Source organism: Zootoca vivipara, chromosome 8, assembly GCF_965207765.1.
Source record: "Zootoca vivipara chromosome 8, rZooViv2.hap1.1, whole genome shotgun sequence".
NCBI classification, from domain to species: Eukaryota; Metazoa; Chordata; class Lepidosauria; order Squamata; family Lacertidae; genus Zootoca; species Zootoca vivipara.
In genome coordinates this window covers 26,285,768-26,346,715 of record NC_142591.1, presented here as the reverse complement: position 1 = coordinate 26,346,715, position 60,948 = coordinate 26,285,768, and the positions used below count along the sequence as shown (strand labels likewise).

General features: G+C 45.6%; 1 protein-coding gene across 5 annotated transcripts; it reads left to right on the top strand.

Moving 5' to 3' along the window:
* Positions 1-294: 294 nt before the first annotated feature.
* TFAP2A (transcription factor AP-2 alpha) lies at positions 295-29,600 on the top strand. Of its 5 annotated transcripts, XM_035125228.3 has the most exons (8): positions 5,303-5,880; positions 10,108-10,134; positions 11,391-11,825; positions 15,514-15,565; positions 18,628-18,859; positions 21,166-21,284; positions 25,711-25,852; positions 27,806-29,600. In XM_035125228.3, exons 1-8 carry the CDS (start codon positions 5,830-5,832, stop codon positions 28,092-28,094), a joined length of 1,347 nt encoding a protein of 448 aa, XP_034981119.1. In that variant the 5' UTR covers positions 5,303-5,829; the 3' UTR covers positions 28,095-29,600. The 5 variants fall into 5 exon arrangements, with proteins under 5 accessions (XP_034981121.1, XP_034981119.1, XP_034981120.1 ...); XM_035125230.3 differs by lacking the exons at positions 5,303-5,880; positions 10,108-10,134 and adding an exon at positions 295-407; XM_035125229.3 differs by lacking the exon at positions 10,108-10,134 and having other exon boundaries at positions 5,304-5,880.
* The last annotated feature ends 31,348 nt before the right edge of the window (positions 29,601-60,948 follow it).

Here is a 60,948-nt window from a genome sequence, read left to right as displayed (position 1 = left end):
CGACGAGAGGGGAAAGAGGAATCCCAGCAGCTCATCTGACTCCCTGCTGTTTTGATCCCCTCCAGGAGGAGATCAGGACGGCTCCCCGGAGGTGGGAAGTCAAGAAACTCCGCTCCAGAGAGCTGCTGTTTGCTGTAAATCCATCATCCGCGGAGACAGGTTGCGAGCTCTGGAAGGGAGCTGGTCGAAATGCATTCCTGCGCCAGTGCGCAGGCGCCGGCAGGCAGCACCCTGCCTTTTTTTTTTTTTTACCAGGTGAGCTCCTCAGGCAGGTAAAAGAAGGCTTTGCCTAAATAGATCGCTGGAGAGGCAGGCGGGCAGATCACTCCTTCCATGACCGGCAGGGACCTTGTGATAGGCAGCCCGGAGCCAGAATGTCACTCCTTGCGAAAATGGGAGACTGGCAGGTAACGCGATTTCTCTTCTCTTCTCTCCACCCCCGCCCGCCTTTGCTTTTCTTCCTCGTTTTGTTTGGGGAGTAAAGGTAGGGGAAACTAGGAGGCTCGGATCCAGACCCAACAGACGAAGAGCGACTTGGGGTTCCTCGCCGGGCATTTTGGGGAGGGCAAACCACCTAATAAGGACAATTCACAGCGCGTAAAATTGTTTGCGTAAAGGAGAACTTTGATGGCTGCTCAACAGGTGGGGGAAGAGAGCCCACGGAGCAACAAACGGTGCCACGGGCTTCCTCGTCCACGACAATCGCCCCCACGGACATTTCGAAAGATACTTGCCGCGTGATCGCTGTTGATGTTAAACCCCCACTGATCTGGCAAACCCGGTGGTGGAGTTCTCCTGTAAACTGGTTCTCTTTATGTTGGTCACCGAAAACTGGTTTGTGTGAAAGGTTTTTAAAAAGGTTTTAATAGACCCAGCCTAAGTTTTTGCAGGAGTTCTTCTAACTCTTTAAAGTGCTCCAATTCTGAGCACTTTCAAAGGCGAACGCTGCTCCGCGCTAGACTAGGCCTCGCAGGCTTTTACTGGGTGAAAAGTAGGGGCCTTCTTTTCTAAAGGGGATCAGGTTGGGAAACTCTCCCTCTCCGCGACAAACTTCCATGCTCAACCTGTGGCCGAACTTGCGCCGCTTCTTTGTGGCTCGCGCCTTTCAGGCCCCGCAAAGAGGAAAAAGTGAACTCGGTGCGCCATTGAAACTGGTGGCTTTTCCTCTTCGGGTAAACGATCCCGAGGAAGTTAAAATCCAGCTCTTGCTTTCAGTTCCTTTTATTCCGAATGGTTTTTCAGTACCCCAATTATCCCTTGGGTACGACCGTAAACAGGGGACCCCATTGCCTTCACTGGAAAGGTTTACCAGAAGCTAAACTCTTTCCAACTGAAAACCTCCAGGAACTTAAGAGTGCTTAACTTTGGCTGAGTCACGGAGAGCAATCCAAAATTCTCTAAGGCATTTGCTGGGGGGGGGGGCACACCTGACATTTGTTTGAATGGAGCATAACTTACCTATAAGAAACCTGATCCTAAGCACACTTCCGTGGAAAATATGTCCAAATGAGGCCGGATAAAAGTTTTTTGTTTTGTTTTCCTATTTTGTCCCTATCTAACAGAATGGCATTTGCTTAAGTACAGCTATGCAGATATTGATCGGGTCGCAAATACTGTATGTATAGTATTCTGAGCCTAACCCCCTCGGACTGACACCCCCCCCCCCGCGAGGCGGGTAGCCATCCATGTAAATCCTATTCAAGACTAGTCCCAGTTTCATCTTAATCATGCCTCTGCCGTAGCTCTGTACAAACAGTATGGGGATTGTCACAAAAGGTGTGGGCTTTGCAGCACCCCTCCCCCACTAATTCGAAGGAAGGAAGCGCCACTGATTTCAGCTCAAGCGGACAGAAGACCCCAAGCGATTGATTAGGACCCCGCGTTTCCCATACATTCCCAGGGCCAGCCATTCTTTCCACTTACTCCCAAGTAGTCGCCTCGCTTTCGACCTGTGGCTCTGAAGTCAACTGGGACTCATCCAGCCTCTATCAGGCGGGCAACAGAAGGAAGGCGCTGCGAGGGAGAGGGAGGGGTAGGCGACGCGGCGCCTTGAGGCCCTTCGCGCCCTGCTCTTTTTAGATAAGCGCGTATGAGAGTGTGTGTGCGCGCGCGTGCGTGTGTTTAGGTCGGTTTTCCGCACCCACATGGGGAACTACTACCACTAGCTTCGGTTCCTGCGAGGGCTTGAAGCCCTGTCCGGGAATGCAATTCCCCGAGTCTTGCAAAAGCTGCACGCCTTTAGCTCTCTGTTGGGTTTCGCAACCGCCGAAGTCTTCGGCGGGAGGGAGCACCCAAAGCTTTGCGAAGTTCCCACACGGCTGTGCCGCCAGGGAGGCCGGTTGGACGGATTCCCTCTCTCTCCACCAGCGGAGGAGAGGAGAGGAGTGGAGAAAGAGAGAGAGAGAAATCCACCGTGCAACCCGCAGTAATATTGATCTCTCTCTCTCTCTCTCTCTCTCTCTCTCTCTCTCTCTCTCTCTCTCTCTCTCTCTCTCTCTCTCTCTGTGTGTGTGTGTGTGTGTGTGTGTTGGGGGGGGGATCTTCCACTCCCGTTAGAGCCTGGGAGTCCAATGGCGCAATCGCCGCTGGAAGGCGCAGGGCCGTGCGCTCTCACACACATTGATCAGCCACCGAGCACCCTGGCGTCAAGGCAATGGGCGTTTTAGACGGACCCTGGACTCCTGTGTATCGGAGGGGTGAGAGGAAAGGAGACCGCGCCTTCTTCGGAGTGGCCTCTCTCTCGCCACCTCCCCACAGCTCCCTTGGAAGTGGACCATCAACGGACAGCACACCACCGACTCTTTTATTCCTAGGAAGAGCCCAGAGGTGGCGAGGAAGCCAGCCAGGCGCGGTGGTCCTGCAGAATCCGAAAAAGGGGGCTCACCGTTTTCTGGAGGTCCAGAATCTCTGGGGAAACTCGCCGTTTCATGGATCGTCCAGAATCTCTGGCGCCGTGGCGTTGACTTGTAGTATTATTATTTTTTATCTCTCTCAAAAAAAGAAAAGAAAATCCCTTACCATCCCGATCTACAAGCTGCTTAAGCCGGAACAAACCTGAGTCGATGCCAAATTCTAAATTCTCCAGTGGACCTTAATCCAATTCCATCCGGTTTAACTGGCTTGGGTTCTCCTTTTGGGGGAACTTCAGAGTCTCCCAGACAGGCGAATCGCAGTGCGTTTCCCGTGCAAAGGATGCCTCTGCCTCCTTGGACCTGTAGATCTCGCTGTGGTTCAACAATAGGAGCGCATCGCGGAAGGTTGGTTCTATTCAGGAGGCTGGTCTCGAATTGCAGCTCTAGGTGGCCGCTTTATCCAGACCCCAATGAGAATGTACGCATGCCGGTATCTGAATCCGCCAAATGCGACGATTCGCAGATAAAAGGGCCGGCAGCACACCTGTCTTGACACCTGGTGTCTTTTGATCCTGACCTGCAAAGCTGAGAGAGTAGGAAAGGTGTTGCTTCTTTGTCTCAGGAAGCACAGTTTCTAGTAAAAGACAGAGGAGGACTCCAACCTGAAAGATCCGAAATGAATCCGGATTAAAAATAAAAAAACAGTGTCAACCACGGCAAAACAAAAAACAAAAACACCCAGTCCGAAGGGATCTGTTATGAAACAGTGTGTTTGAGCTATACAAAGCAAATATAAGAAAGGAATCGGGCGTGTACTCGAGAAGCTGGAGAGGAAGGGGGCGCAGCCGTTCCCATTAGAGCTCAAAGTTGCAGTCCTCACTATATTTAGGGGCCAGCTCACATATGCACCTACCGGTACCTGTCTGTCCCTGGTGTCAGTGCTGATCAAAACAGCAATTCCGGGACCCTGGTGGAACCAGTAAGAATGCTGTGCTCTGCAACCTGCTGTTTAAACCTGAATGCTGCGGGGACCAGAGTGCTGTTGAGAGAAAAACACTTTGCACATGCTTATGAGGCACTTTCCTTTCTAGTATGACTTCACATGTTCCAGCATTCGCCCTCGGGTTCCGAAAAGAGAGAACAGGCAGAAGCCTTGGCATAAAAGAGGGTGAGAGTAACGGGAACTGAAGCTGGATCTGGCAGCCCCCAGTTTGAGCTCAGATGGCATCGACTCCGGTGTTACCGCTGGTTCTCCCTCACATCCTCCGTCCGACCCTAAACACTGCAGTCTTCCAGAAGTAAATCCTATTGCCTGTCTGTACTCGTCTGAATGCGGTCTGCTTAGGATCACAGCGCAAAATAGCCTGCAGGCTAAGCGTTTATGCCTTTCTTCATGTGGCTGAGAGAAGGGTTTTCATGGGGTTCAAACAGGTAGAGTAGGAGACCATTCCCCACTCCCCACTTCCTACACTGTCCACTGTCTCTGCCCTCTGATCGGTTCCTAATACTGTACTTCAGTGGTGCCCTCACAGGGCAGGATTGGGCGGGGGGGGCAGAAGAATTCAGGACTCCACTCAGCAGAACGAGTTGAAGGGGCCCCCAAATGCCTCAGGGCACATCTTGAAGTAACGATATCTCCCCACCCACCAAGTCCATTAACTCCGGAGTCTACAATTCCCCGAACTGCACCGCCACCTTTCAGCTCTCCTTGATTTCTGCCGAACTTATTCCGAAATAATTGCGCTCAGGATCCCACGTTTGGACAATACTGGCGCAGTCTTATTTCTCTAAGATTATATGCACGGATGTATCTTTCAGCCCAAGTGTCGCTGGTCCTTAGACGCAAAGAAAACCACGCAAATACATAATCTCGGTTGTCCCCACGGTGGGGAGGGGAGGGGAAGAGATGTTAAAAACCCAAAGAAGTATGGGCGTTGTTGTTTTCGTCCTCTAAAAGGAGCTGCTGGTTCAAATCTGGTCCTTACGATGTAGGGGGGGAGAATAGGCCTCAGTTCGGCGAAACAAAACCCAAATCAGAAAAGGAAGGATGGACTGCTTTGCTGGCAACTCCTAAAAGCCGTGGCGTCCTTAAGTCAAAGAACTGCAACCCTGTAGAAAGGAATCCTATCGAACTCGGTGGGATAGGACTCACTTCTGGGTAAACACGAGCAGGACAGGGCTGCGCGGGTAAAACCTTATCACAATCGGGAGTAAACTAGCGCCACTCCCAGCACACTTGTAAACGTGCGTAGGATCGGGCTGCGCGTTGCGATCCGTTAGCGCCCATGGGAATGTTCCTTTTGACAGCTTTGCAAGTAAAACTGCATCTAGTTTAAAGTTTAAAAGTTATTTAAAGAGGGGGGAGAAAGGGAGAGGCAGAGAGCAATTAGATAGCAAAAGTAAGAACAGAAGGATGTGAGAACGAACAAGTAAATGGACTCAACGTAGAAGATCGCAAGAATAGTGACTTTAAAAACACACATACGCCCCTCTATCACAATAGACCCCTCCCCTCCTCTGTCTCACCTCCCTCCCGCCTGCCAAGAGTCCTGCTGTTTAAAAGTAGCATAGCCCAACCCAGCCCAAACGCGACGGTGGCGGGCGTTTTCTTGGCTACCTGAGTCCATTCGCGCGCAGGTTGTTGCGCAGCGGAGCAATTGGCCTATTGTTGCTATGCTAATGAGGCGATTAGGCTGTTGGTGAAAAGACTCTCTTGGAAAGAAAAAAGGGAAAAGTTTCGACCATTAGAGGGAGATCTCCGAGCGGGCACGGGAGATCTCCTCCTCCTGCTCTTCCTCCTCCTCCTCCTCCTGCTCAAGCACTCCAGCGGGCGCGCTCTGCATGCCAGAGGAGAGCGCAAGGCAGGCAGGCAGGGCAAAAGAGCCTCTTCTCTCTCTCTCCTTCTCTCTCTCTCTCTCTCCCTCCCTCTTTCTCTTTCTGATTCTGTCTCTCTCTCTCTCTCTCGCCACGGCAACCCATGAAAATGCTTTGGAAACTGACGGATAATATCAAATATGAGGAATGTGAGGTAAGCGCTTTCCCGCGGCTGGGGCACACATCAGAGAGGATCTCCCCGTCCCGTCCCGTCCCGTCCACCAATCCGTCCAGCCTCCCCCCCCCCCGCTCCACCTAACAAACAAACAGAAAACCCAACTGTTTTGGGGAAGCACCTTGCTACAGCTAGCGATGCCGTTGGAAGACCAAGTTCTGCGCTAGGCGACTGAGCAGACTTCGCAGCTGGAGAGAGGGCGTCTGTGGTGGGTTTATACCTGGGTGCCAGGTGGAGGAGGCTACGCGTTGAGCAAGGAAGGGGGTGCTTAGGCAGGGTGGGGGAATCGACCTCCTCGGCCCAAGGACCAGAAGGAGAAAAAAAGCGGGTGGGGTGGGAGGAGGAAGCCCAGGCAGATCTTTCTGCACCAGTGCTGAAACAGTTATTGAGGAGAGGAGGGGGAGAAGATGGAATGGATGAGTAAAACGAATGAATGAGGACGAGCGAGACGACCCTTCTGAGTCAGCGGAAGGAGCCCCAGGATGTCCTAAAGAGGACTGCCCCCGACAGAGGTCTTTTTGAGCCACAAGTTCTGCTGAGGCGCACTGAGCGACTTTTTTCTCTGGTTTGGACCGTTGTCACTTCCGCGTCAGATCTTGCTGGCTGCTCTTCTCCTCGCTCTCCTCAGCCAGTTGGTGAGGGTTTAAGCGGCTTGCTGGGCTTTTAAGAGCGCACCTTTCAAACTCCAAAAGCCTCCTCGAAGGCTATTGGGAGGTGGAGTAGAGATAGAAGCAGATCAAAGGTGCCTTCTGCGCGCGGTGGCAGAGAAAATGCTTACTCGTTCCTTCGCTTTACAAGACTCTTGATATTTATTAGAGGTATATAATATGCAGTTAGAAATGATGTTGCAGGTTGATGAAAGAGACGGAGAGGTGCATATATGTGATGTCTGATGTTGATCGTTATTATTATTTTAAGCCAGAGAGATAGGTGCACAGACAGGCATAGATGGATAGGTTGAACCGCTAGGGTGACCTCGAGGATGCTTTTCAAAAAAACGCATCTCAGAGTGGTTGTGTATAAGAGCTGTACTGTTGAATACTTTAAAATATTTGTTTCCCTGTGGGATTTGGTGCTTCAAAACTCTGTTTTGCAAGTCTTCTTTTTTATCTCAATCCAACGGTTTGGTGAGCAACACAGTCTTTCTCTCTGCGGGCGCACACACAAATACACGCACACTTCCTTAATTCTGTGCACAGAATAGAATCTGACGAGCGCCAGCCTGGAAGATTAATTAAGAAAACAAATGTGGGTTGGTGCTGAGATTTATGGCTCCTTTGGAGAGGCGAGCCTGTCTACAAATGTCAGAAACTGAGAGTAGGCGGCATGCAGATCTCATTCTCACTTTCTCTAAAGAACGGGAAAGGATGTGTGGTTCTTTCCCTCTTTTTCACCCAACCCTCCGAAAAAAGCCGATTTAGGGCGAAAGCCGTTCGCTTCTCAGTGTCGAAGCGAAGTGCACGTGCGGTTGTGGATTTGCTTGGAAATGGCTTGTGCTGCTTCCTGGCTCTTGTGGCTTCACATGGAGCTGATAAACAAACCAATACAGCGGCAAGGCTTCCAGAGCAGGCGAGGGCGGTGTGTTTGGAGAGCTGTGAGTGCTTAGGAACGATTTTCTTTTGTTAAGAGAAGGTATCGCTACGGTTAGGGCGGTGGCAAAATACTTGAAGCTGACTAGCAGCTCTTGAAATGGACTAGCAACGCAATCCTAGACGTGCGCGCAATCCTAGACATGAATGGGAGTTAAATGGGGTTTGCTCCCAAGTCAGTCGGTGCAGAAATTGCAGCTTATGGCTGCAGTGACACCCGCCCACTTACGCAGAAGTAAGTCCCATCCTAGTGGGATTCACTTCAGGTAAACATAATAAGGTATTGAGTGCTCCAGAGTTCGAAGGAGATGGGCTTGATTTCAATTTTATTTCTAAAGTGTGCGGCAGCTTCTGGAACGCGGTAGTGCTCTTGAGCTGGACTGAACTTGCTTCGGCGTTTGCTTAATGCGCTTGGCTTCGGATGGCGCCCCAAATCGCCCATGCAGCAATTTGGAGACATAAGCAATCATAAGAGAGGGTGTTCCGGCGGTGAAGCTACAGTTCTCCTGCTTTTCTCTATATGGAAATAGAAAGTCGGAAGGTAACAGGCTTACAAAAGCTGAAGGTGCATGCTTCTTTCCCCGCCCCCCTCCTCCTTTTCCTTCTCCACTCGGCGAGGTGCGCTCTCTGGGAGTTTTGCAGGGACATGCTCGGTCGGCGGCAGAGCGCCTGTTGTTATGATAAGTCGGCAGCAGCAGGAGGAAAAGTGAAGCATGCCTGTCACCTCCCAGGATTCACTGGCTGCGAGTTGCCCATCCAGTTGAACGGGTTGGGCTGAGCCTGGGAGCCCCAGCTTGTCCGGGCCAGCCAAGCGCCAGTCGCCTCCCTTTTTCTTTCCCTCCCCTCCCCCCGACAGTCTTCACCACCCCTTTTCTACGATCCTCAGCCCCAAAGGGGGGAAAAAAGGCTCCGCGGGGTTCCCGAGAGTAGCTCCGCCGCCCCGATTCCCGTCCCCTACGCCGCCACAACCTTTGGGAGAACGGAGCTCCGAAAGGGCGGCGGAGATTCCACGCGCGGAGCAAGGAGGGCCTTTCCCCTCCAGCCCGGGGCTCCGGCGAGGCCCTGTTGCTGCTGCCGCCGCCGCAGTCCCCACCGCCGCCTCGGGCCCTCGAGCCATGGACGTGACGCAGCAGGATGCCGCCGGAGCCGAGCCGCCAGGGCCAGGAGAGCCGGGGCAGGTGAAAGGAGGAGGCGGCGGCGCCGACGCGGGCTCCTCCGAGACCGGCTCCTCGCGGAGCAAGAGGGCAGCTGGAGACGCGCAGCTCTTGGCGCTGCCCTTCAACGGCGCGGCCTTCGCCCAGCCTCCGCCGCCCGAGGTGCGCCCTTCTTCGCTTCCCTGCTGCCCCATGACCTTGCCTCGGCCTTAGCCGGCCTCCCTCGCTCCTTACACGATTGCCCCACCGGGCCCAGGTCTCATCTCCCTGCCTCCTCGCTGCGTTCCTCGCCGGGCCGTCTCTCCCTCTGGCTTCTTCCGCGTTCACTGCTTTCCTGCCTTCCCCTCTCAGTCTCTTTCTCCTCCCCCCCCGAGATTCCCCTGCTGCCCCCTCCCCAAGTTCACCCCAAGCCCCGGAACCCACCCGGGACCTTTCCCCGGGCCTGCCGCTTCTTTCTTTCCCTTTCCCACGCGCGCTGCCCGCTCCCCTACCCCTCTCCCCTTCTTTCTCCTATCCACTCGCCTCCCCCCCCCGCCTGCCTGCCTGCTCCCACCCTCTTGCTTCTGCCTGGTTCTCTCTCTCTTTCACTTCTGCATGCCCTACAACCTTTTAAAATGTTGCCCCTTTCCTGTGATTCGTCAGACGCGGCGGCGGCTGCATGGCTCTCTCTCTCTTCCTCTCTCTCTCCCCTCCCCCCTCCCCTCGCTCTCTTTTTGTCTCTCCCTCTCTCTCCGTCCTCAACCCCCCTTTCTCTCGCTCCCCCTCCCCCCTCTGATTAGATACACTGATTCTTCATTCAATGGACGTCATTTAGAACAGCCTCTGCCTTGAGTTGCTTCCTCGCTTCACGCTCGATTTCCAGCCATTCTTCCCTTATTAAGTATTCGTGTAATATTAACAGTCATGAATATCTGCTATTAGGACTCTCGAGGAAAGCGAGCCGCAGATCTCTCCCTCCCTCCGTCCTTCTCTCTCTCTCTCTCTCTCTTATTAGGAGCTCACGTGAAGCAGTCGGAGAGGGAGGGGGGAGAGAGAGGTGTGTGGGGGCAACACACCACACACGGATTAAGGAACACACACACACACGCACACAACTTTGCACCACAATAGCACCGCCGGATCCGGCTCTCCCTCGTCTCGTTTCGCCGCTGCACATCGCCGGGCGTTTTGGTCAAGTTCTGATGGATTTGAGTCGCGCCGCGTCCCCAGTGCTGCTCGCGGACCAGCCTGGGCGTTGGGCACTTGGTGTAGTCACAGTCTAGACCTGGGCTTCTCCTCCTTTTGTGCGTGTGTGTGAGTGTGTGAGAGGAGAGGGATAGAGAGAGAGCGCTGCTCGCGTGCGGGAGAGGCAGAGAGGAAGAGACGCAGGCAGCGCGAGAGAGCCAGAGCTAAAAAGAGCCGACTTTTCTCTGCCTTTTTGTTTTTCTCCTGTGCCCTGACTTGGTCCCCCCGAATCCGCGCAGATGTTAGTTCACAGTTTCTCAGCGATGGTGAGTGGCTTTCTTAGCATTCTCTATCGGGGGCTGGTGGGGGCTGGTGGGTTGGGTTGGTCTTGCTTGTGCCTTTTCTCAGTCTTGCTTATATGTGTGCGTGTTTTACATCCTGCGAGGGTCTGTCTGTCCTCTGTGTCCTTCCTCTTTTTTATTTTTTATTTCGAGAATATAAAAAACCCCAACTTCTTTACTATTACGTTGGCTGCTTCAAGTTTACTACAGAAATCCTCGTTTCCGCTTCCATGCCCGTCTATTGTGTTGGCGTTTTTGTCCTGTTCTGTACCTTCCCGCTTTCCCTGCTGGATTTCACATTTTTTCCGCTCCTCTCTTTTTTCCCGGGGATCATCACGCTCCTTGAGAGATTGAAGTCGAAGACATTTAACGACATCTTTCTTATAATTCCCAACTGCCGCCCTCGCCCGTCCCCCCCTCCTTTCCATTTCTGTGGCTGTTAATTTCCTTTAGTCGTACCTGTGGGCTATAATTTCATAACCTTCCAAGTCCCAATTGCACGCCGGCAAAACCATTTACATTTTTGTTCCTCTTTCCCCACGCGCTTTATTTTTATTTTTGTTTTGGGACATTTCATTATTTTATGAAAAATGTGTGTGTACATACTATATATATATATATATTGTTTGTTTGTGTGTGTGTGATATTTTATATTACTGTATATCACAGTTCCAACTAACAAAGCAGCACATTTTTATGAGTCGTCAATCTTTTTTCTTTCTGCAAATGACTTATTCAAACCCACATTTTGATCATATTTATGGACGCGCTTTGAAGGAATAGCAGCTCTTTTGGGTGACGTTGCCCTGGGAATGCGACGACAATACAGGTCCGCGTCTGCACCATTTACAGTCGTTCCCATTTAAAAGTTCCAGGCAGACGAGTCTTTTTCGTAAATGGTGTGGGAACGCTTTGGATGGGTGGGGGTGGGGAGAAAGAGAGGCTGAATTTTCGAATGACAAAAAAACTCAAATCCCCTCTAAGATTTCCCCCGCCCTCGGATCTGCCCTCAGCATACGGATTTTGTTGGTTTTTTTTTTAATATTTATGATTTTCCTTTTGTTGTAAGGAATTTCAACGCCTTTCCGTTTGGAAGATGCTTGGAACCAAGTGTTTGCAAATCGCATCCTTTGTGTGTGTGTGTGTGTGTTGGGTGTATAGTGGGGGTGTGAGAGGCCTTCAAACCGTCTTGATTTTGATCTCCTCTCTCTTTCTCTCCCCCTCTTTTCCTCGTCCCCCAGGACCGTCACGATGGCACCAGCAACGGGACAGCCCGCCTACCCCAGTTGGGGAGCGTGGGCCAGTCGCCCTACACCAGCGCCCCACCGCTCTCCCACACCCCCAACGCTGACTTCCAGCCCCCCTACTTCCCGCCGCCGTACCAGCCCATCTACCCTCAGTCCCAAGACCCCTATTCCCACGTTAACGACCCCTATAGCTTGAACCCTCTTCACGCCCAGCCCCAACCCCAACACCCAGGCTGGCCGGGACAGAGACAGAACCAGGAAACGGGGCTTTTGCACACGCACCGAGGACTTCCGCACCAGCTCTCCGGCTTGGATCCGCGAAGGGATTACCGGCGGCATGAAGATCTATTGCACGGACCTCACGGCTTGAGCTCAGGACTAGGAGACATCCCCATTCATTCGATACCTCACTCTTTAGAAGACGTATCGGTAAGGAGAACTCCACGCCTGTATCCTCGCGGCGGCTGACACCAGCAATGCCTCCTTCTCCGGCCTGCGATGCGCACATCCTGCGCGCCCTCGGGCTGGTGGATGGGACTTGCGCTGGGCGCACCCAGCCAAATGACAAAAAAGGCAGCGAGGCGATGGTGTCTCTCCATCCCTTTGCAACCGGCCGCTTTAATCGCGCCAGCGCCTCCCCTACAAAATATATAATAATAGTAGTAATACCCAGCACACAGTAATAGTTGTTTGCATCTGTCCCCACCACTGCATTAATGGGGAGCTGAGACACACCAGGAGAGAAATAATCAAACCAAAATCATCCTTGACGGTTCCCCCCCCCATGCCCAATGACAATGAGTGGGAACTATAGTGAAGGCCGTGCAGTAATAATAATAATAATAATAATAATAATAATAATAATAATAATAATAATAATAATATGAACCTCGGGCCTTGCCTGCGGTAGGATCCTAGATGTCTTGGGAAAGCAATCAGTCGACCTAAACATGCCTAAGGCTTCATGCTTTTCTCGGTCGGTAGAAGAAAGGGAGCCTAAATTATGAATTGTAAATCAACACCAAACCATTAAAAAAACCCACGTTATTCCGGACTGAAGAATTGACATAGTCTGAACTGGTTAGCCACGCGGATGGAAGAAAGAGAATGCATTATTTTGGGGTGTGTTTTTTAAATGAATGTTGTTTAGTCGTTGGGGAGTGAGGAGGAACTAGTAGCTAACAACAGATAAGTCGTCAATATCTTTTAGTACCCTGAATATTTGCTGCCCACTTTCTGGAGTAAGGCTCTCTTACTCGTTGGGGAAGATTTCTCACGAAGCGCGGCGTTCGGGTCTCGGCCCCCTTGCAAACGAAGAGGGCCATTGTCCGCGGGGAAGCACCTTACGAGCTTGGCTCCAAAGGGCAACTCACCGTCAGAGGTCGCCTTGCCTTCTGGCTCCCCGGCTGAAGATAGTATTTGAGTAGGCCAGTAATATTATGCAAGGCTCATTATACTAGGCAAAAGGCATTTGCCGGGGGGGGGAGGGGGGCTGGTAGAAGTAGCTCCTGGTATCTGGATGTGATTTTTTGCTGTTGTTGCTGAAACGCCACCCCAAATTACAGGATCAAATATTATAACAATATGTCCATTGACAGTTTAATGATTTACAGTTTCATGTTGCAAGGATAATGTTCCGATGGGTTCACCTATTTGGGGGTCATTTTGGAAGCCTTTTATTCCTTCTCGGTTTAGTAAATCATACTTGGAGATGGTGTTGAATAGGGGATTTCGTGACATCCTGCCCTCCCTACGAAACCCCTTCTTACATTCAGTTGTTTTGCAACAAACGCATGCATTCCCGTGTGTGGGGTTTTAGGGAACGGTTGGGGATGAAAAGAACAGAACAATACGCAAAGCACGTTTGGGGCAGGCTGCGGTTCTTAAACACGCTTATCTGTATGGAAACGCCTTTTAAATGGCCGGGATCAACTTTCAAGCGAAAGGAATACAGTTGAAACCAATGGGACTTCCCAACACATGTCAAGATGTAAACGATTTTGAAGCTAGTGGCTGGGGTTTCGGTTCCTGCAAGGAACATGAGCTAAAATATATTCGCCTTTCGGAATTTCGTTTTGTTCAAAGTGTATTGCAAAGCGCAAATTGCATTTGAATGATAAATACATCCCATTTTATTACCTGCTCTGGCAAGATATGAATTATCGCTGGCACGTTTTCAGAAAAATCAGTTGCTAGCTAGTTTAAATTCCCACTCCTCACGGCCGCCCTTAAACTGAGCCGGATCCACAACCCAGTTAGGCTGGAGCACCTTGCTTTGAGTTGTGGTTCCCTTAAGCAGACAAAAGTGGCATGAAACTGCTTTGGCAGTTGAACACACACACACACAGAGAGAGAGATAGAGGGGGGGGGTCGCTTGTGGGGTTGTGAATTCCTTTATCAAGAAATGTGGGTCATAGAAAAAGGGTCATTTTCAGTGTCCCCGTTGCTGCCGCAGTTAACCTTTCCTAAGAGCGACTCCTCGGTTCTGAAGACATGCTAAGTCGAGGGCGAGAATTATTTAAGCATAAATATCTCGGCGGGATTTTAAAACCTAACAGTCGGTGGCTTGCGTGGACTCCATATAGGTAGAGGAATCAGACAAATAAAAACGTTACGCCCCACTACATTTACTTTATGGGTTTGGGGCCTCCTGCTTGAAGGGATCATATTTCCCTATATAGTTTTTTTAAAAAAGAGACCCCCAAAGAAAACTGCAGCGTTAGTCCTTTCTGAACATTTCTCAATTTAATTATGCTCAAATCCAGAAGCACTTTAGGCAAGTTACAAATGAGAGCATTGAGTACAATAAAACCCGTAATAAAGCAACTTCGTACCATCCACCCGGAATCATTGAGATCAGGCACAATTAACAGGAGCATAAATCCAAGGCAGAATAGAAAATGTTAGGCTCGGTATTATTGCTGGTCAGAGACAGAGAAGGAAGGGGGGAAAGGGGGTTTGGGGGTATCTCTGCGCGCCTGTGTTTTGAACGGCGGTCGGTCGCCTGCAATTTTTGCAACGCGGCCGCGAAATGTTCTATATCTCAGCAGCGCTAGTGCTAATTTGTAAACACAGACAGACACATTAGATTGACTGTCAGGTTGGGAATTAGAAAACATGATTTTCATTTTACTTTCTAATCACGTTTCGAAGTCGAGGGCGCGCCTCGCGGGCACGCGGGCACACGCGCGAGCGCGCAAATCCATCTGTAGGAGAATTAAAAAGGCATCAGCCGAATTTGCTAGTGGACAATAGAGCCGCGAGCGAGGATTCATGTTCTTGGGTTATTCAGCTAATACAGTATAAAGCTGGCTTCCTCTCCCCTCCAGTTCGTTTTCCCCTAAAAAAATGTGCCAACGGGTTGCCTTTTCCTCACCTCTGTGCCTCCTTCCCAAACGGATTATTCCTGCTTCTTCTCCCTGGCTTCCATTGTATTTCCCCCTCTGTTCTCTGTGCCCAGTGGTGGCACAAAATTACCATTCTGAAATCTCAAAATCACTTTTAATTACATTTTTTAAAAAAAATACTGCAAGACTAAGACACTAGACCTGTGCGCATTTCCTGGGAACACAATTGCAACTTACTTCCGAGTAAACATGCATAAGATTCCGTTGCGTGCCTGCAAATAGGACGCTCATATTTGTAGCCAGCGGGTGTTACTTGCGAGTAAATACCGTATGTTCAGCGTTCGCCTGCACAGGCTGCAATTGTGTGCATGCTTTTTTGGAAGTAAGTTGTATTGAAACCGATACGGCCTTACTGTCGAGTAAACGTAGTGAAAAGATTCAACTATTAATTGTAAGATTCCAACAGCCCAGCCAAATGCTCCATCCGGATTAGACCTGGGGGCTTTGGTTAAAATATTGTGTCGTCCCCCGCCTTGTTAAAACCTAATACGATAATGCATCGAAATGAAACATTTCCGCACTGCATACGGTAGATATCTATATATGTGTGTTTTTTGGATCCAAGTACCGTAAGGCAGAAATATCAGAAAAAGAAAGAAAGAAAGAGAAAGAAAGAAAGAATAGAAAAGAGAGAGAGAGAAGCAGCCTCGTAACATGTTTCTTTTGGTATGTTTAAATATTCACATCCTTGTGTATCCCTTTTGTTGCAGCACGTAGAGGACCCGGGTATTAACATCCCAGATCAAACTGTAATTAAGAAAGGTAAGCCATTTCCTTTAACATTCCAGGCATGTCCTCACAAGCTCGGTGCTGTTGCGGAGAGAACTTGATAAAGCCATTGTTCCCCTCCTCTCCTCACCCCCTTCCATGTAATTCACAACAGGCTTTTGAAAGTGGACAACGACATGGACAGTCCTGGTTGCAGACCACCTTTCACGCGAGCCCAAACGCGCCGTGATTTTTGTATGTGTGCGATTATATTATCTATCTTAAACGGATCCAGGTTTTAATTCTTCCTAATAATCCCATCCGCGGTTCGGAACTGACTTCGAATTTCTAAAGTGAAATTATCTCTCGTGACCAGAACCCCACACCAACCCTTTCCAGACGCTAGTCCCCCCCCCCCCGCGGACTTCAGGTTTATGAGATTCTTCTGATTTGTTTATATCAGTAGGCTTTGTTGTAACAAGCGAGCTAAGGATATGGGGAAGGGGGCTTTGGTGTGGTCTCCGCGGCGATGGCTTCTGCTTGTTTCTGGAATAGTCCCTCCTGGGTTGTTGTTGCTACTGGTTCTTAATGGTGTTGCTGTCGTTGGGTGTCTAGAAGACAGAGTGCTCTCATTCCCAGCCCCTTTCAAATGACTTTGCAAGGGGGTTGGTGGGCTTGGGCTTTTCGTTTCTCTTTCTTGGTTTCTCAGTGTTGGCAAGGGAGCGAAGCGATGGGCTCCCCTTTTGGGTACTGCTCGGAAGACTGCTGTTGGAGAGGGTGAAGCTCTCTCCGGGTTGAGCGCTTGGCTATTATTCTCTGGGAAAGGGGCGCGTGTTTGCCTTCGCTCTAGCGGAGTGTCTGGGTATTTTAGATACCGCCAGGGTCTGATGCTCTACAAAGCTTTGGAAACCTCAGCACTGCCACAGCGAAAGCTAAAGTTTCACCCACCCCCACCCCCACTCCCTCAATCTGGGGAGCTTTTGTCACGTCAAATTAGATGTGCAAGGAATAAATCTTAAAGAGATGCTCTTTCCGAGTCGACATGATAATTGGCTCTTTTATTAGTAATCTCAAGAGTTCGTTTAACTCCTATTGTCTCTATTAGCCTCCCCAGAGCTATTAATGTCACAAGTGATCTATCCAAAACCTAGATATCCCCCCCCTCCTCGCTCCACCCTTTAACATTTGGATTAGGCCCACTACAGTGAGGATGTGAAACGGGGGTGGGATTGGGAACGAGGGGAAGAAGCAGATGATGACAAAAGAGTAAATATTTACAGTGTAACCGGCCTGGAACGTGAGCACAGCGCCCATCGCATTCAAAGGAGGCTGCCCTTACTTTTTCACTTATGCTTAGCCAAGTTGGGAAACGAAAAAGAAGGCTTGCTGAGTTTTGTGCTGGTCCTGGATATCTTCTAACAAAGCCCTAAATCTTTCTGTCTCTTGAGCGGATGGGGAAAGATATGAAGGCGGCAGCAGGGAGGTGGTTTTTTGTTTTCTTCCCCCACCCCATTTTGAGAAGCAGCTCTTTAAGGATCTAGGAACTTTCTGCTTTCCTATTTTGTTTTGGCTGCGTGCTTATTTTTTTTTTAAAACAAAGCGTTCCACTGCCATGTTCTTTTGATGATAGAAACCCCCTCCCTTGTTTCACGCTTCCCAGTGTGAAAAGTTGCACGCAGAGAGGCTGCGACACTCGGCCCAGTTTATTTGAAACACTTGGAGACAGTGTGTGCTGGGGGTTGGGGGTGGGGAGGCGGCTAGAACAATGGCACGCTTAGATGTTCCAGAACCGGCTAAGGTGCATTGTTTGAACGTCTCCCTTTTATCTCTAAAAGCATGAATGCAACATCTCTCTGTGTGTGTGATATAGCGAGTATGGTAAGTGTTCATCAGGCTACCAGCTTGAGAACATTAATTTGGCTCCAAGTTCCAGCGAGATCCATAGGACTTAGATGCCCCTGGAACCGTTTAGCAGATGAGAGGCTCCGTAAGCTCCGCCCCCTCCTCACCGCTTGACACAACCCCCACTTCTCATTGGCCTTTCCGCCGAACGGGGCGGGCGGGGAACAAACCAGCCCAGACGCTCGCCTTGTCAGTGTCCCTGCCTCATGCCAGCTCCTTTAAAGAAGCTTAATTCAGTACAAGGCATAGGCAATATACATCGAGGTGCACCAGGCTTTTAAGCCAGAGATTGCAAGCCCCTTGAGCTTTCACCTCCCCACCCCACCCCACAATGTCTCCCCGCCCCCAGAAACAAAACAAAACAAAACGTGGCGTGCTCTGTAAATAACATCTTTGGTTGAGTCAGGTGGTGCAGCTGCTTGTTTGCCTGTTTATTCGGTGGCATTTAAGAGCAGGCGGCGGAGTCTGGGGTTTCAGGTCTTCGTGCCGTCGTTCTCCATTCCCTCTCTCTCTCCTCGCATAGGAGCCAATAAAATATCTGAGATGGGCATGGCGATTCAAATAGTGTGCATGTGCCGTCGTGTCCTGTGATCGATTATGTGGGGTGGGGCTGACCTGCCCCCCCTCCCCCGAGTATTTTATTCAAGTTGGCACCCCTGCCTCCTCCTGTGCAACGTGCGGGAAGGAAGGGAGAAAACTGCTTCTCTCAGCCTTCAAAGTAAAAAAAAGCGAGGGGTAGGAGGAAGTGGTGCTGGCTTGGAGCTGGGGGAGAAAGAAAGAAGCAGCCGCCAGTCAGCCAGCCAGCCAGCCGCCCCCGGGGTTTTCCTGCGTGCGTCCCTTGGCGCGGAGGACAGTGCCCGAGGGGGCTCTGCTTCTTGCCCGCCATAGTGGTCGACTAAGCGCCCTCCTCCTTTTCATCCCTGTCGTCTTCCATCTGCCGACGTGCCCCCCCCCCCAGCCACCTTTCCTGGCTTGTTGTCGTCGTCGTCTTCTTCCCCTCCGCCCACTCCGGTCACCTCCCCTCCCCCCACCACGAAGTTTATCCCGAGGGAGCCCCTCCCCTTCCCAGGCGCGCCCTCCCCCCACACGTCCCCCCTTAGGCTGCTGGCAGCTGCTAATCCCCTCAGCATTTGTGCACTAACGCGGCTCTCCCTCCCCTCGCCCTCCCCTCTTCCTCTCCTACCCAACCCGCTCCCCCTTCCCGGACTCTGCAGGCCCCGTGTCCCTGTCCAAGTCTAACGCCAACGCCGTCTCCTCCATCCCCATCAACAAGGACACGCTCTTCGGCGGCGTGGTGAACCCCAACGAAGTCTTCTGCTCGGTGCCCGGGCGCCTGTCCCTCCTCAGCTCCACCTCCAAGTACAAGGTCACGGTGGCGGAAGTGCAGAGGCGCCTGTCCCCGCCGGAGTGCCTCAACGCGTCTCTGCTGGGCGGAGTGCTTCGGAGGTGAGGCAGCCCGAGCTGGGCAGAGAACAGCCGCGGAAAACGAGGCCGGGTGGCGGGGCGGGTTCTGTTTTTGGAGGGAAGGGAGCCCATTGGAAGGGACCGTGCGCTCGACTTGAGGTGGTAACGCCCCGTCCAATCACTTGCTCCTCAAAGGGCGCCACTCCTCCACAGTTCTGCCAGTGCTTAATTCCCAAGCCCGGAGACACCTCAGTGTGTACTCTCCGAGGCTAGAAACCTAGGCAGGTCCTCCACGGTGCCTTGGGTTAGTCAGAAGGGAAAGGGAAGGGAAAGGGTTCTTGCTTGTGTTGTCAAAGATGCTTCACACTCTTCAGGGTGCCCAGAGCAGGTGCTGCCACCTTGGTCATTTTAAGCCAAGCTCCACAATTATTTCAAGCACAATAAAATAATCGAAGTACATAATTATTATTATTTTAAAAAAATTGTCCAATAGCACCTTAGAGACCAACTAAGTTTGTTCTGGTTATAAGCTTTCGTGTGCATGCACACTTCGAAGTGTGCATGCACACGAAAGCTTATACTGTACCCAGAATAAAGTTGGTCTCTAAGGTGCTAGTACTGGACAATTTTTAATTTTTAATTATTTCAATTGCATCAGACCAACACAGCTACCTACCTGAAATAGTAAAATAATGTCTGCCTTCATGGCCTACTATGGCTTCATTTCAGGATAAGCTAAGTATCCTTCATGATAAGGATACTTTGTAACAGATTCTTGGAGGGAAATGTATATATTTATCTTTCACCCATTTATTTCCCTCCTTTCTTCCAACATGGTACCCAAGGTGGCATATATGTGGTTCCCAGTCAGTCTCTCTATCCAGCCACTAACCGGACCCAGACTTGTGTAGTTTCAGCAAGGTGGTGGCCTCAGCTGACTTCCGACAATTGCAGACCTGATATTAGTCACATGTTAAGTGGTTTTGTTCTTGTCTCGCGCAACCACAAAGCCTGGTGCCTCTTGTGTTAATATTTGTTCTGGGTTAACAATTGTAAAAAGTTATCCCTTCTGTGCGGCTATGTTGTTAAATGGGGCACGAGAAGGCAGTAGTTAACCTCAGAACACCCCAGCTCTGCAGAATAGTTTGAGATCAGAATCTTAGCTCAATAGTGACCTGAGTGTCTTTAATGAGAGGACTTCACTTGCTTTCAAGCTGTTGAACCTGGAAAATGTGTTGAGCAAGTAACTATTTTTCAGCCTTAGTTTGGGGCCTGGAAAAAAACCAACAACACCCCCTCTTGCAATATTAACCACCCATCTCGCAGGGTTGTTAATAATGAGATCATGTTACACAGCATCTTGTAAACTACAGATACAAAAGTGCTTACTGAAAGTGCAGAGATGACCTTAACTATGAAAAAGCATCGATTATATCCGCTGTTACCATTGTGGTTGTTGTTGTATGTAGCATGTGCCACAATCACACAACACTGCCATAGCTCCCCAGAGTTTGGGTTGCCACACTGTGATCACAGCACCCTTTGGGCCCTGCCACAAAATGCCAATGCAGCCAGTCAGCAGCCTCAGCAAGGGACACTGCCCCCTCATCATAGCAGGGCATGCATCTCAGCAAAGCTTCTTGAAAGCTCACACACACCAGCTGAGGGCACTGCCAGCATTGCTTTGCTGAGTAATGCTGCAACAAGCAAGTAATGCTAAGCTACAATACAGTAAGGGCTATTAAAAAGATTCGATCCAAGTTGCTGGCTACAGGGATACAATGCAGTGTTTTCTTTTAAAAAGAAAACTACACCTGAACAGGGACAAAATAGCAGGTATCATTCCAACTTCATATTTTGAGCAAACAGTGCAGTTTCCATAATGGAAGTCAAATGAGCACACTTGACAATTGTGAATTAGGCTAAGTTAACAATGCAAAGAGGGTTGGCTTAAGCAAGTCCCCACTGGATTGCAAATGTGTGAAAGCACTAATAGTGGTTATGACTTTGGTCAAGATCATGATAAGGTAAGGGCCACCTGGTGCCTATTTATGGTTTGCAGTAGACACTGTAAGAACATAAATGGCTTAATCTTAGCTGCTCTATCTCCATGGTTATTTCAGACACAAGGAAATATTTCAGGGCATTTTCCTGTTTTGCATTTAATTGTCCCTTTCATAGCATGTCTTCCATGCCTAGCGTTTCCTGAAATGGAACTCCACTATATCATTTATAATAAGGATTTGTAAAGTAGCTTTGGAGTAAAATATTTGAAAGAGTTGCAATACGATCTGCTAGATATTAGTCATGTGTTAAGTGGTTGTGTTTTTTTTTAATGTGTGGAACAGGGCGAAATCAAAAAATGGAGGGAGATCTTTGAGAGAAAAACTGGACAAAATAGGATTAAATTTGCCAGCCGGGAGACGTAAGGCTGCTAATGTTACCCTGCTGACATCACTAGTGGAAGGTAAGTGATGGCTTTGGATATGGCGAGGAGAAGGGCATTCTTTGGGAAATGTGTATTTTTTTCATTTGTTTTTACCACTGAACAAAACCAGAACCTTTTTGGAGGCCTGTGCTGAAATGTTTATGGGCATTGTTTAATTTAAATCATTATGTCTGAGGAAAATGCTCATTTTGACCTTTTTGCTTTGTACTTCTTCAAAAGGTGAATTGAAGCTGTCAGCCCAGTCCAGAAACCATTTATGTCAAAATATTTGGAAGCCAGCTCTGTTGAAATCTGGGCTTAAATCCCTGTAATGTGGTTGGGATCTGGGTTGCCAGGCCTCAATGAAGTGAATGAAACTAAGTTGGTGATAAATTCTAAAAGTTCACTCTAACTGGGTTGTTCACTTGCATTAAAAAAAAAGTAGGGCTGAAAATATTAATTAAGCATAATTAATGAATTAATTTATTAATCACTGATTGACATGGTGGGTTTTAATTGGATTTTCATCAGTGCAGTCCCCAGTGAGAGGGGCATGGCAGTGATGTGTACAATCATTGTACATTTCTTAATTCAGACAACAGGGACTGGGGGTTCTGGTGATTTTATAAACAAGATACGACTTAGCGCTGGACTCTTAGTCAAAAGAAGTTTATTTTCGGGAGAAGTGAAACTTAGTGTTTATTAATGAACTGATTAATTGTGCTTCTATAGGTAACTGGATTCCAATTCACCAATCAGTATGGGTAGAGCTTTTTGTTTTAAATTGATATGTAAAACTGCAATCCAGTTTCATTTAAACCTGTTTAGGTCATTCACATCAATTGAATGAAGGCTGCCCCTCAAATAGACTTTTCTCTAAACATGTTATAAATAAATTAACAGATCGTAATGACAGTACCACCCTATGAATGTCTACTCAGAAGTAAAACACACTGAGTTCAATGAGACATACTCCTGGTTTGATTGCAGCCTAAATGTGTTTAGGTTCTGGGTGTAAATTTGTTAAAAGCCAAATATGTTAACTTAAGTGCATTGTAGGTCTGTATGTAAGTCCTGTTGAATTCATTCTGTTTTCAAATCAGGTTGAATTGAAACATTCCTGTTTTGCTGGTTTGTGAATCTAGATGACAATCAGGCACAAATCATACTCATTGCAATACTGAGAGAAAAGTGTATTACTGTTGAAGCCCCTGGTTCTGTTCTGTTCTGTTCTGTTCTGCAGAAATGAATGGGCCTAAATAAGTTCAAAATGACTCTTAATTGTGCAAGAGCTTTGTGTGTAAAATGAGACCCATGCTGCTTTGCTGCTTATATGAGTAGATGCTTGCAGAAAGGACATTATAATGAATTCAAAATGTTAATACATTGCAACAATTGTTGACCACTCCCAATCTCAAAAAGTCCCATCACCAGTGAAGGCCTTATAAATATAACAAATATAAAGCTGGACAGAATACTTACTTATTAGAGTTTATATTCCACCATTCTTCGAAAGAGGTCAAGGTGGCACATCTGTTTTTCCCCAGCCACATTTTATCTTCAGAAAAACCCTGTGAGATCGAGCCAAGTGTTCTCAAACTTAGGCCCCCATATGTTCTTGAACTACAACTCCCATCATGCTGGCTAGGAGTTGTAGCTTGACAACATCTGGGGACCCAAGGTTGAGAAAGGCTGGGTAAGGTCACCCCGTAAGCTTTGAGAGAGAGGGAAATTGATCTAGGGTCTCCTTGGTCCTAGTCCAGCAATCAGACCCCTGTAACCACAACAGCTCCAATACATATATCGGGGTAGTACTAGACTGCCAGTAACATCTTGGTCTATTAATCTGTGGGATGTTATTACTGTTCAGGATTAAATAGCATATTAAAAGTGTTCTAGCAGGCTGCCTCTCACATTCTATATGAATGGCCTATGTTGAAAGAGTGCATGGCAGCATTATCCTTCGCTAGGAAGACCCCGACTTTGCCAGTTGCTGCACCCAGACTACCACACCAACAAATTCCTGCCTCAAACAAATTTTCCAATTTCTGTGAGGTTGGGTAGAAAAAAAGAAACTTGTTTAGAAATTAGGCCAGACCCTCCTTCGTTTTCATTCGGGAATTTATTAATGTGCTGCATTGATACAGTCTAAGAGGTCTATCTGAGTAGACCATCTTTAAATGCATCCCTTTCATTCTCAGTTCATCACTAGGCAGCTTTAAATGCTAGGTGCTGCAGCCACCCGAAAATAAGTAAGCCTCTGCTGCTTTAAACGGCATACCAGTAAATAATTTAAGTTGTTCTGTCATCTGCATTTGAGAAATGCGTGACCATTACTTCCTGAATTAGTTTTGGAATCCTTGACCTAAGTCATGATTTAATGGTGTCCTGAAAGCTTCGCAGCCAGCTACTGAACTCCTCCTTTGTTCCCAATTGCTGCACATTATGGGGGCACCTTCTTTGATATCTTTTCCAATTGTAAAAAAAAATAGGGGGGGGGGGAGGACATACTATTCTAACATTAGAGTGCAAGGGCTAGGAAGCTTCATTTGACCAAATGCCTTATAATGTGGAAAGAAACATATTGGTCCAGCTTTAAAGGGGGTTAGTTTGCCACAGCTGTTGACACAAGGAAGTTGATATGGGTTGATACTCATGCAACCTTTCTTCTCCAGTGTTTAATTCTCGAGGTCTTTAACCCCGATTTCAATAACTGTAGAGTGTTTTTTAAGCTTTTCTGGACCCCTGGTTAGCTTTGGTTTTGCTTAGAAATAGCCTAATAGTTTTCTTTGCTTTGTGGCCTGCTTTAAAAAATATTGAATGGTTCAAAGATGTAAAGCTGAAGTATTTTAAGAATGCCAGCCACAACTGAAAGAGTATCAAGGAGATTTTCATTTGTCGTTTGTAACTAAAGTATATTTACATGGCATAAGTAACTGATGCGTAACCAAGCAAAGCAAAACAAAGTTTACAAGCAGCTGAAAAAAAAGAAAGAATTCAATGTATACTGAAGAAAATAATAAAGTGGGAAACATACAAAAAGAATTGGCAGGGGCAACTGGCCAGTGCTAATGCTATTGCGATGTTAAGTAATATGTAAAAGGTTTAATAGGATCTATTTGCTGACCTCATACTTTTCTTTATAAGGGTTTTTATAAAAATAACAATTGGCTAGGGTTTGATCCACTTATATTAGAGAAAAAACAAAGGAGTAAGGGCTAATGTGCAGATAAACTGATAATAGTGGGTAATTTTTTTCTTTGAGAGATAATATACAGTTGTTTTGGCTGTGAGTCCCTGTGCGATGAGGCAGTTTCTAAAGTACTGTTATTGTTTATGATCCGCTCCATTTTATGGAAACAAGCTCACTGGACTGGGGCTTTGAAGCTCTAATTGGCGCATGCGTTCTTCCGGACCTAAAGCTAATGGCAGGAAGCCCTGCAGTAAAAACCAACTGGTTCAGGAAATTAAAACCAAAGATTTGAAAATCAACAAAACAGACAGACTCAGCAGAATGACCCTAAAATTCTTATGGTTAATCGTTTGAAGGGAGGGGGGGAAGGGAAGGGTGGATAATTATATGCGATCAAGTTAAATTTTAAACACTTAACTGTTTAATGCAATCCATTTAGGGGAGCTCTAGAATTAATGGTGATCAATAATCAATATTAATCTCTAGTATGTGATAAGAAGTAAGAATAATTAGCATATTTTAAACATATGTTTTTGCCCGGGCATGTATATATATTCTTCCTGTATATAAGGCGTGAATGGATCTCCTTAAGTGTACAAACACAAGCTCACTATTCCTTTTGCAGAAAATAAATATTCCGGATAAATTTTGTGCATTTTAAAACAAAATATATTGCTGTATGATTTAACACTGAAAGAGTTTAGTGGATTAAAAAGCAGTTTATCCAAGGTGTTTATTAATCACAGTCCCCTCCCACAGCAAATTTTAACATACTTTAATATGATCTGTTGCCCGTGAAGAGACAGTGTTCAGTGTTCATGTTCATTATGTAAACAATGCCCATTGCTTGATTTTAAAACAAGGTTTTAAAAAGCTGTGTTCTCCTAGTGCACCCAGCAGCTAATGAGGAACTGCTCATTTCCTGCAGGAAATGCTTACAAAATATTCCTTGCACTGAGATCTTACATTTATAACAATCAGGTGTTTTGATTATTCTTACACCAGGTACTTTCTTTAAACCAGCTTTTCTTTTACTTACAAATTATACACTTGCAGATTTTTTAGTAGTTTGTAGTCTTCATTGTCTGGAGTGCATGTTAAAAGTCCAAAGGTGCAATTATATACCTAGGGAAGTCAACTAGAAAGCTCCCATTGATTGTAATGGAGTGGGCTAGCTGCTCAACCATGTTACCAAGTTCTCCTTCTCAGCCCTGCTTGAGCTTTGTGTATTGATTAGCTTTGTCTTCCCACTCCACCCACCCCTCATTTCAGGAGAAGCTGTTCATCTAGCAAGAGATTTTGGTTATGTCTGTGAAACAGAATTTCCTGCCAAAGCAGTAGCTGAATTTCTCAACCGACAACATTCCGATCCAAATGAGCAAGTCACAAGAAAAAACATGCTTTTAGCTACAAAGTAAGACATTTACCTTTGTGGAGTATCACTGAGCTGTAAGGAAGGCTTTCCATTGCTTGCTTGCTTGTTTTGATATTGTGTGATTATTAGCTTTCACATTTATTAATTGTGGGTGATAGCTTTCACCATGCATACAAGATTTGCATTGTATAATTAACTTTATAAAAACATGCATTCATTCAAGAGTATATTACCAGCATTACTGTCCAAACCAAGTTTGTGTAGATGACTGAGAAGGATCCCCCCACCCCCAGAAAGTAGATTGTGATGTCTCCAAAGTGATGGTTATATCTGAGCTTATAAATTCAAAGAGGGGGGATATTCCATTTTTTTAGCAGTGAAGTAAAAATGGCTCCTTAAGTCTGTAAGCCTGTGCACACTTACCTTGAAAAAGCCCCACTGAACACAATGGGACTTATTCCTAAGTAAACATACATAGGATATCAGAATTCTGTGTTCACTTACTTGAGAGTAAAAAGGATTGATCTCAGTGGAACTTGAGATACCCAAAACATGTGTAAGATCAGACAGACTGCATACTAGATCTTAAGAGCTGGCAACATTTTCCTACCCTTTCCCCACAAGTTTGTCCATTAATTTGCAGACATAATTTAACCTGCAAACTGCAAAAATGCCAGCAGAAGGATGTGTGTTTATAAGTCTAGTGGATAAGAAAACTAACTAGACTTCCAGGTTGGCTGGGGTGGGGGATGAAGAGAGAGAAGCCCCGGCTGTTGTGCATGATGTGTTTTCTGGAAATTAAAAGCCTTGTTTAGCACTCCTTAATTACCGGTGGCGATGTCACCAAAGGGCACTGAGCCAGAGGGCACCCACCAGCTGAAGTTGGAGGTAGTTTATGCCTGGGAGATATTTAACGCTGGCCTTTAGAGAGCCAAGTGTTTCAATATGCCACTTATTTTTCTGCTGTATTCCCCCCCCCCTAAACAATTGGCTCAGATACTGTTCTGAATGTGACTTCTGCTCAGGACCCTCCACATTTCACCTCCAGGGAGAGTAGCTCTTACTTCTGTCAAAGGGGAAGTCCTTGAGTTGATAGGCCTAGCAGGACATTCAAAGGATCCCATCTCTTTAAATTCTTACTAGGGTGTAAATGTTGTTGCAATCACTTCAACTTACTTCCAACAAATAATGGCTTTTAAAATCATGCTATAAGCTAACTGCTGACTTGAAGTTGGTTATGGAGTTTTTAAAAATGTTTGAAAGAGATGTATTTTGCGTGGTGTGAGAGGGGTGGGGAAGGAAGATGTAGAGAGGAAGTGAAAGAGAGATTGTGTAGTGAAGGGGAAATGTGTGTGGTTGTGAGGTTTCTGCTGTATTTAGAATGTGTATGAAGATGCACATCTGTTTATGAAAGTGAGGAGTTGTGTTACAGGAAGAGAGACATGTATTGTGTGTGAGAGAGGTCTTGTGTGTCTGAAGTCAACCTGAGTGCCTGCCAGTGGAGGAATAAATGCTAGATACCTTACATCTGGTAGTTGTAGGGGAGTAGGGTTGATATTAGCTACTTTATTTATTGATAGCATTTGTACGGTGCTTTTGTAAGGTTTTGTGGGTGGCTCAGTAAGATTATTGAGGCAGTGTGTTCTTTACAGTGTTGTTGTTGTTAGTTAAAGTAAACAGGAACCAAATATTGTTCTTAGAAGGAAATAAAGGCACAGCCCCCCCCCTTTCGGGGAAACTGCCTCGGAGACTAGCAGAAACACAAAGGAAGGGGAGCAAAGCTGGCAGAGAATGTGTGTTAGAAAGCAGAAAGGAAAATATTGCTCCTGGAAAAGAAATGTGCACATGGAGGGGTGTGTGTGTGTGTGTGTGTGTGTGTGTGTTTGTGTCAGCTGATCTCTTAAGGCATTGACTCCTTGGCTTGGCTGCTTGCTGACAAAGCTGGCTCATTTTCCTCCTCTTCTCCTTCTCTCTGCTCCATTTGTGCTGCAGACAGATCTGCAAGGAGTTCACCGACCTGCTGGCTCAGGACCGATCTCCTCTGGGGAACTCTCGGCCCACCCCCATCCTGGAGCCGGGCATCCAGAGCTGCTTGACCCATTTCAACCTCATCTCGCACGGCTTCGGCAGCCCTGCTGTGTGCGCTGCAGTCACTGCCCTGCAGAACTATCTCACCGAGGCGCTCAAGGCCATGGACAAAATGTACCTCAGCAACAATCCGAACAGCCACACAGACAACAGCACCAAAAGCGGCGACAAAGAGGAGAAGCACAGAAAATGAGGATTTTTTGCTTCTCCAACCCCCTGCCCAACCAGCCAGCCTGGCTCTCTCTGCATTTTCCTTTCAGTCTCTCCCTCCTTCCCTCATCAGCCCCAAGGCTACAGCAACAGAAGCCCAGAGATCCTTCTACTTCTAGTATGACTGGAAACCCACGGCCCCCACCCCCAATCTCCTCCCTCCCTTTCTCCCAGTTCATTCTCAGTTGCTGCCCGGTCTGGAGCCTAGGAAGATGAACAAGGCGATGGAGCCAGCCTAGGATTTTTATTTTTTATTTCTGGTCGACTCAGTTTGTGTGGACTTTTCATTTTTTTAAAAAAGCAAAAACAAACAAAAACGATGAAAAATTCAAAAAACAAACAGAACTTTTTTCTAAAAAAAAAGACAAAGTGTGAGTGAGTGAGAGAGAGAACTAAAATAAACAATTAATAAACAATTAAGTAAATGTGGAGAAAACAAATGAGTTTCATCGGACTGAATCACCATCTTCCCTTACATAAACTTCCGTTTAAGATTGTAGCCATATTTAAAAGAGAGAGAGAGAGAGACAAAAAGGATGATGATGACATTTTATCAGTATTGTGAATAAACTTGAACACAAACCACATGCAGTTCCATGTCATGTCTTCAGTTGTAGAACTTTTCTCCTGCCCAAGGTAAAGCGACCAATTTGAACTTTCTTATGGTAACACCAACCCACAGTTGTTCTATAAGGGGATCAGTGTTCATGTATGTATATATTTATTTATGTGTAATTTAATGGGAATTGTAAATATGGTGAATCTGTTTGAAACTTTTTTTTTATTTATCTGGTGATCTCGTTTGCCTCTTGTTTAGTGGGTTTTTAAATCTTTCCCCCTCCTTAGTTCCATCACTGTGGTTCATGGTTACTTATTTAGAAATAAAAAAGGGGGGGAGCTTTTTTGGAGGGAGGGGGTGGTATTTTTCTGGGATTCATCACTTCAGCCCTGTTGTAGCATGTTTTTTTAAAAGGAAACAATAAAGCAGCTAAACAAATAAAATAATCTGGATTTAAAAAAAAATATTATTAGTATGACCTTTAGTTTCTAATGGATAAAAGTGGAAAAGGACCCCCTTCCACCACCTGAAATGATGTTCAATTTCCTTCAGGACTGATTTTTTTCAAGTATTAGTAGTTTCTAACAACCCCTTATGTGTTGTGGCTTAAAAAGAAGGGGGGGGGATAAACAAAAAGTTTATATCCCATGTTCTTCTACTGAAAGCATCATCAGAGCAATAAATTGATATTGTCTATTCAGATAAAAGATTTAGGGATCTTCTCCGCCACCCCACCCCCTTCATTTTGAGTTGTTTTTTTGATTCAAAGAACTTCCATACATTTGGGACCACCTGGTATCCTCTATTTCCACCAGCCATATTGGAAGCAGTTATAGTTGTATTGTATTGAGTTGTGCTGGCAGTAGTTTCCATGCCTGTCAATGTATCATAGTCCTTTGTTGCCCAGATAAATAAATATTTGATACGCTTTATGTCGATTTTTTTTTATTCAGTGGCTGTCTTTACCCAGGCGTATTTTTGTTCTTGGCAGTATTTTTTATTCAGTATGGTTACAGTAATTGAGTTTAACTCTCCCTTGACAATTGCTCCTTGCAATAAGCAGCTGAACCCATTGTTTCCCTCAAGTATAATAAAAACTTACTTTCAAGTTGGAGTTCAGAGCAGGGTATCATTTAGATATTCCACCGAGTCTGTATTCAGACAAATTACACAATAAAACACAATGTACTCTTTTGGATAAAAAAAAATGTACTGTTAAAGAAATGGCATACTTTTCTTTAACTGAAAGGTACTTTTATTTTTTAAAAAATAAAGTTTTATTTTATTTATTTGATCTTTAGGTTTTTATTCCTGCTTCATAATTAAGGATCAGTATTACTTATCATAAATGTCCAACATAATCTTAATGTGCATTGCCTTTTAATCTCTATTAGCCATTTGGGGAGGAAGGGGAAAGCATATACCTGCTTAAGGATGACTGAAAGTGTACACATGCAAATGCTTGAACACAACTTTTAAATAATCGATTTAATGTGTGTCTATAGTATATAATGGTATAAAGGTATACTGAAGCAATACTTTATTGTTCATATTTGATAATAATTGTGTTTCAGTTTATATCTATCTATCTGATGTACATATTTGTTCATATATTTCAGCATATTTTTTCACTGTTTTGGATGAGGGAAGATGTGGACAGTGTGGCATCCCAGTAATAAATGTTCTAATTATCAGTGCAAAGTAAATATTGGGTATAGAATATTCTCATATTGTGCAGATCTCAGCTCCACTAAGAATAGGTATTCAGTGGAAACAGATATGTGCTTGCTTTTAACCAACTTAAATGGTCTCAGAATGTAGGCTTGTGGGGGGGAAACACAGTTAGGCTCATTGTGTCAGCTTCATTGTGGTGTTTTGTGGTGCACGGTTGTCTATGCAAAGGTGGCTTTGATAGAAAAGCAGTGGAGGTGGGGGGCCCCCTCCAGGGCTATCCTTAAGATGTTATCCCTGTGGTAACTTTGAAAAAACAACAGCAGCAAAATAATTTGCTTACAGTGCTTATTTGGAATGCTAAACCTGAAGCGTCTGACTGAGCAAAACATTGTGAAACTTACTCCCAGTGCAATCTGGTTGGCTCCATCTTGTATTTTGTTCAGTACAGTATTGCAAAATAGGTGAATGTGTGATGGTATTTATGAGGCAACTTTGTACTGTGTGTTTTGGAGGCTTTATATTTCTCAGGCAGAATTGAAAGAGGTTAGCAAGCTTGATACATGTCTCAGTGTATCTTCAAAGAGAATTGGGCCTGGCTGCTTCTGTGATTTTCCTGTTGGTAGGTGGGTGAGGCCAAATGCATAAGATAAAGCACAAGATGTTCCATTCTCCCAGTTTGGTAATCTCATTAGGGAAGGCAGTAGAAAACCAGTGTGGTCAAGCAGAGGAGAGCTGGTGAAATTGAAATGCTATTTTTACAGCGACAGACTGTTGGTGAAATGGTGTGTGTGTGTGTGTGTGTGTGTTGTGTGTGTGTATAAGAGAGAGAGAGAGAGAGAGAGAAGATCTTCTGCATGTAAAGATGGCATCATTTTGAAAATGCTTATTCATTTTTCCTCCCCAAGATACATTGGTTAACTGTAAAGTGGATGTAACAAAATAATGAGGTGAATGAACCCTAACTGTACACGCAGCCTTGACATAAATGAAATGCACAGCGTTGTAGCAGGTGAAGTGAAGCATTGTCTATCTGGGCTGTTTTTGTTGGCTGCATCACAGATTGTGTGGGGGATCCTAACCTCAGGCACAATAGCATTCATAAACAGCAATGCACACACTGCTGCTCTTTCTCCAGCTATGCATAAATACTCATTTTTAAATGAGTAAAAACAATCTTATTAAATACCATTCATTCATATCTGGTTTTACAGATGCTTGTTACTTTTTTTTTTTTTAAAGTCTGCCTAATCATTTTAGGCTATAGCTGGGCAATGTGTAAAAACAGACTTAATCTTAAAACACAAGGAGGTCCTAATAATTTTAAGGATGTGGCTATAAAATACAATTTAAGAAATTAAATGCAATGAATAATATTGCATATTTGATACATTGCAAACAACTATTTTAAGATGTTTTCATGATTGTGGCCTTGTAACATTATTATACAAAGTCAGTATAAGGAATGACTAACATTTATACATAGCCCAGATATAATATTAAAAGGTGTATTGTATATAATTAACATAGCTGCCAAGTTATCCCTTTTTTTAAAGGGATTTTCCCTTATGCTGAATAGGCTTCCTCGCGAGCAAAGGGAAAACTTGGCAGCTATGATAATTAACCAATTGATTTTAGACTTCTATATTTTTAAGACTACAATCTAATCTACAATTAGGAATTAGAGATTTGCCATTGCATTCCATGCCCCCCCCTCCCCCGCAACCCAATGTTAAGTACCTTTACTTCAAAGTAAAGTCAATTGAAATCAGTGGGTCTACTTTGAAGTAAGTGAACATTATAATTGAGTTGCTAATTGATAGGGGTTTTTTTTGGAAATTTGCTATTGATATATGCTGACTTCCATTGCACTCAAAATACGCTGAATAAGTCTGAAATGTATTTTCAGTGCAGTGTAGCTGTTCAGATCCTTACTTGAACATAATCTCATTCATTTGCATTTTCAGTGGAAGTAACCAACTTAGAACTATGGTGTTGATTATTAGTAAGGTACCCTCACTATTTCACTTTAGAGAAACTGAATGAAATTACTGAATGGTTTCTATCCTACTATTATTTCATTTTGTTTACCATTTTTTTTAAAAAAAACAACAACGGGAACTGGTAACTTTTGCATGCGAAATTAATGGAAATGCTGCTTATTGAAGTTTGAGGCTCATCTGCTGTGACCAAAGTGCAGTTACCAAATCGTGCTAATTACTTTCACATTCTTTTTTTGGGGGGGTATTTTACACATTGTAATCAATCATTGTTTCAGCCTTTCAAATTCTAGGCCATGCTTTTAGCTGCTAACCCTAAAATGTTTTTTTTCCTTTGCTCTTTAGATTAGCTGAAATTAGGATGAATGGTTAAATGTTAATGAGTTATAGCTCAGTTCCTTCATGCTATGCTAATTTATGCATTTTTTAAAATGTAGCACAATGCTTCTTCGAGTTGAATGGTTACCACCCTCCTCTGTAATAAATCATCATCTATCCCTCCTCCCTTCCAACCTCCAAAATCGAATATTAATATAATTTGAGATTTAACTGGTGGAACAGCCATCAGGACAGCAATGCCCCGCAGCTGAAATAATATTTAAAATAGAAGAGATTTGACATTTGATAAGTCAGTGGCTTGAAATACCCAGTTGTACTTAGCTAATTCAGTCCTTAACCTCTGGTTTCAAATAAATCAATTACAGTCGATTCCACTTCAGTTCAGAAGTGCAGGAGGTTTTGAGTTAATTGAATACATTTTATTCACTTGCTAGGAATATTCATTTATCCAAATCCTTAAATATAAAGGAGATTTCTTTGATTGCCCATGTTAAATCTAAGTGCATAATCAGATCAAGCCTTTGCTTGTTTGCTTGGAATCGCAGAAAATTCCATAATGGGTATATCTCGTTTTCTCTCTAACACACACACATACATAGGCAAGCTACGATTTCGCTGAGTTCCACTTAAAAAAACTATGATGCTAGATCACAGAATGTGGATTAAGTTTCATTGAAAGCGGCTGAACCTACTCTTAAGTAAATGTGTTTCGGGCTGAAGTTCCAAAACATGTATAGGATGAAGTAGAAAATGTGCTTGATTCTTCAGTATGTCATTCGTTAGCTGGGCTGCCACTTAACTCACTGCCAAAACCAAGCTGAGGATAATGTATATCTCACGAATAAACTCTGCCAAAATAAAGAAGTGCCATCGCAAAATCCACAGACCCTCTCAGCTTGGAGTATTAACGCCCGAAGGCTTTGCCATTAACAACCAAGGCTCCAGTCCTGTAAGGGGGCGAAGGCCTGTTGAACTCTTGGAGACTTACTTCTGGGCGCGCAGCAGGAACAGGATTGGGCTGTAAGGATACAATCCTATCTGAAGACTGGTGGGATTTTCTTCCAGATCAGCACACATAGGATTGGGCTGCACGGTCGCAATTCAGCTCTTTCTTGAAGCCAAAGAAACTGAATGAATGAATGAATCCCATTGATTTTAACGGAGGAAAACGACAGCCTAAATAAACAGCTGAATATGCATGTTTCGAGAGAGTTTTTTTAGAACAAAACCAGGAACCCTGTTTTTGGCGCAGCAGCTCGTCTAATGGAGTTAAAGAGGCGGGAAACGATCGCTGCCTTGAAAGACTTCCGTTTCGTCACTTCATTCGTTAGTACTGAGCGTTGCAATTTAGACAACTGTCAGCTTCACTACTACTAGAATCATGGAATCGCAGAGTTGGAAGGGAACTACGAGGGCCATCTAGTCCAACCCCCTCTGCAATGCAGGAATATTTTGCTCAACTTGGGGCTCGAACCCACGGCCCTGAGATTAAGAGTTTAAAATCTATTGAGATTAAGCTTTATTGAGCTATAAGTGGAAGCATTTGCGCAGCACTGCTTGAGCGCTCAAAGAGCTTCGCATCCATTATGTGACTGGTATTTACAACAAGTCTGCGAGGTAGGTCCTTTATTTTTTTATCGCCATATTACAGCCAAAGGAGGCAAGGCTGCGAGATAACCATTTGTCTAAGGCTTATCTAGTGAATAAATCGAGATTTGGACCAAGGGCTTCAGCCGCAGCTCTCCATTAGCCTTGTCATAAGAAACGCAGTTTGCAGCAGCAGCAACATCTGGCTAGATCGCCCATACAGACAAAGCAGCCCACAACATACGCATCTTTGGTGTGTGCGCCCTCGTCGTGCTTACGAATCCATCACAGTATCAACTCGTTTGCACGCTTTTCTACTGGCCGGGGCGGCTGATCTCTTCCTCTGTATCGATCTCATCACCTCCATCTCTTCGCGTCGTCATTCGCCCAGCCAGCCCTGCCGGCCGCGATTGAGCTCTTTCGGGATGGAAGGAAGGGGCCTCCGCGACGAAGCGTCATTATCCATCACTCCCGCTTGCCTAACGTGTCCAAAGAATAATCAGGTTGGACAAGTGCTGGAAAACCAACATCTGCTCCCCTTCCCACCCCACCCCGCCCGAGTTAAAGCCCCTTCCCATTTATCGGCCCATTATAGGGGGAGAAGCCGGCGAGTCTTGGGCGCAGGGGTCAGGCCACAAAGCAGAAGCAGATCGTTAGATCACAACTGGGGGGTGGAGAGCGCCGGGCATGACAAAGGACTTTCCATCATCGCCGCTGCTGCTGAAGTTGCGACTGGAAGCGAAGCGGTTCGGGATTACTAATCGCTCCCCCAGCTTCTCTCTCCCCCCCCCCAATAAAACCCAAAACCCTTTAACCGTGCAGAGGTGAGATGTTTCTCGCTGCAGAATAGCCTCCATCCGATCCCCTCGCACCTGATTTCTTACTACAAGCTAGAGGAGGAGGAGGACCGATAGGAGGACTTCTTTGATTGTTTCCGTGAGTCACGCTCGGTGGCTCCCGTTTAAAGAATGGAAAACAGCCCCCCCCCCCGCCCCCGTGAAAGAGAAGACTGGACCTTGTGCTTGTGTGCGTTTCCCACTCGCACGCCTAAATTTCTAGGAGAAGCGAACGGCTATTCGGACTCAACCTGGCTTCACCCGAATTAGCTGCCCTTTTGAACGTTCAGAAATGCTCAGGAAATCCCTCCGAGGAACAAACATTCTCCGCTCCATATCATTTCCCCAGAACGATGGGATCCAGATCCCAGTCCTCATTCGTGATTTTGAACATCGAACCACCAGGCACGTCAGTTATTTCGGATAAACGAATCCGGAGTCAGATACCGGTAGCTTACGTGTGTGTGTGTGGGGGGGCCTTGGAATCAGTTTGCACAGGATTTGTCCAGACGTTTTGGAGAAAGGCGCACGAAGCTGTGTATAAACAACGTGATTTGTTTCTTTCCCGAGGCCAGCGAAACCAGCAAGTTCGAAACAGTGTTTCTTCTCTGTACGCAGTAAATTAAATAATTATGTTGCTTATTTCACTCCCGCCGCACCCCCGGGAGCCTCCAATCCTAACTATGGGTGCAATTACACATCCCTCGGTCGATTTAAACCGGAGCTGGACTCGCTTTGAGCCTCTTCTGTTATTCCCAGGGCTGCAACCCACTGAGCTCAGTGCGACTTGCTTCAGAGTAAAAAATGCGCCAGGATCAGTGGTGCATGGCGTTTTCAGTTCGAAATTTCGATTTCACAAGTCTATGGATCCAGCCAAACACCCCTCCCTCTCTTAATATGCTGGCGTGGCGCTAACAATCTTGCCCCACCCCTCTCGAAATCGGTCCCCTGTGATGCAGAATGGTTGGGTTGGGGGCGGGGTCAATGCCATAAACTCTCTGCACACAACAAGATTAGATCGCAGCATCTCTGGCACGTTAGTCTATTTTTTGTGGTCGGCGTGCCTCGTGGCCCAGATTGCTTTCGCTCCATAGATTATGTCAAAGCACTCTGCACTACATCCTAGGGTACCGCTGCTCAGCGGCACAGCTCACCTCCTTGATGCAGGAATTCCCAGATCCAGTCCTTAACATCTTCAATTCAAAGGACTGGGTGGTGCCGTTGAGCCTCGCCTGAGACGCTGGAGAATTGCAGCCAGTTCAAGTAGGCTACGCATAACAGCCTGACTTGGGACAAGGTAGGCGAATGTCGCGAAGGATTTGGGTCGCCAGCTTCAGAGTTTACTGAAATCTAATGTCGGACAGAGAGGATACAGCAGGTGCAGCATGGACCAGCTCTTGCCAGAAAGTAAAATAAAGACCCAACACCATTCACACCTGAGGAAACAGAACTTTTTACATGGTCCAAGCCTATTTCATTCTCTTTGTGCTGCATCTAAAAGAAGAAAACCATCAGCACGCTGAATTTTGAACAGGAAATGGCCTTTATAGAACCGTTTCCTTAAAGTCTCGGAGAAAAACAAGGCCTGGAAAATAGCCGGGCTGCAGATACTTTTAGAAACGTGTTTTATATAATCACCAGCCCTAGAAGAAGGAAGAACTTCAGAGATCCCCTACTTAGAACTACAGAATCTCTGAAAATTTTCTTAGACTGCTCTCTGCATTATGTGCAAACCTTACATTACATTAAGATTAATTTTTAAAGTTTTTTAAATTGATTTTTCATTGTATACAAATAATGAAATAAACTTAATATGTATGTTTGTATGTTTTAAAAATTGTATTTTTGGGGAAAACCCTGCCCCCCCCGACTTAAATCATCGCGATACTTGCATTTGTAAACTATTGTTCTAATAATGATGCATAGGAACTTTGGATATCTTACTTTTATTCCAAGCAATCAAGTACAGGAGAAAGATTTCTTAAGGATGAAGTAAATTTCAACGAGTTCAATGAGACCGAACCCCTAGTTACATCTTTAACATGAGCAGCAATCCAGCCAAAACGAAGTCCTAGAAAACCTCATTGATTTTAATGGGAGTGTTAAATTTCTGCCATTGAAATCAGTGGGACTGGAAGGGACTGCCACCCTATTATACACATTTACCTGAGGAATTCTGGGTAGACATGCATAGGATTGCACTGAAAGTGGTTAACTTCAGCTGGATCCTACCCTTTCTTTGTTGTTGACCTCTTTTTATTATTGCAGCAGACACTCATTAATTCTGGAAGGTTGCGCCTTAATAAATCTTCCTGGGTCAGGTTACCTCGACTACACTTTAACCACACTGTATTCTTTGCAGCTGTTTGAAATAGCACAACCCAGCCTAAATTAAGCACCTTTTAAAAAATGTGTAGAAAGCCAATGCAATATAGGTGCTTTCTTGTGCCTCTGGACTTTGATTCTACATACAGTATTTCAGCTTTTCCTTCTTGGCTGTAACCCAGCTGGAAGAGGAGTGGAGGAGAAGGCACTAGTCTATAACCATAACTGGGCATCACATTCGTCAGTTTTAACCCTGTCTTCCATAAACAACCCTAAAAAGGATTAGAGCACTGTTGCAAAACACTACCAGCTGGCAATTATTTCGGGGATAATCTCACGGAGGTCTTGTAGAAGACATGGGAGTATTCTCTGGGATTAGTTTCCACAGGTGATTCCAACTGTTTCCTACTGTAACTTCGATGGCAATTCATCTGGACCATCCCCTCCCCTCTCTGGGTAATCCTGGAATGTTGTCCAAAGCAAGGAGATTCTCTGCAGTGTTTTTGGTCTAGTAGTATACAGGTTGTCGGGCTATTATTTCGCTCTGCCCAGGGAAAACAGACTTGATTTGGGACTTGAATGAAAATAACATACAATTAAGGAAAATTGATCTGCGCTCTGTTCAGAAGCTCTGTACCCAGGACGCATGGGTTTGTTCATTTGCTTGTTTGTAGACACGTGGCTCCTTGAGGAGGAGAGGGAGGAGAGATAATTTCAGCAAGCACTTTCTGGCCAGGAATTCAGAAATCTTTGACAACCCCCCCCCCAATTAATTGTTCACGCCCATGGATAATTTATCAAGTACATGCACACTTCTTCAGATCAAGAACTGTGCATGCACACGAAAGCTCATACCAATAACAAACTTAGTTGGTCTTTAAGGTGCTACTGGAAGGAATTTTAAAATTTTGTTTCGACTACGGCAGACCAACACGGCTACCTACCTATTATCAAGTACGGTACATACATCACCCAACAGCATTGGGCAGTTTTTAGGAGAGGCAGCGTGGAGGAGTGGTTAGAGTGTTCAGAACTGCACTCGGCCATGAAGCTCACTCACAGGGTGACCTTGGTCCAGGTCATAGTCTCTCCGCCTAACCTACCCCCCCAGGGTTGTTGTGGAAATTAAACGAGGAGTTTGAGACCCATGCACGTAGCCTTGAGCTCCTGGAAGAAGGCGGAACATATATGCAATACTGACTGTACATAAATAAAAAAGTATTAGTAGTAATTATTAAATATTATTACTTATTATCGTTATCATCACCAGTATAAGTAGCATTGTCACTGTTGTTGTTATGGCTGTTTTTTATTGTTAGTCCTACTACTGTAGTTTCAGTAGAATTCGTTTCTTGGGCATCCTTCTTGATTTTTTATGCTCAGCATTGTAATGGAATATGGAACAGTGCTTTATTTGATACAATATTTTAAAGTTATGTTTTTATTATGACTTCTTTGGTATTGGATCAGATTGTTATTAGGTGTGTGATATTTGCAGTCTATTTAGTTGTTTCTTCAGCTTGTAAACCGCCTTGTGTTTAGTAATATCGAAAGGCGGTATACAAATTAAAAGTGAAATGAAACTGGAGCTTGGACCGCAGCTGAACCAGAAAAAACACTAGCCTGTATTGAGTTAAACGGACCCCTGAATCTAACCGTATCTTTTTTGAAGGTGTCTTCTTTGAGCTCGACTTCCCACACAGTACAAGGTATTTTCCTAGCAGATCCCTCGTGGGAGATACTTGAATAGCCGACACCCTAAAGGAGACAAGGAGTGGCCAGTTCACGCGGGGACTCGCATAGTTGGCTCACTGGGGCGTGAACGCAGCGAGAACTTTCAACTTTCCTATGTGCTTCGACAGGGCCTCTTGCAAAGTCAGTGGGGTAAGGTGCAGAAATCAGGAGGGGAGCCTTCGAAGGCGAATCAGCCTGCTGCCTTAAAGATCGTCGCAGGCAGGAAGAGGACGGCGGGAGAGAGGAGAAGCTCCAAATAAGCCGTTTTTTCCACCTGGTGGATCTGCAAAATGAACAGCCCGAAGGTGACACGAGAGAGAAGAGCCCTTTGGGGCGTCTTGGTGACTGACGCCCTTTCAAAATGTGGCTTCTTTTGCACAATTACTGCCAAAGGATTTTAGAAAGGTCACCTGCGCGCAGAAACCCAGATCTCAGGAAAACATCCCCAAAGAATAAGTCTAACTAACCAACTCACTTAAAGGCAGGAGGAGAGTGGCACGTGTGTGCGTTTTGCCCGAGCAATAACCAACGTGCAAATCCAGTGTGCGCTTCATATGAGTGAGGAAATGCAGTCTAGCACAACACAAGCCCCTGATAGAACTGATCTGCTTCTGAATAAGGGCAAGTTTTTTGGTTGTTGATGCTGCTGGAGAACCAGATCTGGGCAGGAAGGAGCCCAGCAAAGGCTTGTCCCCGATCCCCTCCATTTAGGGCCGGCTTCTGGGGAATGAGATTTGGAGACCGGCTGCTTATTTGTTCCCATTGTCATCTTCAGGGCGATGTTCACCTCTGGCCCCTCTTTCCCTCCCCCTTCGGCGGGGGCTGCGAGCGCGCTTGCCTGGCCTTCTCCTAGTTTGATATTCCAGGTTCAGCCTTTTCTCTCCCTCTCCCTCTCTCCTTTCCCGGCGCTCATTCTCTAAAGCCAGCCAGGGGGAGAGTCGCCCCAGGCCAAACATATGCTTCTTTCCATAGCACTAATCCACCTTTAGCGTGGAGGAATAATTGCTCGAGTGGCCATGGATTCTGGGCGCTTTTGTCCCTCGCTGGCTCCCATCCGCTTGGCACACGCCATTTCAATCAAATTCTTTCTCTAATACTGTCTGCTTTTATCAAATCCCAGCCTCGGCAAATGAGGAGAGAACACTGGAGAGGAATTGGGGTGGGGGGGGGGAGAGATACAGAGAATAAAAGAGAAGGAAAAACCACACACCCACACAGAGGCGAAATACAGGGACATCCTGCTAACATGTCATGGGGACCACAGCAGGGTGAAGAAGGCGATTTATGGCAGCTCCAGTCTCAAACAAAATGGATCTCTCTCTCTCTCTCTCTCTCTCTCTCTCTCTCTCTCTCTCTCTCTCTCTCTCTCTCTCTCTCTCTCTCTCAATATAATCCACCAAAAAACCGAGCCCTTCTCAGGAGCACAAGGTTATCAGCCCTTCTGAAGAGGGACACAAACACACAGCATCTTTTCTTCCAATCACTGCAAGATCCATAACCCAATTACACAGAAGTCCTCATTTGGTCCCATTGATCATCAATGCCACTTGGGAGTGGGGGGGGGGGAGGCAATCTCTCCAACCTTCCATGATTCAGAACATTATGCCTTTCTCTGGCTGGTTGTTGTTGTTGTTGTTTTTAAAGAGATATGAAATGTAACTCCAGCAAAATGCTCTTAAAATGCACAGGGCTTGTGGTAGATCAGATTGGGTAGGATGCAGCTGAAGGTCTCTAAGAGGGGGTCTTCCCGAGAATCCTGCACCTCCCACCCCAGCTGGAAATTTTCTCTCTCTGTCAAAATCCTAAAGTACCATCCCTGTTCACAAAGCACCCATTGTTATTAAACAATTAAATGTTCCTCCGTTCTACTTAAATACTGTATGTGAATGGGATACGACATTTTCCGTAAGAAAAAAAAAAGGGCAAATTGCTTGATTTCTGCTTACAGCATTGCTATGGGGCTATTATGTGATATAAAAAGGAAGGGTTTTTCAAGAAATGCTCTTAAAAATCCATGAAGTGGACTCTTGACTACACCCAAGAGTGAACTCTTAACTCTCTTGCTCGGAAGTGGGCACCTCTCTGCTGAAATCTCGTGCCCTGTGCCTACTGAAACCTGAAATTACCTCCCTGCTGCCAGTGACAGAGAAGTGGGAAGAAATTGCCTTGGGTGTCTGCTTAGAATGATGACATAGCTGAGAAGGAAGCCTGCTTAGAATGATGACACAATCCATTGCATGTGGAGTGTTTGGGTTCAAAATTATTCCATCAAGGTAACTAACACTACAGTCCAATATACATCTACTCCCATTGAACTCAATGGGACCTGCTCCTAAGTAAGTGGGTATAGGGCTGCAGCTTTAAATAGTTTTCTGTTTAACATCCAAATACTTTCAATATACTAGCACAAGTAAATACTGGAGCAAGGAAGCATACTTCTTTAACTGATTGCTTTCAATGTTCCATTTTCTGCTTCATAGAAAATCAGGTTCTGGGTGGTGGGGAAAACCTCCTACCATAAAACTTACCTCCTCAGTGCATTAGGTGTAAGTTGAATTTCATCTATTTCAATTAAAGTTGTATTTATGACATTGGTAGTCATTTCTTGCAAAAAAAAAAAGTCAAGGTAGCAAACATTGCCATCATCACCTATTTTGTCCATCATCACTTATTTTGGCTAGGATAATAAGAGATAGTGATAGACCCAGTGGGGGTTGGAACCCGTCTTCAACACCATGACCACTTCAGTAGTTTGGCACTTTTGTTACAATATACTCTAGGTTGAAGACCAGGCCTTTAGTTCATAAAGTTATGAATAATAGAAATGTTTGCAGCTGGACCTACCGTAGGACTTTAGGCTATGATCTGAGCATCACAGGCCTAGTTCCTACAAATAGTAGGTGAGGTGGTAAATCTGTGCCTGGGATCTGCCTTTCATAACTTTGGTAACTGCTCACATGAGGGAACGTTTGCATACAAGATTACCCCTGAATCTATTGTGGCTAGACTAGAGCACAGGTCTCCCTGATGCTTCCTTTTCTACTGCAGGGGATTTTCATGCACTATTCAGTTGTGTACCCCTGCAACTTGAAATGGTACAGTTCAGACACAGGGTAGGGTTTAAATATGATAATAAACCACCCTTCATTCAAAAATCAATTTCAGGGTAGTATGCAAAGGCATATAAAACCTACAAAAATACAGTAAAAGGAAAACCATTCAGCTAGCATTATCTTGCTGTGAGCTCCTCATCTTATCTACTGTGGATCAAGAAACAATTGGGGAGGTTTTCTGTTCTCTTCTCAGTGCCTGATGTTTGCTTTAGCATTGCTAAAATATTTGAAGGGCAGAGGGAGTTTTACCCTTTGATTTCTCCAAGACTCCTGCAGCTCAATCTAAGTGTTGTCCTTTGGAGAAAACAAAGCAATGCCAGATTTTGTTTTTACAGCCTTCTGTGAGTGACTTCATGTTCATTTGCATGGCAAATTTTGTCACATGGCCAAGAAAGAAAGAAAGAAAGAAAGAAAGAAAGAAAGAAAGAAAGAAAGAAAGAAAGAAAGAAAGAAAACTCCAAAATAAGCTACCCCAAGTCCCTTTAATAATGGATTTACTGGGTTAGCTCTTCTTCTCCCCGCCCCCTAAAAAAAAAATCCAGGCAATTTGGGGAAAGCCTATCACTTTGCCCTGTGTGAACTCAGTCCTAAATCCATTAATATGTGTATAATCCTGTCCTCAGGCTTCTGGTGGTGGTGGAGGAACAGAACTCAGGAGCCATCCAGCCAGTTTCAATTTTATATCACACCTTTATATAGACACTCTCTGGGTTTCCCTTGCTCTGTTTTCAGCCCTTACACAATTCCTATCATTTATTCAAGGTATTTTTATTTATTTATCCCACTCTTCAATTGACAGAGCTCCTAGAGCAGTTTTCATAAATCCAGAACCAGCAGTAAAAAATCTTTAACAATCAATTCAGCAATCAAACCCAGAAAAGAATCATGACATCAAGCAGCATTAAAATCAAGAAGAGGGTGGTGGTGGTAGTGATGATTTCTAGCATAAAATGCATATGGTATTAGAGGTTTGGGGCGAAATAATAATAAAAAGTTTTCACCAGATACTGAAAATAAAATAAAGATGGCACCAGGTGACTCTCTTGGGGAAGGGAGTTCCATAAATTGAGTGCTACAACTGAAAAGATTAGGTTGGGCTACATGTTACTCATGGACTAAGGAGGATGGAGCGCCCATGTGGTCCTCCAAATGTTGTTGGACTGTAGCTCCCATCATCCTTGAGCATTGACCACGCTACCTAAGGTTCATGGGAGATGGAGTTCAACAGTGTCTGTGTCTCACCTGGAGGGTCTCAGGTTCCCAATCCCTGTTGCACTCACTCCCACTCTCGGAATGTGGGTGACCGGCTGGCATAGGAGTGGAAAGTGAGATACCAGAGGTGGGGCATGGTAAAATTTCGCAGAATCAATGAACGGAAGGCACAAAGAACCCTGAGTGAAAAACATGATCTAGACGGGGGTTGGCAGACTTCGGGCTTGTTGAATCTACTTTGCTTTTTACTTAGAACCTCAAGATCTATTATCCTGTGCTAATTGCAAAAGAACAGCTTGATTTAATAGTTATAATTTAAAAAACCAGGATGCCTCATTCTGAGCCTAGGAATTTGTTTTCAAGACTATAAATGAACTGAGAGGATAGTCTTTCACAGAAAAATCTACTCTCTGGTCAGCTTTCTTCTTTTCAGCAGCTTAAAGGCGAGAAGCCATTTTGTGATTGCTGTTGTTAAATAATTTAGAAACCGTTGCTGATCTGCTGCAAACAACCCCGAGATCTACCAGAAGATCAGAATCTACTATCTGTCCACCCCTCTCTTGAGAGAGAACCAATAACCCCCTGAGAAGCCAGGTGTAGCAAACTGGGTGACAGGAGACAAGTAGCAAGAATCCACTCAGCTATCTGTTAACCCCATCCTAAAGAGAAGTCATTCAGATTAAAAATGGCAAGATTTTACTTAACAAAGAAGAATGGATCAGGCTGCATAGCATATCACCATTTTAGGCTACTTCTATTTTAGGTTACTTTAAATCACGAGAATACATTGTAGATTATTAGTTTGAATTCCAGTAATTTATGATTACAATACATCATTTCACCCTTCTATTTTGGACTCATGATATTGCTTCCTTCTCGAATGCATGGTACAACTTCAGTAGAGATCGCCATCATATGTACATGGTTTTACAAACAAAAGTAACAACAGGGAACCATGGCATATACACAGAATCCTGGTGCTGGAAGTGATATTGGAGGTAAACTAGACTGAACCCCTGTTCAATGCAGTATCTGTAATGCAGGATGAACATTGACTTGACTTCCAAAAGTGAAATTGAGATGATCAGTGAACAAACTGCTCAGCAACAGGATCCAAAATGTGGGATGTGAAACACAGAGCAGTCAAATACAACATTCCTAGAGTGGACATAAAAATGGGATGTCTGGACCAGCCAGTCGGAACTTCCTGTTTCCTCCTGGGCTGGGACAGACTTCCTCTGCATGTGACCAGAGATGGGCATAGCCTCATCTGTGCAGGTAACAAAATACCTGTACCTCAGGGGAGGCAGCCACCTCTCTCTCTCTCTGACTTCATTCCTCGAAGAAGCAACATCTTCTTAGTCTGAGATGCTCTCTTGGCTATCTCCTTATGGGATAGATTCCAGGTGTATATATTTTGTAACTTAAGTCTGCCTTCTGGGATCCTTCTGTAAACAGAATGTGAGTAAACACTTTTATACTTTTATACAAGACTGTGTTGTGTCTAATCTTTTATGAGGGAATAAAAGGGAATTACCAGGAAACTTATTTTAGAGGCTTAAATAAGCCTGGCAAAGGCATTGTCCGCTGTACAAGTTTAAAAAAAGGGAATGTAACTCTGCTAAATTATAGAACTTGTTAACATAAGTTTGGAAGGATATAATTAAACAATATATCCTCTCCTGCCTCCCTGAACATTCCCATACAAAACTCAACCATGGAGCCAACGTTCCATTAAATGCTAATGATGCTATCATACCATCTGGGTATATGTGTGTACAAATAATGGCATTCAAATGCTAGGCATCCTCTGAAGTCAGGCTGTGTTCTTCCCTCATAACATCTACTTGGGTGTGCTCTGTTGCTGGCTTGAAGTGGTACCATCAGGACAGGACTTTGAGGCAGATGTCCAGAGCCCAGTAGGCAGAATGAGCTGGAGGGCACAGCAAGACTGCCAACCACATACTGATGTACATAGTACCTTCTTCTTCTTCTTCTTCTTCTTCTTCTTCTTCTTCTTCTTCTTCTTCTTCTTCTTCTTCTTCTTCTTCTTCTTCTTCTTCTTCTTTCTTCTTTGGTGATTACTCGTAGCCAAATAAGATTGTCATCCATGAACACGTTCTTAACAGTGAGTCCGCAAGTGACTGTGGAGGCCAGTTCTGGATTCTGGGTGGGAGGTTTCCAGGCAGGAGTTGATCATGGTGAGGGTTTGCCAAACGTGCCTTCCTCTTAGCATGTTTCTCTCTTTTGTCCTGAGTTCGAGCATCTTCAAAGTCCATGACACCTTTGGTAAAGGCTGTTCTCCAATTGGAGTGCTCACAGACCAGTGTTTCTCAGTTGTCGGTGTTTAAAGATTTGCCTTGAGAGAGTCTTTAAACCTCTTTTGTTGACCACCAGCATTACACTTTCCATAGAGTAGCTTCATTGATGTTGATGTTGAAGTACCATCTAAAGAGGAGCACCCCCTTGCCTGCATCATTAAGTCTTCTGCCCCAAAATTTTCACTGATTAAGCCCAGAATCTAAAATTACCTAACTGCATCACTGCCTGGCTAAACAATTGCTTCTTTCTGAGCTCCATCTCAAGATGATCTTCAGGACCATCCCCTGGGAATGATCTCTTCTACTATTCTGTGTCCTCTTCTTGTATCTCAGTTTCTGAGAGCAGCCTTGGGTGCCTTCAGGAAGTATTTAGAGGAACATCCAGAGCCTGGAGGCCTGCTGTGGCCTGTATGGTGCAAGTCACACCCTTTCTGACCTCTAGATGACTTCACAGGGATGACCACATATGCATAAACCATGCAGGCTGCAGCAGGCACTGAGGCTTTTCAGCCCTTGAATGTCCCAGTAATATCACAGGCACATCGGGGCATTGAAAACACTGGGGAGTCCTAGCATGTCAGGGATCCTGACAGACTGTGCTATATAAACATTTTGCTTTGCAATTCACTCCCATGGAATAATCCCTCATAAGAATCTGATGGCAGGAATTGTTTTCAGCAGAGATTAGTGAACCCACTTGGAGAATTCTGTATAACAATGCAAAATTATCAGAGTGGGTTTCACTAATCTCGGCTAAAAAGTGCCAGTGCTGCATGTCTCAAGAGAAGCTTTCTGGGCCCAACCAGGCCTTTACTTTTCCTTACTGATAAGAAAGTGGCTTCACCAATATAGTTCTGGTAATTTGGACAGGAAGAATTCTCCTCTCACTATTGGAGGGGATAGACATATCCTATCTTAGAGATAAAGGCCTACCAGTATGCTAGACATTGCAGAAGGTGCCCTGAATTGCCCATACATAAGAGATCATGATCACGCAGTGATGGTGATTGCAATTTTGCAAGATGATCTGTCTAACTGCTGCTCTTATTGCCTATGTGTAAAACAAGCCCTTTTGAATTATGGTGTTGGAGGAGACTCTTGAGAGTCCCATGGACTGCAAGAAGATCAAACCTATCCATTCTGAAGGAAATCAGCTCTGAGTGCTCACTGGAAGGACAGATCGTGAAGCTGAGGCTCCAATACTTTGGCCACCTCATGAGAAGAGAAGAGTCCCTGGAAAAGACCCTGATGTTGGGAAAGATTGAGGGCACAAGGAGAAGGGGATGGCAGAGGATGAGATTATTGGACAGTGTTCTCGAAGCTACCAACATGAGTCTGACCAAACTGCAGGAGGCAGTGGAAGACAGGAGTGCCTGGCGTGCTATGGTCCATGGAGTCACAAAGAGCCAGACACGACTAAACGACTAAACAACAACAAAAACAAGCCCAACACTCAAGTAGCTGTTGGTGCCAGCTCGAACTGGACTCAAACAACATCATAGAATTGTAGGGTTCGGATGTACCTGAGGGTCATCTAGTCCAACCCCCTGCAATGCAGGAATTTCAACTAGATTACACATGACAGATGGCCACCCAACCTCTGCTTAAAAACCTCTGCTGCCTCTCATGGGACTCTGTTCCACTGTTGAACAGCTTTTTACTGTCAGAAAGTTCTTCCTGATGTTTGGTTGAAATCTCCTGTTTTAGGAGTTAGCCTCGGCCTGCAGAAACAGGATGGGAGGTTATCAAGCATCTAGCAGGCCACAATACATTGCTGGTGGACAGAATTTGGCTTGGTGGGCCACAGATTGTAGAGGCCTTCCTTAGCATAGATAAATGCCAACTTTTATCAAAGCACTGCTCCTGTGCTCTCAACAAGTGTATAGCAAGCTGAAAGATAACAACAGCTCTTTTCTCTAGTCCACATGGAATGATGAAGAAAGCTTCTCTGGCTTGATTTATTCCCATTTTATAACTGTTAAAGTCTAGAGGAGCACAGCCAAGAACAAAGTTGGCAGTCTTGTTAGTATATCTTTCCTGTGTTATTACGGCCCATTTTCGCTAAAATGAGGCCTTTTCCTATGGCTGTTAAGAAAACCCTACTTTTTTTTTTAACCCCCCTCTAGGTTTAAATGTAACCACAACTCCCACACAAGCTGCCTTATGAAAACCAGACTTTTCTATGAAAAGAGTCTTCTGGCAGCAATTAGTCTGGCTTTCTTTAACAAAAATCTTTGTAATGTCATTCAGAATGGAGGGGGTGGGGAAATCTCCAGGATAATTTTGATTATCCAGTGTTTGGTGAGGTTCCCCCCCTTTCTTTTCTTTTAACGAAAACAAAATAAAAAAAATGCTAACATGCTAATTTTGAACTGGAAAAGACTTTAATTTTCCCATTGACTGGGAACCTGCTGAAATATCTCCATGAAGACATTATTTCAATGAGAGCAAGCTTGTTCATTTAATATGGGAGGAATGGCGTTAAAAGGCATTAACATACATACACAGCCCCCAAAGTATTTCATGTGGTTTACCAAAGCCATTTAGCCTAACCCTGACTGTATTGAATAAATGGAAAAGAGGCATAATTATAGAACATCTGAGCTGAAAAGACTTCTAGTGGCAAACACATCTGAACATTGAAGCTTTTCAGATAGCTTTATGGCACTTCCCTTTGTTGAGAAGTGCATGATGGGGAGGGGTGGGGGAAGAAGAGAATACAAATTCCTTTCTTGTTTTAAATCAGCGGGTAGCTTCTCCTAAAGTAAAGAAAACCCATTCAGCACAATCTATCTCTAGTTACATATGATGAGTAAGGTTGCCAACCCTCTAACTGCATCATGGTAGCTGTGTCTTCGCCAAAGGTGTGAGATTTGGGAACTGGCAAGTGTGTGGGATATCCAGAAACGGCAGTCAAGTCCAACATTTCCTGTTTGCTAGAATGGGCACTCAGAGGAATGTGGGTCCAACAGGGAGGACTTCCTGTCAAACTCTAAAAGGTTGGTAACATCGCCATCTCTCTCTCTTACCATCTTGCCTCTTCATCTGCTTCCTGTGATCTCACCTCTCATGCCTCCTCCATAACAAAGGATGTAGGCCCATGTTCTAAATCTGAGACTTAGCTCAGACTTAATCTAAATTTCAGTACTGTATGTACCTGTAACTGCAATGTAAGCTTGCCTCCAGATTGGGACCAGCTGACATTTTCCCAACCCTAACAACTAATCATCTAATACATTCATCATGCCTTAGATCGTGAGGTACTGGTACATCCAATGACATGAAAGGGCACATTTAGCCAGTTCCATGACTTCCATGACCCCACCATTCAGCCCGGACACTGAGATCCAGCACCGAGGGCCTTCTGGTGGTTCCCTCATTGTGAGAAGTGAGGTTACAGGGAACCAGACAGAGGGCCTTCTCGGTAGTGGCACCCGCCCTGTGCGTTCCGCCCTCCCAGCAGATGTCAAGGCAATAAGTAACTATTCTACTTTCAGAAGACAACTGAAGGTGGCCCTGTTTAGGGAAGTTTTTAATGTTTGATGCTGTACTGTTTTTAATATTTGGTTGGAAGCCGCCCAGAGTGGCTGGGGAAACCCAGCCAGATGGGCGGGGTATAAATAATAAATTATTATTATTATTATTATTACTTGACCATGATGTGGATGTGAAAGTGTGAGGATACTTATATCCACATTGCATGGATGTGTGGAAGCAGAGCAGATATTTCTTGCTGGATCACAGTGTCTGTTACTACTACAACAACTGCTCCTCCGCCATTTCTGTATTCCCGCCCTCCCCTCCAGGATAGTGGAGGCTCCAGATCCTGTATTTGTCACCCCATTAACCTTGCTTGCCAAGAAGATTAACTCAGCCACTGGCAGCTGGGGTTAAGTAGTTTATTCCTCTTCCAATAAACCCTCCTGCCTAAGGGCCCTCAGTCCCTGTGTTGACTGACTAGCACTTCTGAGTGGCATGATGACTATTAGGGGGAAATAGAACTCATCCTACTGCAGGGATAGGTAATGTCTGGCCTTCCAGATGTTGTTGGACAACAATTCCGACCACTCTTAACCATTTGCGATGCGGCCCGATGGTGTTGCATTCCAACCCAACAACACCTGCAAGTCCAAATGTTAGGAACCCCCCCCAGCTCTACAGCCAGTTGAGTGTGGTGGTTAGAGTGTTGGGCTAGGACAGGCATCCCCAAACTGTGGTCCTCCAGATGTTTTAGCCTACAACTCCCATGATCCCTAGCTAACAGGACCAGTGGTTGGGGAAGATGGGAATTGTAGTCCAAAACATCTGGAGGGCTGAAGTTTGGGGATGCCTGGGCTAGGAAGTGAGAGACCGGCCATGAAGCTCACTGGTGACTTTAGGCCAGTCACCATTTCTCCACCTAAGCTATCTCACAGTGTTGTTGTAAGCATAAAACAGGGATGAGGAGAACTATGCACACTACCTTGAGCTCCTTGGAGAAAAGGTGGGATATGAATGTAATAATAAAATGGACAAATATGTAATAAAATAAAAAAATTCCTTCAGTAGCACCTTAAAGACCAACTAAGTTTTTATTTTGGTATGAGCTTTCGTGTGCATGCACACTTCTTCAGATACAGTGAAATGGAAGTTTCCAGGCACTTATGTAGAGAAGGGGTGGGGAGGGGTGGGGATGGGGAGGGGGGGATCACTCAGAAGGGTGGTGGAAATGGGTGATTGACTGACTGATAGCTGTTGATGACCGCAAACGACTGCAAATGGTTTTGCATGAAAAAGCAAGGGTTGAGATGGCTGAAGATCGCTTATCATGTATAATGAGATAAGAATCCGATATCTCTGTTCAAACCAGGTCCCTCCATGGTTTTGAGCTTGGTGATAAGTTGCAATTCAGCAACTTCTCTTTCCAGTCTATTTCTGAAATTCTTTTGTAGTAAGACGGCTACTTTGAGATCTTGTATAGAATGTCCTGGGAGATTGAAGTGTTCTCCTACTGGTTTTTCTGTCTTCTGGTTCCTGATGTCAGATTTATGTCCATTTATCCTTTGGCGTAGGGTTTGGCCTGTTTGTCCAATATAGAGAGCTGAAGGGCACTGTTGGCATTTGATGGCATACACAATGTTAGAGGATGAGCAATTAAATAGTCCTGAGATGGTATGTTGGATGTTGTTGGGGCCAGTAATGGTGTTGTCTGGGTGTATGTGGCAGCAAAGTTGGCATCTGGGTTTATTGCAGGCTCTGGTACCAGTGTCCATGTTAAGTCTGGTGGTTGTATTAACTGTATCTGAAGAAGTGTGCATGCACACGAAAGCTCATACCAAAATAAAAACTTAGTTGGTCTTTAAGGTGCTACTGAAGGAATTTTTTTTTATTTTACTTCGATCCAGACCAACACGGCTACCTACCTGTAACCATGTAATAAAATGTTAGTCTCTTCTGGACTAAGATCAGAGGAGAGCAGAAATCTCTTCTGATATACCAACTTTAGGAGAACAGAGGTCTCTCTGTAGTTGTGGCCTTGTGCTAGACCTCAGAACCCAGAATGGAAACACCAGCTCCAGCTCCAGAACTTTGGGTCTCTCCCACTCCCCACCCTGGTTTTCCCCTTCCTTGCTGTAGGTTATCTCTGGGGGTTTTCCTAGTAAATTTTCACAGCCAAGCTGGGTGCATCAGCAGAAAAATTTGGTCTCCTGTTCCTTGCCTTTGTCCTTGTCTATTCTTAGCCACCAGTGGGGTAAAGTCAGATGAGTTGTTAGCCTAGCTACGTATGTCTCTCTTGGCATGGTCAGGAAAGAATCAGAGCTAAGAAAAGGGTAGAGGGACAGATATAGTCTTGGCTTTGAGCCATTGTTTGGATAGGGCTATGACACATTTACTACCTGTACACTCTCACCTTTCTTCCATCATTCCTCTGTGGTTCCCAGGCACTTGCTGGGTGGTCTCCTGTGTCTTCACATCAGGACATAGCTGAACACTGATTTACCCTACATCTGATAGCAGGCATGAGGAATCTGTGGGCCTCCAGATGTTGATCAGGCTCCAGCTCACATGATCCCTGCTCACATGATCCATGGTCAGGGATGATGGGAATTGTAGTCTAAGAACATCTGGAACACACATATCTGTTTTATGACTAGACTTGCCAGTTTTTCCTTCCTGGCCTTGCTCCTGTACCATCAACACCAGGCTGACATACAGCATTTAGCAGGCAGAGCTTTCCCCATTTATTTATTGCCATGGGAGGAAAAGCTTCTGATTCTTGTGTTTGTTGCGTCAGGCTATTTAACAGGCACTGAAGCAGCGGGGGTGGGGTGGGGTGGGGTGGGAAAACATTGGCTTTAAAAAAAAAACTCTGCCTTGTGGTCTTATGAGAAAAGATCTCTGCACTCCACTGGTGTGGGTTGGCTGAGCTGTTTGAATTCACGACTAACAATGCAATCCTAACAGAAATATCCTATTGAATTCAGTGGGGCTTGTTTCTGAGTAGGTGTACGGAGCAGAGGTGGGAAAGCTTTTGCAGCCTGAGGATCACATTCCCTTCTGGGCAATCTTTGGGGAGGGAGGGGCACATACAAGTGGGTGGGTGCAGCAATGAATGCAAATTTAGTGGGATATTTATCACAGTCAAATCAACAATTCATGTTTTGCTAGATTAGCATATTATTGGGGCTGAAGCTCATAGAGTCTTCCTGTGGTACTTACTAAGGAGGACTCTGTGAGATCACTTCCCTCTTGTGCCCTGATAGGAAGAGGCATTAACTATATATACTACTTCCTACCTGGGCACATTCTCTTTTCCATCATGTCTGCAACATGGATAGCACCTGTAACTCCAACTCCATTTTTAAGCTAGACTTTAGTATGTGTTATTAACTGAATTAGCATTTTAAGCCTGCCTACTTCAAGCTGCTGTTGCTGCTATTCTTGAAGACATAGACTGAATGAGTAAATGTTACTTCTACCTTTTCTCAAAACTGTGTGTGATTATTATTTTAAGGGGGAGAAAAGGGGCATAATGCCAGGAAAATCCAGTCTGCCTCTCCTAGTATCAAGTCAAATCCCAACAAATTTTACTTTGTACAGTAGGCTTGGTTTCTACAGCACATACCCCTCTCTATCCTCCATGCAGGCATTACCAAGGACATATCCCAGCCAGGCACAAACTCTCAGGAGGATGTGAAGCAACATCAGAGAGGGGTGTGACCTGGGGAGGGGTGTGTGGCCTGTGGAAAGTCCCATGGGCCAGGTAACAGAGGCCTGGAGGTATAGAGGGCCTGAGGTATAGGGTTGCACTACAAGGCTCTGTGATAGGAAGTAAAGATGACCAAAGGAAGCAAGGCTTGTCAGCTTCTGGTTTCTCAAGAGTCGCTAGCCGGAGCCTAGACTCCCCCCCCCCAAGCGAACGTCGTAAAAAGAGCGCTCCTGTCTCTATAAGCAGAAGTGGTCCTGCTGGAGAGAAGCTACCCTTTCTCATTTCACGCCAGAGCAGAACCTTGCTTAAAAAAGATGCTCTCAGGTCCTCGGGGCGCGCAATAATCGCTGGGTGGGTGGGGATCTTTGACTCGGCCGAGGAGAGTGCCAGGTCCTCTTTCTCCTTCCCCGGCCAGGCAGCCTTGTGGAGCAAGCAGCAGCTGCTCAGGGGGGCTTCCCCTATCTCCTCGCCGATTCGGAGCCTGCCTCCCCATCTCTCTGCGATCCAACGCGCACACAAAGAGAAGTAAGCAAGGAATGGATGAAAGCAGCAGCAGCAGCAGCAGCAGCAGCAACAACAGCAAAGCTCACCCCCACCTTCCAATTCCGTTTACCCGTTTTGGCTCGGGCTCAAGAGCAACAAAACCTGCGAAGAAAGTGATTTTTCTTTCGGTTCCCTCGGGGTTCCGTTGCGTGCTAAAAAACGAAAAAGGAAAGCATATTAAGATTTCAGATCTTGGCTTTAATTAGGCGAGCGACAAGTCTTCCTGGCCCAGAAACACACACCACAGCGAGCTCGTAATAACCCGCTTAATTGCGAGGGGCGAGAGGCAACGTCATCCTGTGGAAGCAGGCGCGAGTCACCGCCCGGGTCTGTCGACAGAGCGCAGCGCTCTCCCCGCCTCCTTCACCTGGGCAAAGCTAAGAGTGTCATAGCAGCTGAGGAAGCACAAACTTGGGAATCCTCCCATCCCTCAGTTCCTCCTCCAATCGCAGGTAGCAGAGATGCTGGCTTGAGTCTGCCCCTCTCTGCCACAGTAGACTGTGGAAGAAGCGCAACTGGACTCAGTTGGAGCGGCTCCCGAGTAAGCACAGCTTGGGAGTTAGCATCTGGAATCAGGGTTGGGATCCTCTGCTGCACGCTTACTCGGGAGTCAAGCGAGGTCGAAGTCAGTGGGGCTGATTTCGGAGTAACCACGCAGAAGCTCGCGTGGCTCGTTTGAGATCCTGACTTTCCTGAACGAACAGCGGGACTTGAATCCAGAGCCTTTGCCTAGTTACTCTCAAGTCAGTATTTTGCTCCCCGGGGGGGACCCGATTAGAACTCTCTGCCTACAGCAACGGATGTAAACAGCATTTTGGTCCAGCCATTCGCGTGATGTTAACCGTAGAAGATTTCTGTGTGTTCTGCAAGCTGCCAACCCTGAAGCACACTGATGAGAGAAAGCTGCCTTCGGCCGAGTGGGATTTACTTCCCAGCAGACATGCATCTGAACTGAGCTACGAATCAATTAGCTTTCACTCGGTTTAACAGCTGGCTAGGATCCCAAGGAGTCGGTTCCGGGGAAGTAAATTATTAAGAAATTATTAAGGCTGTCGATTTTGTCCCACGATAGGACTTCTGTATCTTTCAGCGCTGCATGCTAGCATTTTGACAGAAGGAAAGCGTTTTGACAGAAGGAAAACGGAATCTGAAGGCCTCAGCCACTGACCTGGCTGGGAGTAAACCACTTTGAAGCCAATGGGGCATTCTCCTGAGTAGATATGTTTAAGGTTGCATATCACTGTTCTGTATTGCAGATGTGGAAGTACAGTCGCTTTGGTCAGGCCCATTTCCTGGAAGCCAGTTCCCATTAACATCCATTGGGCTTACTTTCGAGTAAACATGCTTGGGCTGAGAGGACAAGCGATTTTACTGGAAAGTGAATCCCACAGAAGTCAACGTGCAGGAGGGCTGGAAGAGTAAAAGTCCACAGCAGGCCAAGGCTTATTCTAGACTGCATTCCAGTTTAAATCAACGGAGCTATCCTCGAAAAAAGGAGGGTGATTTGCATTTAGGATTTGCGGTGCGGGTAATCTGAAATTAAATTTTTTTGCCTGGAATTCCTGGTGAATGCGACTGTCTGCGAGATAATTCACAGTCCAGTGTTAAAAGACTCCGACAAATCTGCTCTAAAGTTCGGCTGTTATTGAAGTGCACACGCACACACGTGAACCATTTGTTCTCTAAGCTGTAAATGGCTCTACAATGCCAGACAAACCACAAAGACATCAAAACTTTTCATTTTGTATTTATTTAGGACCTTGGGCCAGGCAATATCTCTCGGCCCAACTTCCCTCACAGGGTTGTTGTGACTGAGTAAGCTGTAGAGAGGGGGAGAGAACCACGCAGGGCGCCTTGAGCTCCTTACAGGAAACTTGGGGTGTAAATGATGAAATAAATGAATGGAACTTATTTCTGATTGCAATAAGGCTGTATCGTCTGAAATCCTGCAGAGCCACTGCCACCCCGTGTAGATAATATTGAGCTTGATAGATCAACTGAATTATTATTATTAATTTTATTTGTACCCCGCCCATCTGACTGGGTTGCCCCAGCCACTCTGGGCTGTTTCCAACGTATATAAAGCAGTCTCCTGCGATGCTACATCGAGATATAATTCCCAGATATATAATTGCCCGAATATAACTGGGCAGCGGGACAAAGCTTCTTTTGCGGACTTGAAACAGGGCGACAAAGGTGCCAAGCAGCATAGTGTCTTTAAAGTGCGTTTAAATAGCTGGCAAAGAAGTTGTGGGCCAAGGCTGCTTGTTCCATCAGGAGCACCTTTCAGAATTCTCTCTCCAGTCCTGCTCAATTCTTTAAAAAGGAGCTCAGCTCTCCTTTCCAGCTGGTCGTCCTTATTTGAAAGGAAAGATCCGTTTTAAAAACAAACAAATAAAATAAATAAATTTTGTGTGCCTTTTGTGGGGGGTGGGGCGCGCGCGCGCGCGCAGAGGTCTGTTTCTCTGATCTGTCGTGGCGAAGAAAGAACCGAGGTTGGGGGGGGGTGTCGGGGGGCGGGGGCTGGGCGAGGAGGGACGAGGCTCCTAATGTGTCGCTCAATTAATAAACATGGCAATTTCACACCCACAAGAGAAGGCCATTATCCCCTCCCCGGCGCTTATCGGCTCCATCACAAAAAGGGTCACGGCGCAGCTGTGGCAATCCCCGGCGCTATTATGGAGGAGGCTGGCGGGAACCCGCTTGCCATCCCCAGTTCATACCTTCAGGCAAAGTTTGGCTGCGGGCGCAGCCGGTGCCACCTCGTGATAAAAGACTTACTCACCGTGGAAAGGAAAAGGGAGAGGAAATAATCGCGTTGCGCGCACATACGCACGCCTAGAAATAAATAAATTCATGCAGCCTCATCCCCCTCGCTTCCTTTTGTGGCTCCCCGCCCCCCCAAATGTCTCTTGATCTCCAGGACATTTTTTTATATTTTTTTGTAGCTGGGAGATTTCGCTCCCGGAGAAGCCCGGGTTTCCTGCGCTCCCCCCTTAATCTCTTAAAAACATCGCACGTTAAGTGAGCCTCGTTTCACCTCTGGGTGATTTATTTAAAGCGTTGGTGGCGACCAGTGACTGGGGTCTCCTGAAAGACAAAAGGCCGGCTAGGGGATCGAGAGGGGCTGGGGAAAGAGGGGAGGGTTCGGATTATCGAAGGGAGAAGAGAACAGAGTCTGATCCGAAGCACGCATGTGCGAGAAGGAAGGTCCCGTGTGGACAGCAAAGCGGGCTGACTTCCCTCTGAGGAAAAGTGTACCGTATATGTGTGTTTAGCAGGGTGTTGGAAAAGTGCTTAATAGGGCCTCTTGGGGGAAAGAAGGGTTAAAAAGAGAGGGGGAGATGCATTTGGTGAAGTGAGCTTCTAGTCCGAGAAAACAGACACCCCACAAAATCTGATAGCTTTCTACGGACCTGGGGAGGATTCTGTCGTTATTTGTTACGACAATTTAACGTAGCAGAGCTCTGTTCCTCAGTGGGTCCAGAGAGTTCTTCCAGGTGTGACCTTCGCGAGGGAAGATACTATGTTGGCCTTCGCCCAGGGGCTGATGGGAGTTGTGGTCCCAAACGTCTAGAGAGCACAAGAGTGGCAAAGGCTGTTGGACTTCAATCTCTGTAGAATTTGGCCTGCGAAAGGGAAGGAGGGCTTCCCTTCATTTCCGAAGCTTCGATGACGACATCCATTTGAACCCGTGCTCACCCCTGAAGCCGGTTTAAGAGGTTTGAGCACATACAAAGTGCACATTCCTCTCTGCTCAGTGGCGGATACAGTGGACTACCGTATCCCCAGAAAAACTGGAATCACCTTAAAAGTTAGCAGCTCCCAGGAAAAATCCCACCACCATTCACTTAGAAGTGTTAAGTACCATTGATTTCAACGGAATCTTGAACTGGTTCATAGGCACTTTTGATTCTTAGGAGACTTCCTGCAAAGTCAGGATGTTGACTCAGGGTATTCCTGTGCTCAGTTAAGGTCCTTGGGAATGTTAGCATTGCTTGGCATTTGGAGTTAAAACATTCAGCAGAAATTGAACTTAATACTGCATCCCTGTTCGAGGAGAACACTTCACACTGAGACTCTGAGTTGAGGAAATATAAGAAAGCTCCATTTATTACAGGAAATGCAGGCTTGTTTTCTCCCTAAAGTGGAGATGCCTTCAACCATGGTTACTACGTCTGCATCTCAGCAGGAAGACACAAAAGAGGTCTCCTTTCTCAATGTGAGGATGAAGTAGGAGGTAGGAAATGAGAGTAGATAGTCAGCAGCACTAGCGAAAAGGCATTCTCTCTTTAGCACATGCATCCCCAAACTTTGGCCCTCCAGATGTTTTGGACTACAATTCCCATCTTCCCTGACCACTGCTCCTGTTAGCTAGGGATCATGGGAGTTGTGGGCCAAAACATCTGGAGGGCCGCAGTTTGGGGATGCCTGCTTTAGCATCTACATAGAGTTGTTGTTTAAAACAGAAACCTATGGTTTGCTAAAACTAAGATCATGGTCACTGGTCCCATCACCTTCTGGCAAATAGAAGGGGAAGAAATGAGAGATTTTACTTTATTGGGTCACGAAATTAAAAGACGCCTGCTTCTTGGAAGAAAACGCAATGACAAACCTAGACAGCATCTTAAAAAGCAGAGACATCACATTGCCAACAAAGGTCCGTATAGTTAAAGCTATGGTTTTCCCAGTAGTGATGTATGGAAGTGAGAGCTGCACCATAAAGAAGGCTGATCGCTGAAGAATTGATGCTTTTGAATTTTGAATTATGGTGCTGGAGGAGACTCTTGAGAGTCCCATGGACTGCAAGAAGATCAAACCTATCCATTCTGAAGGAAATCAGCCCTGAGTGCTCACTGGAAGGACAGATCCTGAAGCTGAGGCTCCATACTTTGGCCACCTCATGAGAAGAGAAGACTCCCTGGAAAAGACCCTGATGTTGAGAAAGATGGAGGGCACAAGGAGAAGGGGACGACAGAGGACGAGATGGTTGGACAGTGTTCTCGAAGCTACCAACATGAGTTTGACCAAACTGCGGGTCATGACCTCTCTTCATTGCCTTGAGTAAACCATCCCATTTCCATCTTTTGACACCATGGCTATTGATGATCTACACATAGCAGGGTGACTTGGATGAAGACCGGTGTTATTTTTATAGATAAAGAGGTGCTGGAGCTCACCACGAACTTTCCCCTTGTTCTCTTAGAATGGCAATGGTGCCCACCTGAGCTCCCGTGAGCTCTGGGTGACAAAAAGCCCTGATGATAAGGTTGAGTATACAGGTGTATACTGTATCTTTTGGGAAAGAAGACCACCACTCAAACACCCTGGATAAAGTGTTAATATAATTCTAATGGAACAGTCCACCCCCATAACAGATAACTTTCCCCTGCAAATCACTGAGCATCTGCGACGCTGAGTGTCCTGCACCCATGTGTGAATCTGTTTTTGTCTTCAAAAACATTTGATATGCCCAAAAGCTGGCCTAAATGATCAGTCATGAATTGGAGGCTCAAACCTTGATGATTTTTGTCCTTTTCAGTTTCACGCAAGTGAGTTATCCCGTTTTAGAAGAGGAAACCGGATCTTGCGGGATGGTGCATATATCCATGTGAATAGGGTGCTTCTGTTGCTGATTCTGAAATCTGAATTACCCAGTCCTTTGGCTAATTAAACAATCTTTTGTTGTTTAGTCGTGTCCGACTCTTCGTGACACAACTAAACAACAAAAGATTGTTTAATTAGCCAAAGGCCTGGGTAATTCAGATTTCAGAATCAGCAACAGAAGCACCCTAAACAATCTATGGCCTTTTAAATAGTGTGTGTGGGAGGGGAAGGAATTATTGTTTTTGCTTGTTACTATGCTATGTCTTTCTATGCTTTTATATTGTAAACCGCCCTGTGATCCTCAGATGAAGGGCGGGATAGAAATTTAATAAAGAAATAAAGCTTGCAGTGAGGGGAAAGTTTTTGGGAAAGAGAGAGAGCACACAATCCATGGTTTGAGAAGTAATCTAGCTCATTTCTTACTTTGTGTGGCTGCAACAGTTACTTAAATGCTCCACCTTTCTGGCCTCTGTTGCCATGAAGAAACCTACTTATCCATCTGACGTGTAAAATGATCATGTCCAGCCTTGCTGAGGCACGAATATGAATGATTTGTACTGAAACGCTACTTAATTTCAACCCTCTTTTCTTCAAATGATGATGGTGTTGCACACCTGTGTTTTGGGAAGGGAAGCAGAACATCAGAAGTGGGATCTGCGACAAAATGTTGCAGTGGGGAGAGAGAACGTGTTCAAGGTACCAGCCAGCCATGCCCTCTTCAAATCACCCCCAACAACACCCAGCGTTTGGTGCTGCTGCATCATGACTTTCTACTGAGCATGCTCAGTCCTTCTAAGGCTATTTTGGACTCGCCCTCGAAAAAGAAAAGTGCAAGTCCTCTTTTTCGTGCATAGCATTGTTCCGAGGCCAGACTTACCAGCGGAAAATGGAACAATTTTCTCTGCAGACAATTCAATCGACTCATTCAGGATGTGAATAAATAGGGCACAGTGAACCATAGCAAATAACTCGATCCAGAATTCAAAGTCAGCTCACTTCCTGCACAGCCCTGTTTAATTCAATTTTCTTGAACGACTATTCGGAAGTTTGTAGACATAACAATGTGCCTCACGAAGGATTCCCTCAAACGGGCTCATTCATTCAGTGACTGGGGCTTTCGGAGATAGCTCAGTCGGTAGAGCATGCGACTCTTAATCTCAGGGTCGTGGGTTCGAGGCACATATTGGGCATTGCATGGGGTTGGACTAGATGACCCTCGGAACCCCTTCTAACTCGAAAGTTCTGTGATTCCAAGGCTGCAATCGTAGTTCCACTGAATTCAGCAGGGTAGACATGAATTGGGCTGTAAATTTGCAAGCTGCTTTAACGACCGCCTGTTGAAACTCTTTGGCAAACGCTCGCACGCAAATGTGTGTTTAACAATTTCTAAAACAGCATCTCAACTGCTCGCCCTCGGCGCACGCACCCATCCACCCCCAAAAAGTGTCCGTGTTAGACATTTGGAGCTTCTGCAGAGAGCGAGAGAGCAACACCCCTCCCCCAAAGCGTAATTACATTTTTAGAAAACAAACACTAATTAGGCGTTTCAAGCGGTCTAACAGTAAACAGAGCCCAACAGGCGTACTTGGAAAGAAGCTTCCGCTGGGCAGAGAGAGAGAGAAAGAAAAAGAGAGAGACCGAGAAACTGAGAAACTGACTCAGCATTTCCCCAAACTGCTCCCAAATTATTCTCGCATCGGTTTTCTATAGCGCAGGTTCCGGCGCGCTCCTGTTATTGGCTTTTAAATTAAAACAGATCTTTCTGAGCGTGGCCATATTAGAGAGGTTTCCCTGGGTTAAA

Coding starts and splice junctions, on each gene's coding strand:
- TFAP2A (XM_088675167.1), top strand. CDS start 8,606: ATGGACGTGACGCAGCAGGATGCCGCCGGAGCCGAGCCGCCAGGGCCA. Junction 15,566..18,627: donor TCAAACTGTAATTAAGAAAG/GTAAGCCATTTC, acceptor CGGACTCTGCAG/GCCCCGTGTCCCTGTCCAAG. Junction 18,860..21,165: donor CTGGGCGGAGTGCTTCGGAG/GTGAGGCAGCCC, acceptor TGTGTGGAACAG/GGCGAAATCAAAAAATGGAG.